This window comes from Odontesthes bonariensis, chromosome 10 (genome assembly GCF_027942865.1).
Source record: "Odontesthes bonariensis isolate fOdoBon6 chromosome 10, fOdoBon6.hap1, whole genome shotgun sequence".
Lineage (NCBI taxonomy): Eukaryota > Metazoa > Chordata > Actinopteri > Atheriniformes > Atherinopsidae > Odontesthes > Odontesthes bonariensis.
In genome coordinates this window covers 11,887,818-11,951,413 of record NC_134515.1, presented here as the reverse complement: position 1 = coordinate 11,951,413, position 63,596 = coordinate 11,887,818, and the positions used below count along the sequence as shown (strand labels likewise).

At 39.8% G+C, this 63,596-nt stretch overlaps 6 protein-coding genes across 8 annotated transcripts; 4 read left to right on the top strand and 2 right to left on the bottom strand.

The window, feature by feature from the left end:
* Positions 1-1,770: 1,770 nt before the first annotated feature.
* Positions 1,771-13,343, top strand: nadka (NAD kinase a). 2 transcript variants are annotated; one of them, XM_075476289.1, is made up of 12 exons: positions 1,771-1,908; positions 2,494-2,670; positions 4,428-4,511; positions 10,063-10,192; positions 10,306-10,414; positions 10,506-10,591; positions 10,694-10,796; positions 10,886-11,028; positions 11,371-11,470; positions 11,673-11,830; positions 12,671-12,753; positions 13,056-13,343. In XM_075476289.1, exons 2-12 carry the CDS (start codon positions 2,519-2,521, stop codon positions 13,201-13,203), a joined length of 1,296 nt encoding a protein of 431 aa, XP_075332404.1. In that variant the 5' UTR covers positions 1,771-1,908; positions 2,494-2,518; the 3' UTR covers positions 13,204-13,343. The 2 variants fall into 2 exon arrangements, with proteins under 2 accessions (XP_075332404.1, XP_075332405.1); XM_075476290.1 differs by lacking the exons at positions 1,771-1,908; positions 2,494-2,670; positions 4,428-4,511 and adding an exon at positions 7,510-7,902.
* Positions 13,344-15,566: 2,223 nt separating this feature from the next.
* LOC142390672 (uncharacterized) lies at positions 15,567-37,579 on the bottom strand. The gene is made up of 10 exons (XM_075476294.1): positions 37,311-37,579; positions 33,666-33,887; positions 27,435-27,531; positions 27,044-27,218; positions 24,602-24,753; positions 22,701-22,877; positions 21,261-21,377; positions 20,697-20,783; positions 16,219-16,366; positions 15,567-16,100 (listed from the first exon to the last, which is right to left on the bottom strand). Exons 2-10 carry the CDS (start codon positions 33,677-33,679, stop codon positions 16,081-16,083), a joined length of 987 nt encoding a protein of 328 aa, XP_075332409.1. The 5' UTR covers positions 33,680-33,887; positions 37,311-37,579; the 3' UTR covers positions 15,567-16,080.
* Positions 37,316-44,281, top strand: LOC142390669 (solute carrier family 35 member E2A). 2 transcript variants are annotated; one of them, XM_075476292.1, is made up of 9 exons: positions 37,316-37,634; positions 38,545-39,215; positions 39,897-40,032; positions 40,174-40,301; positions 40,514-40,595; positions 40,671-40,724; positions 40,805-40,877; positions 41,217-41,362; positions 42,797-44,281. In XM_075476292.1, the coding sequence occupies exons 2-9, from the start codon at positions 38,936-38,938 to the stop codon at positions 42,999-43,001; spliced, it is 1,104 nt and encodes a 367-aa protein (XP_075332407.1). In that variant the 5' UTR covers positions 37,316-37,634; positions 38,545-38,935; the 3' UTR covers positions 43,002-44,281. The 2 variants fall into 2 exon arrangements, with proteins under 2 accessions (XP_075332407.1, XP_075332406.1); XM_075476291.1 differs by having other exon boundaries at positions 37,318-37,634; positions 40,475-40,595.
* Positions 44,282-46,972: 2,691 nt separating this feature from the next.
* On the bottom strand, positions 46,973-52,814 carry slc25a45 (solute carrier family 25 member 45). Its single transcript, XM_075475600.1, has 7 exons — positions 52,486-52,814; positions 52,040-52,126; positions 51,900-51,943; positions 51,744-51,815; positions 51,468-51,656; positions 49,698-49,932; positions 46,973-48,518 (listed from the first exon to the last, which is right to left on the bottom strand). The coding sequence occupies exons 2-7, from the start codon at positions 52,074-52,076 to the stop codon at positions 48,238-48,240; spliced, it is 858 nt and encodes a 285-aa protein (XP_075331715.1). The 5' UTR covers positions 52,077-52,126; positions 52,486-52,814; the 3' UTR covers positions 46,973-48,237.
* A 55-nt stretch (positions 52,815-52,869) lies between these two features.
* mad2l2 (mitotic arrest deficient 2 like 2) lies at positions 52,870-56,434 on the top strand. Its single transcript, XM_075475598.1, has 9 exons — positions 52,870-52,970; positions 53,128-53,184; positions 53,704-53,822; positions 53,925-53,996; positions 54,087-54,187; positions 54,293-54,387; positions 55,031-55,104; positions 55,225-55,317; positions 55,482-56,434. Exons 2-9 carry the CDS (start codon positions 53,145-53,147, stop codon positions 55,518-55,520), a joined length of 633 nt encoding a protein of 210 aa, XP_075331713.1. The 5' UTR covers positions 52,870-52,970; positions 53,128-53,144; the 3' UTR covers positions 55,521-56,434.
* A 2,597-nt stretch (positions 56,435-59,031) lies between these two features.
* tmem82 (transmembrane protein 82) lies at positions 59,032-62,553 on the top strand. Its single transcript, XM_075475597.1, has 6 exons — positions 59,032-59,300; positions 59,428-59,497; positions 59,628-59,826; positions 60,969-61,383; positions 61,630-61,817; positions 62,383-62,553. The coding sequence occupies exons 1-6, from the start codon at positions 59,207-59,209 to the stop codon at positions 62,461-62,463; spliced, it is 1,047 nt and encodes a 348-aa protein (XP_075331712.1). The 5' UTR covers positions 59,032-59,206; the 3' UTR covers positions 62,464-62,553.
* Positions 62,554-63,596: the final 1,043 nt, after the last annotated feature.

The following is a 63,596-nucleotide window of genomic DNA, read 5'->3' as shown; positions in this document are numbered from 1 at the left end:
ATTCATTTATTCAATTTTTTGCTGATATCTATTCTTTTACTACTACTTTGATTATCGATTTTATCCTCCAGTTCCAGTGTTTTCCTCAAGGGGAGCCCTCCACACCGGGAGTGGAGCTGGGGCTGCCTGGGAGGGCGTTGCTCTGGGGGCTGGAGGAGCGCTGCACGGTGGCCGTACATTACGGCCGCGGCGTGGGCTCCTCCGTCCATCCTGGTCGGGGTGGCCCCTGTGGCGGCGCCCCTTGGGGCTGTGGCCGGCGAGACTTCCTGGAGTGGATGATTCTCCAAATAAACGCTTTCCTCACCTGGTTCCTCAGTGCCCAGCAATATCGCATTTTAGAAAGCCTGTTTGCCACTGTATGTACATGTCTGTCTGTCTGAGTGAGTGGGTGTGTGGATACGTGGGGGGTCGGGTGTTTTAACCTCTTAACCTGTACAGCACTTTGTTACATTTTATGTATAAAATTTAAAAGGTGCTATATAAATAAAGTAAATGGTAATAATAATAACATTCACTAGCCTTTACTGCCCTCTAGAGGTAATGAGAATGACTAAGATGTTCCTTCTATTTTATGAAAAAGATTGTGTATGAATTATAATAATAACAATAATGCATTTTATTTGACAGCGCCTTTCAAAACACCCAAGGACACTTTACAACATTAAAAACACAAATACAACATTGGGAAAAAGAATAAAATAAAAACATAAAACCACAAATAAAAAACCTTTAAATAGATTTACTCCATAATGTCTTAACATGGCGTTACCTCCTTATGTGTGGAAATGTAATTTCAGGAACATTAGGGGTCTCATTGGTTCAGAAATAACAGTCAAAAAATCTTAATCTGTTCAAGTTTGAGTGGAAATTTGTAAAAATGCAGCGACGGTCTCAAATCTTTTCAGTTTATATAGAATTAAATGTTCCAGTGACACCAAACAGCAGACAAGGGCTGTTGGTTGTTGTAAAGGATGATATTTGGTATTCTGTTAGATCTGTTTTGGCTCATTAAAGTGTCGAGTTAAAATTACGAACTTGTTTTATGAGTAAACGGCACATAGTTGAAATAGGAAAAATTGTGTTTTTTAAGTTTTAAACTAAAAGCAACTCCAATGTAGTTGTAGAAGAAGTTATCAGAATACCTGTTAATGGTGATATCATTTTATACTGGGCAAAACAATTCTTCATAAAATAGACACATTCACATAAAAAAGTTTTGATTCATATTGAGGAAAAATCTTAGCGCTTGAAGGATGGGTGTGAAATGATTCCTGTAGAAAAACAGTTCATCAATGGAGGAGCTCAGTTTAGGACTCACTGAACTGAAAAGCTGTAGTATAAAGTATAAAATGAAATCTTGGTCTGATGTTGCTTAGCAACTAATCGCTAAGCTTTTTTTTCTTGTTTGTTTTTAGATCTGGAAATTTTAAATGTTTTTTTTCATTTATTTTTTTCAATTAATCTTGTTACCTAATTATCTTGCTAACACGATGCGATTTCATTCCTTAAATATGGTGAGGCCTTTGAAACGCTCCGTCATCGCCTGATTTTTGTTTATTCATTTCAACGCTATTTATTTCATTAACATAGTTATCTAATTTTTCATTGTATATAGAACATTTATTTTCCTCTTTGCGCCTAATTGTTTTGTTTTTCTCGTTTAAAGTTTTGGTGTGTGATGTTTATTGGCGCCTCCTGCACTCCGTACTTTGAGAGAAGCCTTCCAATATGACGTCACCGGCGACGCGTGGCTCCAATTGGTCAGCCAGTATCGGGAAGTCATGAGCTGACCGTTGACAGCTCTCGGGTAAAGTAAGATGGTGTAACGTTGTCATCCAACGAATCAAGCCGACGGCCGTTTGCTGCGCTCCAACTTTGAGTAGTCCTCCTTGACGCTGTGGACAAAAGGTAGAGTTGGAAGTCGATAGTATTTCGCTCTCTGTTAAACCGGCTGACTAGTAGCTTAGCTTGCTAACTATCTAAAAACTGGCTTAGCTAGTTCACCCGCTGTTGTACCGTCTGGATCCCCCACATCTCATCCGCTTAAGTCGGTGGAGGTCTTGTTGTTGCAAACGGACATAGAATGGTTAGACTGTTTGGAAAACCGCAATTTAGAAAGAAAACTAGCAGCCGTAGTAACTAACCTGTTAGCTTTACTTTAACCGAACATAATTCTAAAATTATGGCCCATTGACGGCAATGTGGAGAAACTTTTAAGTCGTTTAGAAGAGTCTCTGACTTCTAACTTTAAGGTTTTGCAAACACATCTTGTTTAATATAAACTCAGAAGTGGTTTAAACTGCGCGATTAGTGTTCGTGTATGTGGGGAAGTATTTGAAATGGAGGGTAAAGAGAGTTATACTGACTGAATTATTGGTGGTTACTTTATCCTGGACGTTTGGAGCAGCTTAGCTCGGGACTGTTTCAGATCAGTCATTATTAGCCTGGTCATGTCTGACTCGGGCTTCGTAAATGATTGATGTTCCCTGTCAGGTCACTTGCAGCCTGGCTGTCAAAGATGGACGGCGGACAAGAGGTGCGAATGGGGACTGCTCCATTCTGCTGCTCCACCTGTGATGGAGGAGAGGTCCCGGGCCGCAGCCTGGTTCGACGCAACAAGAAGACCCGCAGTCTGAGCACTTCCGCGGCCAGCAGCTACTCTGATTTCAGGTGAATTTCAAGGGGCTTAAACGTGTTGTTGTTTTTCGATTTTTGTGAAACTCGGTGGCTTTGGAAATGTTTTTGAAACAGTCTTGTGACACGGTGTGCGTTGAACCACCTCTGACAATTGAGAAATGTGTTGCATGGGTTCAGTTCCTGAATACGAGTTTACTGAAGCAGAAAATGTAAGGTGTGATGTGTCTGCTCCCTGCAGATGTTGTAAGGGTTTTGTTTGTGTGTCTGTATTTTAGCAACTGTGATGAGGTTTCTTACAAAGTGGAAGTCTCTGAGAAAACCAAACGTTGGACCTGTGGAAATAAACTCCCGTACATGCATTATGCATTAGTCTGTCCTCATTTGTGAAGGTGTGATTCACTTTCCCTTTATCGGACTGTGGCTTATGAAAAGAAAAAAAAAAGAAAAAAACACAAGGGTTAGGGATTTGGGCTTTCTTTTGGCTGAGAGGTTTTAATGAGTTTGGTTAAAAGCATATAATGAACCCAGAATTTAAGACAATCTCATCCCATCTTAACATGTTTTTAAATGAATTTCTAACTTGTTAATGCTGGTGGCCTACCACTACCTTACCACGATACACTTAATGGACTCATACTAGCACCCGACGTTAGTCTTTTGAAAAGGTATGTAAAAACAAACAATGAGCTGTAATAATAGCCCTTTGTAAAGATCCGGGCCGGATTGAAGTATATTTTCCAGGTAAACGAAGGATGCTTCACTCAGATGTGAAACGTGTCTTTTCACTTCTCCCACATGTTGCAGTCTCAAAACTCTCATCCTGTTTCTCAACTTTCGTTTTGCGTTTTTCTTAATAAATGTTTTGTAACATTTAGTAACTTATCAAACTAGTTGTTTTTTTTTTACAGCGGTGGGAAGAAGAGATCCAAAAGCAAGATGGCAAACGCATCGCACAGAGCTGATCCGTGTTACAAAATTGTTACAACTGGTGTCACTAAAAATAGTTCCCTGCAGTCATCATCATCATCCCGTTGGATCCTTTCTCTTTTTTTTTTGGCTTCTGCTCCATACCAAAAAGGATAATTTAACAAACTCTTTAGAGCCGCAGATGTGCTGCTAATTAACGATGTCTGGTCACTGTGAGCAACACATTCTGTGTTACGCTGGTTCATTTCTACCATTTTTCATATTAAAATACTAATTATTGGAGCCTGAAGAAGTGGTAAACAACAGGTGGTGATTTCACAGAATCAGACTAAGAGGATTTGTTATGTGATTCAGCATGAAGGCTGCATTTGCTCCGTCAAAGCCCAGTATCTCTGACCTTTCACCCCTAATACGCTTAGATTATTTCAACAAAGCCTAATACAAACACAGTGTTGCAGGATTTCTCCACTCTTTTAAGGAAGCGACTTCGTGTTTTCTCATGAGCAGCAGAGTAGATAAAAATGTCTGATGTGTTAACTGCTGTTAAAACTGTGGTGCTTGTTTTATTATTACCTAATGATGTTTGTGCTGCTGCTAGAAGAGTTAAAAGTGTTTGCCAAGTATTTCGCAATGCATTCCTGCATTTATTCAAGCTCTGTGGAAAGTCTTGACACAGTAAAGGCACCAGACTGACAAAGTGTACGATGCTCCTAAAATCAGCCGAGTCGGAGGCTGTGTTTCTACACGTCTGAAATCGAAACCCGTTGCGGTTGTATATGTTATAGGTGCAAACTAGCTGTATTTCCATACGTGGCTGTCAGCTTCCTGTTTAAAACCCGAGTGTTTGTTGTTGTTTCTTTCAGGAGGACTCAGTCACTTCACGGGCCGAGCCCCGTCACTACATTTGGCCCAAAGGCTTGCATGCTCCAGAACCCGCATGCAGTGATGTAAGTTACAAAGAAACATTTTTTTAAAGCATCACTGGAGTGTTTGTGTCCTTGTTTGTTGCTACAGTCATGAGACGGTGGATAAGATAAAAATACAGTTACAGTTCTACATAAGACTGTGTAAACCCCCCCCCCCCACACACACACACACACATTGTATCATATGTAGTTATGGACCAAATGTTTATTTCCTATTTGACACATACAAACAGAAGACATAGAAATCCATGTTTAGATACACCTTCAGAGATCTTATTCTCATGATCATGTTTTTATTGTCTCTTATGCACAAATAGATAAATAATTATCGTAAAACAACTGAGACACCGCGAAAGGGCTCATGATGGTCACTAATAAAGGGTTAAAAGCTCAGTATTTTTGATTTAAAAGAAAATTAAAAATTTTAAATTATTGCTAGTTTTTAAAAAATATATATATATATATATTGGCTGCACCTGCAAATATTTCATCTCTTGTTGGACTGTTATAACAATGATAAAGTTGGGTGTTGAATTGTAGCCATCCATTTTCTGTACCCACTTTATCCGGTTCAGGGCTCATCCCAGCGGAACGAGAGGCCGGCACATTTACATGACACCAACACAAATAAAACAAATGAGTGTTCGTCACATTTAGTTTGGCACATTTCCCAGCAGATAAAAAAAGTTGCTTTAAGCACCCTAAATGTTCCATTTTTATAGACAAGAAGTTACCTCCCTGTTGTGAGTCAAACCGAAATAATGGAACTCAGTAAGCACATTTCCATGACACTCGAAGAAACTTAAGATGCTTATTTGATAATAAGAATTTGATAATAATAATAGAGCAGGGGCATTTTAAATGATTGGTTAGAGCCTTAAACAACAACACAGCTATTCAAATCATACAAATGTCAGTAAGAAATGAACATCCATAACTTCTCCTTTCTATAGTCTGCAAAAATACAGATCACATGTGCGTCACATGCTCAGGGAACATAATTTCTTGACATCTTATTTTTTCTGAAGGGAGAAATGTAAGTGAAAACCCCATTCTCCTTTGGACTGTCAAACAGTTGATGTGTTTTCCAAACATTTACGGTGTACTTCTGCTAAACTGTCTGTTTCTGAGAACTCGTTCCACTTAAATGTCCCAACATCCTCTTGTGTAATTTTCAAGTCTGTGAATCAAAGGTGGGTTTTACCCCATATGGCCGTGCGTATATATAAAGGCGCTGCGCTTAAAACAACCAGAGCTGATCACGAATGAGAACCTGTCAAACGCAGCTGTCGCATACACAATGTGCTGTGAGAGGGTTTTTCACTGAATGGGTGATTAAGACTTAAGTTAACGAGAAGGTAAACGAGCAAGCAAGAGAAATGTCAGCAGTGTCGGCCCGGCAGAGCCCGATGGGATGCGAAATGTGTGTAAAGTACTTAATATGGGGAGCTTTTTAAACACTGCTCTTCTGACTTTAGTCAATAAAGTGCTTGTATCACTAGACAAGAACAGCAGTCGAGCTTTAACCATAGCTTGTCTTAGCCGAAACGAGGACTATTCATATGTATTAACACGTGGGTGTTAGTTATTGATCATAAATAGCGATTTTTAAACTCCCTGCCTTTTTACACATTTCCATCCATCACATACTTTAAAACCTAACCCAAAACGAGGGTGCAGACCACATGAAAGGTGTTGGCTCATTTGATACTTTAATTTGGTCTCCAGACGTACCGAAATAACTTGCTCTATTATGTAATTCAGTGTTCCAATCCAACTTTCTTCTGTACTCACGTCCATTGTTCTCGCAGCACTCTGACGCATCTAAAGTTGAGCTGTGGAGGTTTTTAATAGTTGCAGAGCTTTTGTATTGGACTGCGATAAAGATAACACGGGTTATTTGTGCATTGTGAAAGACTCTTGATGTTTGCTAGTCGGAACCTGGCCTGACTTTTGTCCTAGTGACACCTTAAATCACGTAAGTGACTCCCTTGAAGCCAAAGCGTTTCAGGGATTAGCTTCTCAAAGCTGCTAGGCAGGTTAAAAGTAATAAAACCAATCTGTGTGTTACAGACAATAGTTGGGAGCTTGACATTTTGGGAAGACCAGTTTCCTCATATTAAGGTTTTGCGTGCGCTTATTGTTTGCGGTCGTTTTTTGTGCAAGGGTGCGGTTGTGATACTAGTCGCGGTATATAGAGCACAGCCTTGATTTCATGGTTTTGTTTCAGGTGATAATTACTAGAGCACATTTATCATTAACAGGGAATGTCCACCTGTCAACGCCTTGTTTTCCACTATTAATCACATCCTCGAATTGGGCAAAACAGTTCACCAAATAGTGTTTTTAGAGCCACCTCTTCTCCATGGTTTATCACGCGTTCACTGTGGGAGGGACTGTACAGAGCGTCGTCTTTCTCTGACGCTGTTGTGTTAAAGAAAAATGTCAAATCAGTAAAATGATGCAGAAGAATTCAGTTATGTATCAGATGTTTATCAGAAGTTCAGAGTTGGTTCCCACTGTAATGAATGGAATAATAATAGCAGGAAGCATCTGGTATCTGAATAGTGCGCATTCTTTGTCTCATGAGTTGTGTTAATCCCATGCATAATGTTTGAGTTGCTGTGTTGGTATTTAAGCTGAAGCCATCAATAAGTAACTTTCTTCACATAAATCTTTATTTTGCATTTTTTAGTTAAGATGAGGTCACTTTCTTTACTGTAACCTGACATCAGGAAGCTTCAGTCCATCCTGCTTTTTTCCCATAAAACCCGATAAGCAAACACGCATCCAGTTGTTTCCTCCACTCTTACTGCTCCACACTCTGAGGTAATTCAGGTAAAACACCTTTGGTGTTGTAATAGAAAAGTACTGCTTTGAGAAGCAGCTGTTGCTGTGTTTAGTCAGTGAGTCACACCTGCCTACCAACGGAGGGCCTTCCCTGAAATGGGCGGGTTCAGCACAGCAGAGAGGGTGGGGCCAAAGATGTAGTCAACCTTAAGATGAGAGCGCTTCAGCTCGGCTGCAGAATGCACCAAGAAGGTTTAGTGTTAAGTCCTTCCTGGGACAAATATAGCCGCAGTGAGTCCAGCTCTGTGGGCTCTGTCAGCTGATCCCGGGGCCTGACCACAGCGCGTGGAGAGGACTCTGAGGCTCGCTCTGCCTCTCAGACAGCCGGCGGTCCAATCTTCAGCGTGATGTGAGAACAGAAGCCGGTACCTGCTCCAAAACGTGTCCCATTCAAGGAAGTTTATTAAAGCAGAAAGAGCTGCTTTGTCTCAACGGGCCACCGAGAAAGAGCCGCATTCTCCAGCCGTCAGCCCGGAGCATCTCTTGTGAACGCCATGAAGTTTAACCAGTGCGTGCTGGAGGACGCTCCGGGGAGCCACAGCGAGAACAAAGTCTGGAAATGGTGAGAAGTTCTCCATCCTATCAGCAGGAGGGAAAACGTATTTTAGGAATGAGGCTATTAGCTGATGTTCAGACCGCTTCAGTGCACTGATATTACACTGATGTAACTCTGGAGCTGTGCTTCTTTAGTTTAAAAGGAAGAAGATAACCGTTTGCCCTGTTTCAAGGTTTTACAGACATTGGAGGATAAACGATGGAAGTTTAAGTTTGAGCTGAGCGTGCGAGGCTGAAGAGATGTGGATGTTTGCAGCCAGTGTGACATCAAGGGTTTGTTTGAGCGTGTGTTATGACAGGCAGGCTGTGGTGTGGACAGAGCGGGGCTGTCGAATGAAAGCGGAAGGTCAGGGTGTGGATGCTTTGAGGTGGTCAGAGGAGCAACTGCCCGTGAATAGATCACAGCCTGTTGAAATGCTAACGAAGGTTTGCTTTTGTTTCCTGTGAATCATATGAGAGCAGGTCTGCCCAGTTTCACTCTTAGATGTTTGTCTGCTCACGTTGGAGCGACCCACGTCCGCTTCACTTTGGAAATCCCTTTCATTGGCATCGTTTGCTAATGGCAGTTTTTTTTTCATGCTGTACGTTGGTGGTTGGTTCTGTGTGTGATTGCATGATGCCGTTTGGTTTAAAAAGATTTGGGAAAATCAGGAACTGGAAATGTCAAAATGATGCTTTTTTTTTTTTTTCTCCAGGTTTAAATATATATAGTCGCAATCGCATGGTGATGCCTTTTCATTAGCGTTAAAAACGGCAGCAGGTAGAAGGTCACAGGTGTTGGTAGTGCTGTCACAGGGCTCCAAGATGACCGGATGTGGTGAAAATAACCTCCTTTGTGTCATCACTCTGAGCTTTGCAGTGTTTGCACAACCCAGATAACACTGAGTTCTTCATTTATGTTTTCTAAAGTATAAAATGGAGAAGTTCTCCGGAGTTGCTTTGAATTGGCGGTCATTTCCTCAAATCTCTTCATCTGTTTCAGGGACTTGTTCCACAGGTTGAATCGAGGCTTAAAGCAGCACAGGTGAATGTGTAAAAGTCCGATACTGATACGGTTTATCTGAAATAGGTGATCAAATCAAATCAAATTTATTTGTATAGCACATTCCATGTACAAAACTATTCAAAGTGCTTTACATAAAATAAAAGCATTGCAGCAGGAAGTGTAAGAAGCATTAAAAAGACATAAAAGAATATTAAGAGAAACAAATAAAGTAATTTAAAAACAAGCAACAGTCCAGATAAGTTCATGCATAGACACATGAGAAAAGAAATGTTTTTAACCTGGATTTAAAAATGTCTCCATCTGGTTGTTGGGACTTACCGTTCCAGTTTATACATTCACAAAGTGAATAAAATTGGGTGCATTTTTCCTTGTGATGCGGTGACACAGACCATCAAATGACTGGTGACTTCAAACCTAGACAAACATTTTCATCACTGTTGACCTGTTGTGACACCTCCAGTCATTCTCGTCGAGCCAACACAATAATCCATGAATCCTAACTTCTGGAAGTCTAATTACAGACTAATACGTGGATGATTCAAAGCTGTAATCCTGAACTCTTGCATAAGCACTACAAAAATAAATGATTGTATTGGAAGCGGAGACGTTCTGCTGCACGGTCATGATATGTATGACTGCGCTGTGCCTGCTGAAAGCCGGATCTAACTGTTGTAAACAGGCACCGGGATTGTTGCTGATGGATTCAAACCCCCTTTGGCAGTTTCCACTTTTATCTCATGCCCTTTTATTCTCCTTTTCAGATTAGTTTCAGTTTGCATAAAGCTGGTTGAGTCATTTTTTTATATAATCTTTTTCACACAAACTTTCTAACTCCTCAGTTTTGCGCACAAGCGTTGTAAAAGCAGGAACTTCCTGAAAGGTTACTTTTCCTCTGAAAACTCTGACTGGTTCACAATTGGTGGTTGAGTAAAAGTGAAGAACCTGCAGACGGCATGTGTGTAGACTTTAAGCTGATGTTTCTAATTGGATCGGGACTAAGCTGTCTTGGTTATGATGAACAGGATGAATCCTTAGTTAGTTACATCAGCTCAGGTTTAAGACTCCAGCCCCACGTAGACTTGGCTTATGCAAGACGTTGCTGTATTTCATGTGCACATTGTGAGCGATTTCCCTGTCCTGAAGTTATGTCTTTACGTTCAGGCACATTCAGGACCCCGCCAGCCAGAGACTGACGTGGAACAACCCGCCAAAAAGTGTCCTTGTCATTAAGAAGATCCGAGATGCCAGTCTGCTCCAGCCTTTCAAAGAGCTCTGCATTTTCCTCACCGAGGTACGTCCACGCCGACGCTGACCGTTGCCAGCAGGGTGCCCAGCAGCCCTTCATACCCATGCAAATCCCATCACCGTGTAGCAGTCGGAGTCTGTAAAGAGTGTTTGTTGCAGGTGAAAAACATGATGGTTTACGTGGAGAAGAAGGTTCTGGACGACCCGGCTATTTCAGGCGATGAAAACTTTGGGGCCATTACTAAGAAATTCTGCACTTTCAGAGAAGGTACGACCCCTACCGCGACGCCTCTGCTCACAGCACTTCCCTTAAAGAGAAAGAAAGTGTAAATGTGTTTTTCTGTCTTTATGTTCCTCAGACCTCGACGACCTGTCTAATCGTATCGACTTTATCATCTGTCTTGGTGGAGATGGAACCTTGTTGTACGCGTCTTCGCTCTTCCAGGTATTCAGCAAGTCGGCGTAACTTTTAAAAAAGAGCCCCCGTGTGTTTTTTACCGCCCGCAGCACAACAATCTCCCCCTCCCTTTGTTTAATGTGGTTGTAGGACAGCGTTCCACCAGTTATGGCCTTCCACCTGGGTTCCCTGGGCTTTCTGACACCTTTCAATTTCGACTCCTACCAGTCTCAGGTCACCCAAATCATTGAAGGTACTGAATGTTCCGACCTGTTAATCGGCTTAGGGAAAGTGTTCTAGAGCACGGGTTTAATTTAGATATGTAAACTGTGTATTCTGTAGGCAACGCTGCCATCATCCTGCGAAGTCGCTTGAAAGTCCAGGTGTTTAAGGAGAACTGGGAGAAGAAGGACGGCATGGATGAAAAGGGTATCATCCATACCAACAGGGACGTTGAAAGCAGCCACAAAGCCATGCAGTATCAGGTAATGTGCATCAACTTTCACACTATCTGAGCTGCTGGGTGTAGCTTTGTTCTGGACATGAGTTTAGTCTGAAGCTCAGGCTGTAAGTGGGTCAAAATAACTTTAGGTTCATAGTCATGACTCAGCCGTCTTCACTGTCGTGCCTCTGGGCATTTGAACTTGTTGTTGAGGAACAGCGTGAGTAAAGGAATGGTGTCAGCGAAACGTGGCTCTAACTGCAGATGTGAGGATTGCAGACCGAGATCGGTGCTTTAGTCTGAATCATGGGGTGACATCATGTCGGCAGAGCACAATTTTGACCAAAGTTGATGCATGACTTCGTTTTCTCTCTGTGTGCTTCAGGTACTGAACGAGGTGGTGGTGGACAGAGGATCCTCCCCCTATCTTTCCAACGTGGACCTCTACCTGGACGGACACCTGATCACCACAGTGCAGGGAGACGGTGAGTGGCCGCAGGACTTCAGGGCGTTGCATCAGCACAACGTGCTGTCCCTGAACTCTGGAGCGAGCAGAGTTCAGACTCTCCAGCAGGTCTTCGTCTCTGCAATTTGTGCACGTTGCTTTTGTGTTTGAGAGGTTCAAAACGAAAGAATAAACTACTCGAGTGTCTCTGAAACGGTGCCCGTGACTCTGCGTCTCCTCAGGTTTGATAGTGTCCACACCTACGGGCAGCACAGCCTACGCAGTGGCAGCAGGAGCTTCCATGATCCATCCCAACGTGCCGGCCATCATGATCACCCCCATCTGCCCACACTCGCTGTCCTTCAGACCCATTGTGGTGCCTGCCGGGGTGGAGCTAAAGGTAATCACACTGCCGGTTTTCACTGGCACTTCCAAACATGCTGTTTGTGGTTTTCTTGGTCTCCTTTCTCGGTTCATCCGTCTCCTGCAGGAGCTCATAGCGACCTCTTCCTTCCCTCAGCCCGTCGTCTCAAACAGCCAATACTATGTCATTTTTTATTTTACCAACCCCTGGCAAAGGTTATGGATTCACCACACTCGTAGGATGCTCGTTCAGCTTTGTAAAAAAGAAATAAATAACTTTGTAACGCAAAACAATTTAATTGTTATAGTTGATCGTTCTGAACGTGCCTCAAATATTTTACTAAAATTGTTAGAACATTTTGCTCTGTTTTCCCAGTGGAAGTAGAGGGGAAAAAGTGCCTCATTTCTGAAAGAAATACATGCACAAAAAAATCATCTGAATATGCAAACGACTGCTTGCAGACGTTAATGATCGCCTGATCGGCAGCAAACATGATGAGAATAAGAGAGCCGTCAGTGGATATGACAGAAGGAAATCTAAAAAAGGTTGTTTACTCCTGAGAGCGGCGGCTGCTCCCAGTGTGCTGTAGCTAACATTTGGGGCAAGTGCACACAAAGTGGGGGCGTTTTTAAAAGGGAAACATGCAGGTTGAGCGAGAAAGACGTCAAACGTCACTCAAAGCTCATTTTATAGGATACGATAATAACGAGGGCATATCAACTCAGTGCCACCACACACTTAGAAAAAACCTCCTCCAAGTGTGGTGGTTCCATCATTTTAGCCAGAAGTTGTTTGAGTAAAACTCCTCGTGAGTTAAACCCTGAGAGGGAAAGTTTTTTCCTCATATTCATGCAGTGTTTCCTTGTTGTTCCCCAGATAATGCTGTCACGTGATGCCAGAAACACGGCCTGGGTGTCGTTTGATGGAAGGAGGAGACAAGAGATCTGCCACGGAGACAGGTTAGTCCACATGCTGCGCTGCTGATGGATTATTAGAAAGAACTCTTACCGGCTTTGTTTTGTACCCTTCCAACCCCTGAGTCTGATCCAACGCCTTCCTTTGTCTAATTCAGCCAGGCGTAATTACCTTCCTGGTTCTTGTAAAGAGCTGTCAGTGGTTATCAATAAGGAAAAGCCAGCGTTGCTTCAGAGGGAAGTGGTGTCGCTGTATCTGATGTCAGCAGCTTCTCGCCTGGACTTTCCTCATTCTTCTTTCATTCCTTGCGAGATAAGATCTTTATTATTTTCTCCTCTTGTTCTAGCATTACCATCACCACTTCCTGCTTCCCCGTTCCCTCCATCTGCTTCCGCGACCCGGTGAACGACTGGTTCGAGAGCCTGGCCCAGTGCTTGCACTGGAACGTGCGGAAGAAGCAGAACCACTTCGGCTCGGAGGACGAGGAGTTCTGAGGCAGCCGGCGGGACACTCCTGGTTTGAACCCGACCGTCCCTCTGTCTCCGGCTTTTAATCTTTGAAGGCTAGAAAGTTTTTACCAAACTTCAGTCCAAACTGTCTGTCCATGTTGCCTTTCACATTCAGTGAAATGATTGTATGAAGTGTTGCTCTTCCATGTTGTAGTGGAATGAATATGTGAGAATGAGAGGCAAGCTATGACCCCCCCCCCCCAACATATTAAATACAACCTGATGTATTTAAAAAAAGAAGCATACACTGATGACACTGTCTTAAAGTGTCAAGAAAACATCTATCATGGAGTAAAAGTCTTTCTATCTTTTAAAAGGACGAAGCTGAAACATTTCTATAATTAAACAAGAAATGAGGATGAAAGCATTAAAGAGGAACCTGTAAAATATGCCACATGATGTTCCAGATAGGAGACGTTAAGACGATGGATTTTTGAATGGAGTTTGGCTCCACTTTTCAGCCTCGAACTTTCCTCAGTGAAAACTGAAGGAAAAGCAACACTTGAGTTGATCTCGAGCCAAACTGCTCAAAGTTCAGGCGCTGATATCGACGGGTGTCATCAGGTTTGTTCCGGCACTTTAAAAAAAAAAAAAATAAATTGAAATCTAACTCCAGTTTATGTTTAAAATGATTTTTAAAAACTGGCGAATAACGTTGCTTTCAGTGCGTCCAGGGGCCCAACTTTACAGCCTGTGCCTTACACATGTATCACTAATATACAGAAACGTTATCTTTGAGCTTGCGTAGTTTTTGTCTTTTTAATCACACAGATGTGTGTGTCGTGCATCTTTGTGATGGCCACTTTGTTTGTGTCCCGTTTGCAGAACATAACACTTGATTGGAAAAAAATGTTGCATATCTACGTTCAGCTGTGGCGCGAAAGCTGCGATGGTAGAGTTCATTCCACACAAAGAGACGACTTTTTACGGTCTGGTTTTAAAGATGTCCTCGAGGCGACATCTAGCCACATTTTTTTTTTTTTAAACACATTTTTAGACCAATGTCTGTGGGCTGCGGGCGGTGGTCGTGTGTGAATGTTGAGGCATCGTTACGGGCTTTTACTGCCGCCGTGCCGCCCCTGCTGTAAGCCAGAAGGTGACCTACCTCACAGGTCTGCTGGGACATAGTTTCCAGATGCCAGTGTGTGTGAACGGGCTCGACAGATCACGATGGAGTAAAAACACAACCAGTGTTGTCACCTGTTAATCATTCCCCCCCGAGTATGTATATAAATATTGTGCTAATGAGCTGTAACATGTTTATTAACTGGTTTTAATGTATTATTATATTATTGAAAATAAATCCATTTGGTATTTTTATAAATTAATAAGATTGTCAGTTGTTTATTCTTTTTGTTGATGAGGAAAAGTCTGTTTTTACACCCTGTCGTCGAACATAGGAACAGGGAAGTTCTTTCAAACAGAGCTGAAGCCCATAAAAAATGCATTCCAAGACAAAAGGATGTCTTAGTTTTCAGGAAAGTTTACTGGTTTTTTTTTAACCAGTGTTGCTCTGAACTGTTTTCCAAAATTGTAAACCAACTCTGTGAAAGAAACAAAGTCCAACTTCTCTTCTATGAAGCTTTACTGCCCTCTCAAAGTGCTTTTCACCTTTGTAACTCTGAAAGCCTGTAACTCTTTTGTATAAAGTTTATTAATGTGTCTAATTCGCTGTTTTACTTGAATAAACTGAAGGTTGAAAGCGGGATGCGTCTCCCCCTGTTTAATCAATTGTGACTCACTCCCATTTTCAGTCCATGAATAAATGTTTGCTTCAGGTTGCATCGATTGTAGATGTGACATAAAGGTTACCTGAGTGTGTTTTAGAAACCCAGTAAAGGTAGCACAGCCTCGACCAGCTGGCGGTTGGGAGGACAGGAACACTGTACAGGGGACAACAAACACAGTAACACCAGACCGTTACCATATATGGAGAGTGAGGAAAGGGGCATCATGGGAGGTCCCCCAGCAGTCTAGGCCTAAAGCAACATAACTCAGATGTTTCAGGGTCACCTGAACCAACCCCAACTATAAGATTTATCAAGTAGGAAAGTTTTAAGTCTAATCTTAAAGGTCGAGAGGGTGTCTGCTCCCTAACCCAAACTGGCAGCTGAGAGGGTCCTGATAACTGAAGGTTTTGCCTCCTAATTTACTTTTAGAAACTCAAGGAACCACAAGAGAGTGAAGTTATCTGTTGGGAAAATATGGAGATCTGTAAGGTACAAATATACATACTTTTTGAGGAAAAACTGTCCAACAAAAGCTGCCGTTGTGTGTGTGTGTGATGAGCCATGACCTGCATTCATACTTAAAAACGCTAGTTTCCTTTTAAAATGATTGAAAAACAATTCAAAGATTTAATATTTTATTTAGAATAGTGAATTTAAAAAAACAGAGGCATTAAAGTGCAGTCGAAAGTTCAGTAGAAGAAATCTGTCAACGAGACGCAAATCACAACACAGTTCCTCCGTAAAATCGGAGGATGTTGGTCACTTTAAAGAAAATACACTAAAGGCATTAGATTCATACAATACAGTGCAAGTTAGAGTAAAGTACAAATATCGTCCCTTGAAAATCTAGCAGATAAAAGGCATTCGATGTAAGTTTATATAAAACAAACCAGAGCAGTGCAACAACATTATGAGAAAAAAATCATTCTGCATCTTGTAAACAGAAACGCTGATTAAGCCAAAATAAATTATCTACAATGAACGAAATGTTAGAGGAAATAAATGTGTAAATAAAATGCTTGGTAAGATGTTTTGGTGGAATTAATGCTGAATAAAAATCCAGGTGTGTCCAGATTTAAAGCTTCCATCGACACGCAGCTGCGTCCTTGATCCACAGCCGCTCGACGCTGTATCACCTGCTGGATGCAAACACTAAAGCAAATATAATCAGAAAACAAAATAAAGGTCAGGTTGTGACGGAAATATTTTGGTGTGCTCATGCTTTCTAGTCAAAATTTTCTCCAGGTGATGTACCACACAGTGAACTCACTTCGCTCTCTCAGGCCTTGTCCAAAGTTGTGCACCAGCCTGATGAGGCCCCAGAACAAAACCACTTTGATCAGCAGTGAAATCAAAGCTCCGGTGACAGCAGCTGCCTCCAGCGTGTACGTGTTGTCATGGAACCATTTTTCCACCACCTGTAATGACAAAGAATATGTGTTTTCCAGCAGGAATCCCCGTCTCCATGCACAGCTTGTCTGGATTAGTGAGCATCACCGTGAAATGGGGTTCTCATATCACAATGAATCTTTGTGCTGTGTAAGCTGTGGTTTGAACGAATAAATGAACATGATGAAAAGATGTGAAGGTGTGAAGGGCTTTTAATAAACTGCTGAGCTTTAAGTACTTTGAGGTAGAGTCTTGTGAAAAAGGCAGCCCATCCTCTGCTTCCGAAACAACACACATTTATGTATATATAAATGTGTGTTTTCATGTATTTATGACTGGATAGTGTAGTGGTAAGATTGCCCCCTTTCATCTGGGGGACCAGGGAACAAATCCCCTGCATGAAAGATACCTACCTACCTACCTAGGGGTTCTGAGGCAAGACATGTACCTGTGTATATATGTGTGTGTGTGTTTTCATGTATGTATGTGTGTATATATGTGCGTGTTTTCATGTATGTATGTATGTATGTGTGTATATATGTGCGTGTTTTCATGTATGTATGTATGTATGTGTGTATATATGTGTGTGTTTTCATGTATGTGTGTATGTATGTGTGTATATATGTGCGTGTTTTCATGTATGTGTGTATGTATGTGTGTATATATGTGCGTGTTTTCATGTATGTATGTATGTATGTGTGTATATATGTGCGTGTTTTCATGTATGTATGTGTGTATGTGTGTATATATATGTGTATATATGTGTGTGTTTTCATGTATGTGTGTATGTATATGTGTATATATATGTGTATATATGTGTGTTTTCATGTATGTATGTATGTATGTATATGTGTATATATGTGCGTGTTTTCATGTATGTGTGTATATATATGTGTATATATGTGCGTGTTTTCATGTATGTATGTATGTATGTGTGTATATATGTGCGTATTTTCATGTATGTATGTGTGTATGTGTGTATATATATGTGTATATATGTGTGTGTTTTCATGTATGTATGTATGTATGTGTGTATATATATGTGTATATATGTGTGTGTTTTCATGTATGTGTGTATGTATGTGTGTATATATGTGCGTGTTTTCATGTATGTATGTATGTATGTGTGTATATATATGTGTATATATGTGCGTGTTTTCATGTATGTATGTATGTATGTGTGTATATATATGTGTATATATGTGCGTGTTTTCATGTATGTATGTATGTATGTGTGTATATATATGTGTATATATGTGCGTGTTTTCATGTATGTATGTATGTATGTGTGTATATATATGTGTATATATGTGTGTGTTTTCATGTATGTATGTATGTATGTGTGTATATATATGTGTATATATGTGCGTGTTTTCATGTATGTATGTATGTATGTGTGTATATATGTGCGTGTTTTCATGTATGTATGTGTGTATATATATATGTGTATATATGTGTGTGTTTTCATGTATGTATGTATGTATGTATGTATATGTGTATATATGTGCGTGTTTTCATGTATGTATGTGTGTATATATGTGTGTGTTTTCATGTATGTATGTATGTATATGTGTATATATGTGCGTGTTTTCATGTATGTGTGTATATATATATGTGTATATATGTGTGTGTTTTCATGTATGTATGTATGTATGTATATGTGTATATATGTGCGTGTTTTCATGTATGTATGTGTGTATATATATATGTGTATATATGTGCGTGTTTTCATGTATGTGTGTATGTATGTGTGTATATATGTGCGTGTTTTCATGTATGTATGTGTGTATATATGTGCGTGTTTTCATGTATGTATGTGTGTATATATGTGTGTGTTTTCATGTATGTATGTATGTATGTGTGTATATATATGTGTATATATGTGTGTGTTTTCATGTATGTATGTATGTATGTGTGTATATATATGTGTATATATGTGTGTGTTTTCATGTATGTATGTATGTATGTGTGTATATATATGTGTATATATGTGTGTGTTTTCATGTATGTATGTGTGTATATATATGTGTATATATGTGTGTGTTTTCATGTATGTGTGTATGTATATGTGTATATATATGTGTATATATGTGCGTGTTTTCATGTATGTGTGTATATATATGTGTATATATGTGCGTGTTTTCATGTATGTATGTATGTATGTGTGTATATATGTGCGTGTTTTCATGTATGTATGTATGTATGTGTGTATATATGTGCGTGTTTTCATGTATGTATGTGTGTATGTGTGTATATATATGTGTATATATGTGTGTGTTTTCATGTATGTATGTATGTATGTGTGTATATATATGTGTATATATGTGTGTGTTTTCATGTATGTGTGTATATATATGTGTATATATATGTGCGTGTTTTCATGTATGTATGTATGTATGTGTGTATATATGTGCGTGTTTTCATGTATGTATGTGTGTATGTGTGTATATATATGTGTATATATGTGTGTGTTTTCATGTATGTATGTATGTATATGTGTATATATGTGCGTGTTTTCATGTATGTGTGTATATATATATGTGTATATATGTGTGTGTTTTCATGTATGTATGTATATGTGTATATATGTGCGTGTTTTCATGTATGTATGTATGTATGTGTGTATATATATGTGTATATATGTGTGTGTTTTCATGTATGTATGTATGTATGTGTGTATATATATGTGTATATATGTGTGTGTTTTCATGTATGTATGTATGTATGTGTGTATATATATGTGTATATATGTGTGTGTTTTCATGTATGTATGTATGTATGTGTGTATATATATGTGTATATATGTGTGTGTTTTCATGTATGTATGTGTGTATATATATGTGTATATATGTGTGTGTTTTCATGTATGTGTGTATGTATATGTGTATATATATGTGTATATATGTGCGTGTTTTCATGTATGTGTGTATATATATGTGTATATATGTGCGTGTTTTCATGTATGTATGTATGTATGTGTGTATATATGTGCGTGTTTTCATGTATGTGTGTATATATATGTGTATATATGTGTGTGTTTTCATGTATGTATGTATGTATGTGTGTATATATGTGCGTGTTTTCATGTATGTATGTATGTATGTGTGTATATATGTGCGTGTTTTCATGTATGTATGTGTGTATGTGTGTATATATATGTGTATATATGTGTGTGTTTTCATGTATGTGTGTATATATATGTGTATATATGTGCGTGTTTTCATGTATGTATGTATGTATGTGTGTATATATGTGCGTGTTTTCATGTATGTATGTGTGTATGTGTGTATATATATGTGTATATATGTGTGTGTTTTCATGTATGTATGTATGTATATGTGTATATATGTGCGTGTTTTCATGTATGTGTGTATATATATATGTGTATATATGTGTGTGTTTTCATGTATGTATGTATGTATGTATATGTGTATATATGTGCGTGTTTTCATGTATGTATGTGTGTATATATATATGTGTATATATGTGCGTGTTTTCATGTATGTGTGTATGTATGTGTGTATATATGTGCGTGTTTTCATGTATGTATGTGTGTATATATGTGCGTGTTTTCATGTATGTATGTGTGTATATATGTGTGTGTTTTCATGTATGTATGTATGTATGTGTGTATATATATGTGTATATATGTGTGTGTTTTCATGTATGTATGTATGTATGTGTGTATATATATGTGTATATATGTGTGTGTTTTCATGTATGTATGTATGTATGTGTGTATATATATGTGTATATATGTGTGTGTTTTCATGTATGTATGTGTGTATATATATAAATATAAATCTCTGTCTGAATCTGAAAAAAAGAGGGATAAAAGAAAAAGTCTTTGAGTGGAATCCAGTTCCCCTCGGGTTGAGAATTAGTCCCTTTCAAGTTGTGGAATTTGCTCAGTGGAGAACTTGGCAACTTGACAACCTCATACCAACTGTTAAGCACGGTGGTGGAGGGCTGATAATTTGGCTTGTTTTGCCACAGGACATGAACATCTTGCAGTCATTGAGTCCACCATGAACTCCTCTGTACACCAAAGTATTCCAGGTTCAAATGTGAGGCCATCTGACAGCGAAAGCTTGGCTGAAACTGTGTCCTATCAAAGTCATCTTTTACTGCTGCTTGAGAAATATTTGCTAAAAACTGCAGCACCCAGAAATTCAAGGAAGTCACCAAGCATTTTTAGTGCAAGTGCAAGTATGACATGTTTTTAAGGCCTTATAGCCTCAGTAAACAAACTATGTTGATGCTTTGAGGAAAAGACTTGAGATGCACAATTTTCTCTGGGAAAATCAGTTCACTTCATAAAGTCCTGTTGGAGTCCAAGAAAAGTCTATGCGGACTTACCATGTACATCAAATACAAAAAGTAGGCCAGTTGAGGAAGGTTCTGCACCATGAAGACCCAAACCAAGATCTTGGCTTCCTTTAAAACCTGAAAAAACAACACAGCATTTGAATTCACCACAACTGCTGCCAATATACCAATCAGCCAAACATTAAAACTACCTGCCTTATATTCTGTTGACCTATCTTGTGGCTAAAAAACAGCTGTGACACATTGACAAATAGGCAAAGGATCTCAGGGGGTTTCCTGTGGGACAGTTGATACTTTGGGGTCAACTTGTTGAGGTGCATCATGCGTATGATCGATTTGATTGGAATCTGGGGTGGTGCACGGTCCTGCTGCTGTTAGGTGGTGCAATGGTGATGCTTGGTTTGTACAAGTGTTTAGGTGGGTGAATTGGCCACATGAAGGCCAACTTTGTAATGCAACTGGAAGATCAATGTTTCTCACTTCACAATGTCAGGAGTTTTATTATAGTGGCTGATTATCATAAAATATTTCACCGTTCATCTGTTTTTTGTCTCTTGATGCGACCTGACAATGAGGAGGATAAACAGCACTCACCGCAACGGCCCCTACAGCGGCGGTCAGGCAGGCCCAGACCACACCGACACCCAGGATTATTCTGTTGGCAGCAGACATGGCCGAGTCCAACGTTGTGATCAGGATACACAGACACAACTGAAAAAGTTCACACCACAACGCATCATTACTGAAGCCAGGTCTCTTGCAACAAGCACATATCATTCTCCGCTTAATCCCAACACCCAGGTCACTCATGGGACATTCTGTCCCAAAAACGTAGAGGAACGAGACGCAGAAGAATGCACACAGACAAGCTCTCACAACAACAGATGCGTCACATCTCACTGAAAGCAGCAACATGGGTTTAGTCGCTTTTATTGTGCAAAATGACATCTGACAAGACCAGAAAGACCAGTTTGTTTTTTTTTTTAAATAGTTTCCAACCAATGCAGCGTATCACATGTATCACGTCTACACGTCTTACCTTGATCTCCTGAGGCTGATATGAACATTGCAAAGTCAAAGCAACACTAGAGACGTTTTGAATCTGTGTTCCAACCTTTGTGTACGCACATTCCTGGACTTGAGTCTGCCCTGCAGCACCCAAAGGTGGAGAAACTGCACTTCAGTACTTTGTTTTTATTCCCAGTGTGACACGTATTGCAACCGCAAACAAATAAAAACATAAAGAATAAAGCAAAAACTACAAAAAAAAGACTGTGAAAGGAAATAAGAAAGAAGACCTGGACTGAAAATAACCATCAGGTTGGATTTTACTGCTGGAGAGCTCAGAGAAAAAACAGGATGACCCACAGATGCAGAGGATTTGTTTGCCAACATTCAAGTTTAAATTCATGAGAACAATACGATCGTGATCATTTCTCCCTCTGCTCTGTGAAACTGTAAAACAGAAGAGATCAAACCTGGTGTTGGCTCTTAAAAATAAATCTAATGAGACATGTTTAAATACTCCAGACTTTTACATTTACATTTACTTTTGTGTTCTATGTCATGACAAACGCGAAATACACAACATTAAAATCATCAGCTTATTCATCTGTTATGTTATAGGAAACTTATGACCTTATCATTTCGGCCTCAGTTAGCAACCTCGGTCCTGTTTCAGACACGTTCTTGAGTAAAAACGTTTGGTCAGTTTTAGCGAACATCCACACCAAAATCTTGGAAGTTTGCAGCCTTTTTAAATGTTCCACACATAGGACACAAATCCTACAACGTCTGTTGACATATTTTGAGGCTTTTAATGGTGTGTTTATTACGTCTCTACAACAAATTCACCTATGAGCCGTGCAGGGTTTAGTTTATAAAGAGAATTGTTGTACACGGTTCCAACAGAGTGCACACTTGACCCGCAGGCCAGTTTTTACGTCCAAATGTTTGGACCAGCACTGGGAAATAAACAAACCTAAGGGTGTCACTACTGGTGTCTCCACTGTGGACCCCGCATGGCAGACGTACCTGAGTCTGCAGGTCAAAGGTCACCATGGAGAAACAGAGGTTGAGGAGGAAGTACTGCTCTTGCACGCTCTCCAAGGCCCCGCCCACACGGAACGCCATCATGTTGGGTCTCTGGATGAGAAGGAAGGTGCAAAACATGTGCACGACACCTAGACACATTATGCACACAAAACGAACCTGCAACACAAACACGGGGGACATAAACTCTAGTGTTGAAGGAACGTGGAGGAATTTAAGCCTGAGGCTGCAGGAATGCCGTTAATGGAAATGAAAGCACGTAGACGTTACACAGGAACATTTGATGTCTCTTTCTTTGCTGTGTCTTCACACAAAAAGCTGGTGACAAAAAGTACAGATTCTTCCTGCTGTGTCATTGATTTTTGACGAATCTGTGTCATGCACACCATGACACCATTACCAATCTGACGAAAAAAAAGAGTTTTCATTAAAAAAATAAAAGAAAGGGAACTCAAGGAAAAGTCACTATTATTTATTCTGTGGGAAGCATCAATGCCACAATCAAAATAGAAAAATCTCATTCGTCAAACTATTTTAGAAATAAAAACTAAAATGTGTGAATGGCTCAATAGAAAAAAACAAATATGCCAATAAATGCAACTAAAATAAAAAAAATGTAAATAAAGTATTCTATGATTAATGAATACAATGAGAAAGATGTTGCTCATTTTGCCCTGTGCTAGTACTCCATATGTAAATCTTGCATTTTATTCAAATTTTAATGTAATGTATTAATAATCTATTATTATTATCATGATGCAAAATCGATAAAATGGCACTGAAAAAGGCATTGGGGTATTAAAACAAAGTTAAACAAATTAATTTGGGAATGAAAGCAGAAATAATCCATCTCACATTCTATACATTAATTCTCACATACATTTATTTTCTATTTCATTTTTGTTGCATTTCTTAGCTTATGATTTTCATTTTCATTGAGCCATTTCTGAAATTCTGCACTGTTTTAGGCCTTCGAGGGTTGTCTTGATCTTTCAGGGAGCAGCAAAGATGGCGGACAGACTGCTGGAAATGACAAGCATGCGGCGTTACCGCTGCTCTCCAGGATTGTTCAGAGCAAACATCAGCAACGACGTGTCACGAAGAAACGAGCAATTTTCAGACTATTTCCTTTGCTAAACAAAAGAAAACTTGTGAATTAAAAATATTGTAAATAGTTTTACACTGCAACATGTTGGAGGAGCTTAACTATGTTCTAAGGGGAAGAACCGTGCTGCTAATAACTGAGGTGTTTTCCGCATCTGCACAAGCCAAAGTCAACGTTCTCATGATTTACCAGCAAATAAAGATAAATATAGATGATTTGGCCTCATCAGCTCGGAGCCAAGACAAACTGATTTGTTTGTAGCTATCAGTTTTCCCTCCAGAAACAGACAAACCTGTTGACGACCACATGGGGCTGACACATAAAACAACACTGACATCAAGTGGTGGAACTATACCTCATTTCAACAAGAAGAAAGCTCATGTCCTTTTTAATGATGTCAGTTTGATGTCATGACATTGTTACAGCTTCAGTTACATTTACTCTCACAGCTATTAAGATTTACTAGGAGTAGGGTGTGATCTTTAGTTTTAGATCTGGGTTTTAGGGCCCCTGTCGTCTTTACAAAAGCGCTCAGGGTTGTTTGCACCTAAGAGGAAGACTGAAAGCATTTTTCAAGGATTAAAAACGTATGAATTTATATATTACAATAAATAGAAAGGATATAAACTAGATGTATTTTTAGCACAGAAATAGACATTTTGTATACAGAGGGATAGTGTTGATGTAATAAAAAATATCTGGATCCCTGTTTTGGGACCAAATAAATAGACAAACGTCACAAAATAATCAGATAAACGTCTTCAAAGGACTGTATAACCTTTAACAGCAGCTCCTGCTTGCCCTTTGAGTCCACCACGGAGAAGTTGACCACAGATCGGATCATGACCACCAACACGCTGAGCACGAACGCCACCAGCTCCTGTCTGTTCTCCTGCAGCACGCCACGACTGATGTAGTAGATGCAGAACACTGCGGGGAACAAGATCGTGCAAAGCTGGACAGGTCAGTCCATCGCAGGGCCACACAGAGACAAACGAGACAAACAACACTCCACGCAATTTAGAGTCGGAAATGTTTTTGTGATGTTGAAATAAAACACAGAGTAGAAGCTTAAATAATTAGCCACCATAGTCTGGATTTCTTTATTTAAACTACAGCTCATACAGCATCCTGGGCAGAGAGTAGGAAACAATGAGCTAACGCGAGGACCTGAGTGAATTTGACAAGAACCAGACTGTGATGCTTTCATGACTGCGAGAGCGTCTCTAAACCGGGGATAATGCACGCATCAAACGCTGGGGGTGCTTTAGGAACATGAAGGAGGTCGACGTGGTGACTACTGCTTCCAAATTCCCCAGAGCTCATTCCAACTGGGCATTTGGGGGAAGTGAAACTCGCAGAAGTTATATAATCACCACTCACGGAGGATGTTCATTCAGTTTAAAATGATCAGTTTTGCAGGATGGAGCTTTGTCTTGGGCCTTTTTTTTTTTCTTTCCAATTTCTACCGTAAATTTCCAATCAGATTGAGATCCAAACAGTTTTCTGGTCATGCCACTGAGTTGATGTGTTTTTAGTGGAGGAAGCTTGAACGCTCCTTCTCCGTGTCCAGATGAATTATCATCCTGAAAAATGACCTCAGCATCACCAGAACGAATGAGAAAAGTGTCCACCTGTGCATTTACAGTAGCGATAATGACTCCCACCTCCCCCCTAATCCTTTACCTGACATCAAGCCCACATCATCAATAATTGTAGAAATTCAATCGATTCAATCCGATTTCAAATAACATTCAAATAATTCAGTTTCCGTATAATTTTGGCTTTGCTATAAAAGAGGTTTTCACAAAATAAATGACGGAATAAATTACACTTTTAGTCAGGCACATGATTAAAAAACGTTGCTCTGCCCTTGTGAAGCTCCTCTCAGACGGCACACTTTCAAAAATCAAAATGCTGCCACACGTTTGCCTTCGGGCGTGACGGTGAGTGTCGGTTGCTGCTTGGACAGGTTCTTCCACACTTTGACCATGAATCTCGTTCTTCAACGTTGCGACACGAGTCACATGAAGTCACATGGCTTGCGAGACTGCACAGTGGATGTAGCACAGATGATGCCGGAAACGACATTTATTAGAAATGGATTTAAGGATTTTACGAATGGACATTACACTTTTCAGACTAAAAGAATCTGGTAACGTTTTTTTTCCACACACCTAGTGTATATATTTTCTCCAAGGAGTTTCACTGTCCTTTCCATTGTTCTCTCTCTTGATGGAGTCATGTTTCCTGCCCATTCGCCAGGTGCAACAAGCTCTACAAGCACTCTCTTTCAACTGCAGACTCATCTGCTTATCTAAACGTCTACAGGTATTTGTTTGAAAAATGCAAATCAATCCCTAACCTAACCCACAATGTTTTCATCTTTAAAAAAAACTGACAAAGCTATTACATTTTTTTGTGCCGTCTATTTAAAAAGCTAGAATGTTCAGATGTTAAATTAAATAGTTTTGTTTCATATCTGCGATTTTTCTACTTGTTTCACAAAAAAAAAAAAAAAAACGTTGCCAGGTGTTATCAGCCACCAACTTTCATGACTAAAAAAAATCAACGACAGCAGAACACTTTCAGGGGTCTTTTACGGTCTGTCAGAGCTGTTTTATCAGCACGACAGAACACAAAATTAGGCAGTGGTTTCTTCTTGTGGCTGATGTGTGCATCTAAATTGAACTCTGCCGTTTCTGTAGCTGTCACAGTAATTAAGGAAGAACTCCATTTGGGTTGCAGACACATTTACTACTCTGATTTATGTGATAAACACTTATGTGTAAGATAAGAGTAACAAACTGTTTCAGATGATTTTTTCATTCATAACATATTCTACCTATATAAAATCAGTAAAAAGGTTTGGAGCTCCAAGTTCACTTTTGGGCAGACTTGGCTTTTGAAAAGAGTCATGTGAAAGTCATCTGAAAGGCTGCTTGTGTTGTTACATGTTTTTTTTTTCTAATTATTATCTTTTTTCTTTTTACGTCCTCATTTCCCTGAAATATGTACAGTGGATTTTGAGAGACTCAGAAGTTGAAACACAGAAACCGAACCGTTTAAAATAAATATGTACAGGCATCTGCGAGGGGAATCGATCACCAATCGGACACAAGCACCTTGGGAACCGTTTATCCACCAATGCAGTTTTCATCACATGATCACAGCAGGAAAACGTCTGCTTCCTCTCTCAGCTGACAGTGATGCTACTCACATATTCCAACCAGCTGGATGAGAGAGACGGTGAAGTTGTCCTCATCAGAAATATCTGAGTCCACGTGCTGCTTGTAGATGCTGTACAGGGTGAGGCCGAGCAGCGCCAACAGAGACGCGATGGTGAAGCAGAAATAGAGCTTCAGCAGGCACGACAGCTCCGACCAGGACTTTATCTGCAAGAGAGAGGAGACGACCGAGAAAGTGAAACTACCTGGGACGAGGACAAATGTTCTTTGAAACCACAGTATGTACAATCTTAGTACAATTTCATAACTGAAAACAGCACAAGAAGCAGGAAAATATGGCCACAGTGGGGCTGAAAGGCATGGATTTCACTCCTCGTGTCACAGGGTGAATGATTAAAAAGGATGAAAGGCAGAGGATCTCACCGGTCCACATGGTGTGGGGATCAGATCCTGATGTCTCGGCCTCAGGTTTGGCGAGAGAAGATCTGGGTTCTGTTGCTGCTGGTTACCCAGCAAAGGACTGAAAAAGTAAACATATTAGGAATGGGTCAGCGTTTCTGTAAAGGAAAACAAATTTTGGCTGCTAATTAGGCAGAGCTCTTTAGCTCTGGTATGCCCCTAAAAAGTGCTGGATCACATTAAGAATGCCGGTGATTGCTCATCTCCCTGATAAACAGATACTGTAGTGAAAGCATGAGTTAGCCCACATGACTTCATTTCAGAACTGAAGCTCCAATTGTTGTAATACAGTAATTTGACATTGCAGGTCAAGATGGGAATACTGCCACCTTGTGGTGCTCTGTATGCTCCGTGTTTCAGTTCAATAAATGCTGTGAAACTTCAATAGGTCATGGGCCCAGTCGGTCCCAGTCAGTTCCAGTAAATTAGCTTTAAACAGTGGTTTTACACAGATCTTGTGTGGAGTACTCGGTATTGTGGGATTCACAATGGAGGACAGACTGTTTATCGACAAGCTAAGTGGACCAGACAACTGGGCTACGTGGAAATTCCAGACGGAGCATCTGCTGAAAGCTCGAAGTCTATGGGGCATGGTAATGGAGACAGAAACATTAGCAGGAGATGCTAGCGCAGCTGCTCGAGCCGAATTCGCTAGGAAGAAAGAAAAAGCGTTTTCAATGTTGGTGCTTAATGTAAGTGCATCTCAACTGTACCTGATTACAAGTTGCCAGTCACCTAAAGAAGCGTGGGATACGCTTAAGGGACATTTTGAGAGAGACACCCTAGCTAATAAGTTGTTTCTAAAGAAGAAGTACTTCAGATGTGAAATGAAGGAAGGAGAAACGATAACCGAGCATTTGAAGCGCATGAAGGAATTAACTGATCAACTTGGTGCTATCGGTGCTGTCATTGAGGAGGAGGATCAGATTGTGACATTACTGGGTAGTCTTCCACCCAGCTATGCAACAATTGTCACTGCCCTAGAGACAAAGATGGACAGTTTGACTCTTCAATTCGTAAAGCAGTCATTGGTAAATGAGGAACAAAAACGAGTGCAGGCAAATGACAGTACCAGTGGTGCAACAGCAGGTGGCGCCTCTGCAATGGCAACTCAAGTGCGTGGGGATCCACAGCCTGAGGGAATTGACAGATCCAAATGGAAGTGTTTTAAATGTGGGAAGGAAGGACATCTAAAACGAAATTGTCCAAAGTTTAAAAATAAAAATCAAACCCACAAGGCTAAACAAATGACATGTGAGGATAATGCAAATTCTGATACTGCAACTGAAAGTGCATTTGTTGCCAGAGAGAATAATCAGAATGAGAAAGTGAAGCAGGTCGAATGGCTGATCGACTCTGGAGCATCAAAACACATGACATGTTCAAAAGAAATACTTCAGGATTACCAGGAATTCACTAAGCCACAATCAGTGAAACTGGGCGATGGCAGAGTGGTTGATGCACAAGGACTCTGTAATGTAAAACTGAAAATGACTTTTAAAGTTAGTGACGTCAAAGATGTCACAATGTATGATGTACTGTATGTTCCCAAGCTGTCAGGGAATCTTTTCTCAGTGGGAGCTGCTGTGAAAAAAGGGAACACAGTGCAGTTCAAGAAGACCCAGTGCTACATACGTGGAAAAGATGGAGATCTTCGAGGAATGGGAACACAACGATCTGATGGATTATATCAGCTGGACGTGGAGGGGAGTACGCCTGTCTCTCATACAGCAGGAAGTGCATCAGTTGCAGCCAGCCTATGGCATCAAAGACTGGGCCACACCACCATGCTGAAGGAGCTTAAACTTCTGGTGAGTGGAATGGACTTTTCTGCAGAAAAAGAGATCTCCTTCTGTGAAGCGTGTGTGGAGGGCAAGCTGTCTAGAAAGCCATTCAAGTCAGTGGGAGAAATCCGCTCAAAGCGCAAACTGCAGCTGATTCATAGTGATGTCTGTGGTCCCATGCAGACTGAATCCATAAGTGGATCAAAGTACTTTGTGACATTCATTGATGACTACTCAAGATGTTGCAAGGTATACTTCATGAGGCAAAAAAGTGAAGTGCTCAGCAAGTTCAAAGAGTTTGAGAAAACATTCTCCAATGAGTGTAGACAAAGAGTTACAAGACTGAGAACAGACAACGGTGGGGAATACACGTCGAAAGAATTTCAAGAATACCTGAAGGCTCAAGGCATCCACCATGAAATGTCTGTACCCCATACACCACAGCAAAATGGTGTAGCTGAAAGAAAAAATCGGACTTTAGTTGAAGCAGCAAGGAGTATGCTGTCTCATGCAAAGCTGCCAAAAATGTTTTGGGCAGAGGCTGTAGCAACAGCAGCCTATGTGCAGAACAGGTTGCCCACATCACTTCTAAAGCAAGAGACCCCGTACCAGAGATGGTGTGGCAGAAAGCCGAACATCAGTCACATGAGAGTTTTTGGCTGTGTGGCATATGCACATGTTCCAGAAGTAGAGAGAAGAAAGCTGGACAAGAAAGCGGTGAAGCTTCGCTTCGTGGGATATGCCAACAATGCCAAGGGCTATCGTCTGTTCGATGAGGAGAAAAGGAGGATTCTGATTCGCCGGGACGTCATCTTCAATGAAACAGACTTTGACTGGAAACAGGAAGTGGAAGTGTCTTGTTCAGACAGTGATACTGGCAGTGGTCCTGATGAGAGAGGAGCATCAGCTGATGAGACACCAGTCAACAAAGCTCCGAGAGAATGCGGCAGAGTCAGAAACCCCCCAAAAAGGTATGGCTATGATGAGTTTGCAGACATAGTGACGGTTGAACATTATGCCAGTGTCTGTAGTGTAAATGAACCAACTACACTGAAGGAAGCAATGATGAGTTCTAATGCAAAGGAATGGAAGGAAGCGGCTGATTTGGAGTATGAGTCCCTGCTTGAAAATGAAACTTGGGACTTGGTGGAATTGCCAAAAGACAGAAAGCCAATAGGTTCAAGATGGGTGTTCAAAGTCAAGCACCATAGTGATGGAGAAGTGGAGAGATACAAGTGCAGACTTGTTGCTAAGGGTTACTCACAGAAGTATGGCGCTGACTATGATGAAACTTTCTCACCTGTAGTACGATTCAGCTCAATCCGTACATTGCTGTCCTTTGCCGTTCAGAATAACATGCATGTACACCAGATGGATGTCGTCACTGCATTTCTTAATGGACATCTAGAGGAGGAAATCTACATGGAACAACCAGACGGATACGTGAAACTAGGCCAAGAGCACTTGGTGTGCAAGCTGAAGAAGTCAATCTACGGCCTTAAGCAATCACCTCGCTGCTGGAGTAAGACTTTCACAGAGTTCATGAAAGATCTTGGATTCAACCAGAGCACATCAGACCCCTGTGTGTTTGTGAGAGCTCGACAGGAGCTAGAGATATTAGCTGTTTATGTTGATGATCTGATTTTGATCACAGAGTCACTGGAGAGCATGAGTGAGTTGAAAGTTGCTCTGAAGAAGAGATACAAGATGAAAGACATGGGTGAGCTGTCTTACATACTGGGCATCTCAGTAATTCAAGACAAGATCAAAAACTGTGTGTACCTTCACCAGAAGCATTACATTGAAGCCATTCTTCAGAAATATGGGATGGATAAAGCCAATCCAGTCACAACCCCAGCTGATGCAAATGTGAAGTTACAGAAAAATGATGGTGTCAGTAAGCCAGTGAATCCAGGTACCTACCAGTCAATTGTAGGTAGCCTGCTATATGCAGCAATGGCCACCAGGCCAGACATCGCACAAGCAGTGAGTGCTGTGTCAAAGTTCAACGCAGATCCAAACACTGCACACATGACTGCTGTGAAGAGGATACTTCGCTACCTGAAAGGTACCACAAACCTCGCTCTCAAGTACCAGCGGTCAGAGTCTGGAACTTTAGTTGGTTTCTCAGACGCTGACTGGGCAGGAGATCAGGATGATCGTCGTTCTACAACCGGGAATGTCTTCTTACTGAGTGGAGGAGCAGTGAGCTGGCTCAGCAAGAAACAGAACACCGTCGCACTGTCAACAGCTGAAGCTGAATACGTCGCTCTCAGCCAGGCAGCACAAGAATGTACCTGGCTTACACGACTACTCAGTGATCTCGGAATGGATGTTACACCAACTGTGATTCTAGAAGACAACCAAGGAGCTATTGCCATAGCTAAGAATCCAGTTGATCATTCAAGAACAAAGCACATAGACATTCGTTATCACTACATTCGTGAATGTGTGCAGAATGGACAAATTCAACTGCAATACTGTCCTACAGATGATATGAAGGCAGATATCTTGACCAAGCCATTAGCAAAGCAGAAGTTTGAGTATCTTAGGAGAGAGATTGGACTTTGTGCTGTGTAACTCTGATAAGTATAAGTTGTAGGCCAATGTTTAGTATTGATAAAGCCTAAGTTAAGACAACTGTAAGCAAGATAGAAAGGAGAAGGGGAATTAAAATTGTCTTGCTAGTTTTTCTAAGTTTTTTAGTTAAAAAGGGGACTTATAGTCAAAGAGAAGAGTCTAAGTATAATACATCTCCTAAGTGATTTATGTTGATAAAAGAAAGTAAGACTTAAGCTTATTGTAAAATTAAGTGGGAGTGTTGTAATACAGTAATTTGACATTGCAGGTCAAGATGGGAATACTGCCACCTTGTGGTGCTCTGTATGCTCCGTGTTTCAGTTCAATAAATGCTGTGAAACTTCAATACCAATTCCCTCGAAGTGACCGATGCAACGGCGCAGCTGAAAGTGGGAAACGCGTGAGAAGACACGGTAGAGTTTTATCACAGCACACATTTGGACTAGCTCTGTAATATTCAAGTGCATCTTCCAAGTGAAATCCACAGTTTAAGTCCTGACATGTCTTATCACAGGCCTAACCTATTACGAACTAAAGCTCTGCTTAAAAAGAGCCTTAATTAAATTAAATTAAAACTTAATTTAAACTTAATGCTATCAACTAAAACCTTTTTTTTCATTCAGCCACTAAGGAAACAAAAAAAAAAACATGGGGAAAAAAAATAAATCAAACAGAAATATCTGGTTTGAATGTAAATGACCAACTTGGTACTCATGTTTAATAGTCTCTTATACTATTGTGTGTCTTGTTGATGCATAGCGCTCTGCTCCAGGCTTGAAATGCACATGTTGAATCAGGATATCGTGGGTTAAAAGGACTATTTATAGAGAACATACAAATCAACAATAACTGATATTCGAAAATGTTCAAATTACAGGCTTACATCCTGTCGATATCGCACACATGACAACTTTGACGTTGACGCTGTAAACGTAGACAGATGTTAGATACTTTAGAAAAAAACATCACTTTGTTTGGAGGACTTTTCTCAGTGTATTCATGTCATTCTTCTTTTTTGTACTTTTGTGCAGTTATGGTTAAACACTACACCTCCCCGTATGCATACTTAAAAAGTGATTCATCTGGAAAAAGAGACTAAAACAGTTGTAATGACAGTAATGACAAATTTGACAGATAGAAATGTTGCTATCATATTTTCTATGTTAGTGCAAGGTGGGTTTTTTAAATAAATGTCTTTAATAGACAATAATTACATTGTATTTGCAGCTCTACTAGCGTTATCATCGCTGCCTTCAATAGATGGTAACAAATGTATGCATTGTCCACCATGTAAACCAGCTGCATTAGACAAAAAGTCCACTTTGGCAACACTGTCCTGTAACACTCCCTCTTAATGAACAGCGAATGACGACAGACACACCCTGGACTTCCCTAATTTCAACATTCGGGGATTGTGAAATGACACAAGCTTTTTGGTGTACTTATTCATGCTTTATCTTTGACCTAATTTATACAACTTGTTTCCCATTCCCGTGACCTGCAATAATCACGTTAAAGCTCCACAGGAGACAACCTGTTTCAGGTTTAGTCTGCCACAGTTGGTGCTTTAAAATGAAAGAGAAAGTGAGAAATTCACCAGCATGCCGACCATAATTCACTCGTAATTCTTCTCCAGACTTTAAATGAAGCCACCCTGATGCTTCACATTTCATTCACTTGTTGTGTATCTTACGGGTGTTGACTGGTTATAACTTGCCAACAAGCGGAACGAGATCCATCACATCTCTGAACAGTGCAGTTACATTTTCTCGCGACGCAAACGGCCGGTTGTCATGACGAAATTGATAAACGTGGAAGATAAACGGCTGACCTTGTCTCGTCCATTTCCCAGCAGACAACCCAGAGACCCGAACCCGGAGTTTACATTCCAGTGAGCCTTTCACACAGCGACCCCGCCTCCAAACGACAGAAGTTCAGTTTCACATTTTCCAACATCCACAGAGAAAAAGGAACAGCTTGATTTCTTCTTCTACGGTCTCCGTTGTTCTTCCTCTGCTGCTCCGAAGTGCTGTTGCACCCTAGAGCAGGGGGGCTGCGATGAACAGAAAAATCAATAACAATCGTTTACACTTTTATTCACACAAAATACCCTACAGTCAGTAATGTTCTCAAATGTGAAGATTTGTTACTTCATTTATACGCTAATAGTTTTTAAACATTTATTTTTTTGAACACGTGATGTAGGGTACAACTAAGTTACCAGTTCATCACAGGGCCAAAACAACCGTGCACGCACACACTAACCCCTAGGATCAATTTAGAATAACCAAGTGACCTACTGTGCATGTTTTTGTGCAGTTGAAGTAAGATGGAGTACCCGCGTATGTACGGTGGAGAACATGCACACTTCACAAAGAAAGGGCCCAGCCGAGATTCGAGCTAGGAACCTTTTTGCTGTGAGGTGACAGTGCTAACCACCACACCCATATCAGAACATAATAAAGAAACTAATCTTGTCCTTACCAGGTCCTAAACTTAGATAAATGCAACCTCACATAAACAACAACACGTGGCACAGTGCCATTATTTATTCAACCAAGGCTATGTTAAAATGCAGAAGCAGTGTGTGAAAAACTAAGTACAACCTTAAAAGTCGTTTTAAGTCGTGAGAAAGATCATTCAAAAGTGGGAAACATACAAGACAGGCGACAACCTGCTCAGAGAAACTGCAAAAACCCAAGAGCAACAACTCCACAGGCCTCAGTTAGCATGTTAAATGTTAAAGTTCATGCCAGCACAGTTAGAAAAAAACTGAACAAATATGGCTTGTTTGGAAGGGTTGCGGGAGAAAGCCTCTTCTCTTTAAAAAGAACATGGCAACAGCTTAGGTTTGTAAAGTTACATCTGAACAAACCACAAGACTTCTGGAACAGATGAAACCAAAGTGGAGATGTTTGGTCATAATGCACAGCAGCACGTTTGGAGAAAACCAAACACAGCATCAGCACAAACATCTTATACCAACTAAACTGTCAAGCACTGAGGTGGAGGACTGATGATTGGGGCTTGTTTTGCAGCCACAGGACCTGGGCACCTTGCAGTCATTTGAGATCACCATGAACTCCTCTGGATACCAAAGTATACAAAGAACCGTCTGTCCAACAGCTAAAGTTTGGATGAAACTGGGTCATCAACAGGACAATGATCCCAAACACAGCAGCAGATCGACTCCAGAAAGGCTGGGAAAGGTGTTGCAATAGCCCAGTCAAAGTCCAGACCTCAACCTGACGGACATATTGTGGTGGTACCTTCAGAGGTTAACTAAAGCAACGCTGGAAGAGTGAATCAAAACCCCTCAACAATTATGTGAGAGTCTGAAAACATCATACAGAAAACCATTTCTTCATGTTATTGCTGCTAAAGGTGGTTCGACAAGATACTTAATCATGCAGTGGACATTTTGGCTGAGTTCATGTTAAATAATGACATGGTGTAATATGCAACGTGTTGTTGTTCATCTCTGCAGGTGCATTTACTTAATTTTCTGACCTGGTAAGGGCCAAATGACTTTTCTTATGTCCTAAAAGAGGGTGTATGTTCTCTTTAGCTTGACCATGAATGTGTTTCTCTGTGACATTTTAGCCAAGAACAACAGCTCAGTGGTCTTTTTTTATGTGTAACATGGAGCACATAAAGAATATTGAGTACACTGCTTTAATGTTATGAGTGACGGATTTCAAATACGATAATGTTACTTAGCACACATTAATTTGCATGTTTTTATACAAGTATAATATAAAGGCCCCTTTTGATAGAAAACAAAATCGACCCTTCTTCTTTTAAATAAGCACAGCAATAATGAGGAAAATGAATATCAAAAAATCCCTAACTCCAGTTTGTTGCATTCAAGCAAAATCTGGCTAACACACAACTTGCCAGAACAGAACTCATCCTACCTTTAGCTTGTTGTGCGTATACTAGATTTGGCCCATGTAACCTTTGCCATTGCCAGAAATATATAATTCTATATCTGTACTAACTAATCACACCAGGACGCTTGCCAATCTGTAGTGCCACAATAGCCCTGCAGTAAATGCTGCCTTCTGCATAGTACTGGTTGACTTGTTGATCCAACTTTCAATAACAACCATTTTATTAGTGACACCATACAACCTCTTTTCTCTTTCTCATCAAAGCTAATCAGTTCTTTATGTAATGGATGATGATGGATGAACAAGATGTAGGAAAGTTTACTTCGAGACTCAAAAGTTAAACTTAGCTTTTCATACAATTCTGGAGATTGCGCAATTATGCTGCCAGTCGGCTATTTCATCACACCCAAAAGGACTCTGAAACCAGTCAAACCAGTTATAGGTGATAGCCATAGGAAGATTACAAAATGTGGCCAAATGGAGATTGTGTGCGGTAAGCATGAATAAACAGACCGTAAAGTCTAAACCATGATACTAAAACCCAAAGTGTGCCTGGAAAAAACACCCCACACACTTCTTCACAGATTCATTTAAGGTATCACATCAGTTTCTGCTCTCTTCAGCTGCAAATGCTAGTAATTGTTCTGTGTCTCCAGCCTGAAACCTTAAAACGTCGCTGCAGAGACAATCTGCAGGCAGTGTTTAAAATCCCAAAAGATCAGCAATATTGGAAATATTTCAAACAGATCATCTGACCTTCATTATGATATTTTGATGTAACAATAACTGAAGCTGCTGGTTCATATCCACAGGGTATTCCACCCACACTTGTAAAACACTGCTGTTTATTGCATACTTGCATAAATAAGCAGGCGCGCAGATATGTTATGGAGCTGAGAGAGCGTGGAAATATCAGAGCCGTATATAGAGATATATATCAGATCAGCTGAAACACTCAGTGTATTTAAGTCCAGGTTGAAGACACACCTATTTTCAGCTGCATTTGAATAAAGCTCAAAACTTAATCACATTTTAACTACTGATTTTATCTATTGTTCTTCTTTCTTTCTTTTTTGTTTAAAATCTAAATCATGCTTTTTATTTCTACTGTTTTAATGTCTCTGTGAATCGCCTTGTAGTTGAATTGTGCCTATATATCTCTATATACGGCTCTGGGAAATATACATTTACACTGCCCTCTGCTGGTCATGATCAATAATTACACCACGAGATTTGGCCCTCCTTTGTTATTTCTTTAATGATTAGTTGTACGTTTTTATTTAAAGCGTTTTATTCACTTTTTTTTTTTTTAAGATTACAATTTTAAAGAAAACACCGCTAACAAATTACGGGGTATAATTTTGTTTCGTTGGAGCTGAGTTAAATTGAGTTGAGATTTACAGAAAAGAAAGAGGCTTTATCAAGAAATTAAAAGCAGGATTCTTATTCCTTTTTTCAAATCTTCACGGTTGAGAAAAAAAAAATCACCCGATAAAAAGAATTAACTAAAATAAACTCAAACTTCTCGGCCATTGTTCAGTCGCTGACTTCACGAGGTGACGTTTTAATTTGAAGTTTCCTACTTGTTTCCTGTGACTGCTGCTTTGTAGCTTGACTTGTCGCTTTGATTGTTAGCCACGTCCCGGAGGTGTACAGCTCCATGTTACCACCACAGAGTGGCAGATTTTCGTTGCTTCTCGGTGCTGGATTATTAAACGGTCTCTCGTCTTGTGTAGCATGGCAGACAGGCCGGCTGCTTCCCCTGGAGACACTCCTTTGCCCCGGGTGTTGCACAGATCAACAGCGTCCAGCTAACGTTACTGTGCAGCTTCCTCCTTTGACTAAACTCCGCTGCCCTCGCTGACTCTGCTGTAGCAAACTGAAGCACCCAGAATTACAGAATTAAGGTAAGAAGTGGTCTTCTCTGTTACATTTTGAGCTTCTTTGAGCAGCTGGCAAACCCACCCAGAGTGGAAACGTTTCGCTGTCTGTTGTCGACGAGGCAGGAACATCCACAATCTAAAGCTCAGCCTTAATGAATCCAGTTTTCATGTTTAATTTTTACTGGACAGGTTTGATTCACCTGCTATCTTCTCCCTGTCAAACACGTGGGCCTATTTCACCAAAAGAGCTCTACTTTTAATGTTGTAGATGCGAGTGTCTCTAAAAAAATAAACAAAAAACACGTTTGCATAATTTAAATGCTGCAAATTTGTTGTATATAACATGACAAAAAATAAGATGTATACTGTGCAGCAGTGGCGGAAGCACTCACAACTATTGCTTATGTACCAATACGGCAACGTGAAAATACTCTTTTGAGAAGTTAATGTAGAAGTCCAGCAGCAACATGTAGTTAGTGTCAACATAACCCTTGTCCCGTATCTGTGTATAGTCCTGTTTTGCAACTTTATTCTTTTTTAACAAGCTTTACTGTACACTATAGTTGTCTTGAGTGCATTTAAAAGTATTATAGACAGCTTATTTCTATATTCATGTGTTTTTATATATAAACATATATATTGATGTTGTATAACTGCACTGATTTTCTTTGTTGACTCTTGATTGCTGCTGTAACATGGGAGGTCACCCACTGCAGTTAGATAAAATGTTATCTTGTTGATTTCTCAAATCGTTTTATTTATGTCGCACCAGTTCACGACAAATGTCTGTCTGCTCTGGAGTGGCACGTTGCAGAGTAAATAAACCGGATTCAAATTGAATGCAGCCTCGTTTAATCTAGCTATAAACCAGATTAGTCCAATTTCTAAAGATGAACAAACTGACGGATTGCATCCCATCTTCGCTTTGATTCAGTCCCCTGTCCTGAGCATGTACGGGTGACAGCGGAGAGGAGGAATGTCCTTTTTAACAGGATGAGACCTCCAGGAGAGGCACGGCTATCTGCCTTGACCTGTTACTGTTGTAGCTGCTGGAAGTGAGGCTCGTCTGGGGTACTGACGGCATATAAAAAGTCAGAAGATGTTCTTTTAAAAACTTTTCCAGTAATAATTAGTTTTTTTACTTTATCATTTTCTTTTATTTCTAAAAGCACTGGGCGTTAAGAAGATCCACTGCAAGACTGAGAGGCTGATCGTTTTCTTGGCCATCAGAAAATGGACTAACTGTCAAAGCATCTTATTGGCTCCTCATCCCCCTTTCATAAGCTGCCTGTGGGGCCCCTGAGGGCCCTCAGGCAGCAGGTGTGATGACGGGCAACATGCAGTCGGCCAGGCACTCGCTGTGGCACCTCCTGTCACCGTTCCGCAGCCGGCAGGAGCGGGTGGTGCTGGCCCGCAGCGAGAGCCTGCCTGGAGAGCAGGTGCTGAAGATCACCGTCACAGAGACCACGGTGATCGAGACGGAGTCCGGGGTGTGGAACTGGCGCTCCCTGACCTATCTGGGCCTTTGGTTCTTCTTCAGCTTCTGCACTCTGTTCCTCAACAAGTACATCCTGTCTCTGCTGCAGGGGGAGCCCAGCATGCTGGGTAAGTAGAGATACAACACCTCAGCTTCTGCTGATTGGTTGTAGAGCATTACTTTCCATTCAGACAAGCGAAACAACGCACTTATTCATAGAAGACTGGCATAGACTGAATAACTGGTCCTGCAGTTATGAGCAGAGACAGTTTTGATGAATGTGTGCAGGTCAAGACCTGCCTGCCAGGTAATCAACAAGTGCACACATTTCCTCTTGGTACTCAGGTCAGGTTACTTTGTTTCTACCTGATGGCAGAATTGCTTTGCAGGTGTTACAGGTAACATCGACACAGCGACATAAAATCCACCAAAATGTGTTTAAAATCTCATCTAATGATAAAAAGGTTCAAACTAAATAGTTAATTTATTAATTTAAAACTGTAAAAAGATTAAAGTGCTCTGTTTCCACACTTCAGTACACATATATATATATATATAAAATGTCAGACAGTAACATCAAATAAATAATATCTTGAATTAGAAACAGAATAAAACATGATTACAAACTAAATAAAACACCTTAAAGATACATAAAGGTGCTCTTCTTCATCAAAGTATTAGTCATGGGTGCCATATTTTGAAGTTGGATTTTCATTTTTAACTTGATGAAGATTATCTGTTGTCGTTCGATGTCTTCAATTGGAATAAATCGTTCTTTCTTATTCAGTTGTCTTCCTCATGCTTCCCAGGTGCTATTCAGATGCTCTCCACCACCATCATAGGCTGCTTGAAGATGTTTGTCCCCTGCTGCTTGTACCAGCACAAGTCCAGAACCGAGTATCCCCCCAACTTTGTCATGATCATGCTGTTTGTTGGACTCATGAGGTGTGTGCCTTTGTCTTTTAACTGCATGGTTGCTCACAGAAATGTTAGTGTGGTGTTGACCGATGCTTACAAAGATAGTAACTGATAGTTGAAGAACCACTTAAGTCAATTACTAGCACTTATTACGTCTGCTTTTGTTAGGTTCACCACTGTGGTTCTGGGCCTGGTGAGCCTGAAGAATGTTGCAGTGTCGTTTGCTGAGACGGTAAAGAGCTCAGCTCCTATTTTCACTGTCATCATGTCCCGGCTGATCCTCGGGGAGTACACAGGTAAGCATGTTGAATGTTTGTGGTGCAAATTGACAGAATACCAGGGCCTCTCGTTTTTAGAAAATCAAGCACCGTTCCAGGTCCAGGAGCCTCAGAGGAAATGGGGTCGAGGGTTTTGTGTTGACAGGAGCAGTGACTCATTTACATGTTTGCGTTTGTTTTCCCACCTGCAGGCCTGTGGGTGAACTTGTCCCTGTTTCCTGTCATGGCAGGACTGGCCCTCTGCACAGCTACAGAGATCAGCTTCAACATGATCGGCTTCTCCGCCGCTCTCTCCACAAACATCATGGACTGGTCTGTACGGCAGCACCCAGCACATCCGTCGCCATCAGGGGGACGCTTTAACTAACTCTGCTTCTCTGATCTCAGCCTGCAGAACGTTTTCTCTAAGAAACTGCTAAGTGGAGACACGTACAGATTCAGGTAAGAGGATGGGACTTTTCTAATTTCTTGTCTTTTTGTCATGAAAAAAAAACCCTCTCTCATAGGTTGTCTCATTTCAGCCCTCCAGAGCTGCAGTTCTACACCAGCGCAGCAGCAATCATCATGCTCATCCCTGCCTGGGCGTTCCTCCTGGTAAATCAACACATGATGCTTAACTCCTGTGTACAACTGAGCAACTGTAACGACAAGATATATTAAACTATAATCTGTTACAAGTAGAATATTTTTTAAATAGTGAGTCTTTGAAACTTTGTTTGTTTAGCAGCCTTCACACACGAGTTCGTACAGTTCAAAGTGCTTCACTGATGTCTGATAAACTGATAAGGCAGAGGGAGTGTGGACCGGACCACATGAAAAATTAGGACATAATGAAACAATCTTAATCAAAAGCCATTCTGTTACGGTATCTTTAACAGTGTTTACACCAGCCGAAGTGTTAATGGTTATTGTGTTCTGCCTCCACGTTTCCAGGACTTTCCGGTGATCGGGAAGACCGGCCAGAGCTTCATCTTCAGTCAGGACATCATGCTGTTGCTGCTTTTTGACGGATGTCTCTTCCACCTGCAGAGCGTCACAGCCTATGCCCTCATGGGGAGGATTTCCCCGGTTACTTTCAGGTAGGACGATGACAAAGTCTAAAGCACTTGTGTTTACATACACTGAGTTGTAGTCTAGCTGCAGGGTCACTTATTTTTTACCAGAATCATACATCCTGTTGCCAAATTTATGAGATAAACTAGCTTTGCACTGAATATTCTCCACTTGATCTCCAGCTCAGCAAAGTCCTGGTTTAGTCTAATACTAGAAATGGTACGAGACTGTACCATTTCTAGGTAGCTGCTCTTGGTTAAAAACAAGTTTAATCTGTTCACTGTTCAACCATGCGTTGCTTGGTGCATTTTTCAGGCCATCTTATCTACAAAGAGAACTACAGTGGCACAATTGTTGGTCTAAAGTTCTTTGGGAGAGCAGCTACGTGTCAAAAATACAGTCTAAAGCTTTTTATGAGAAAAATCTGGCAGTGTCAAGTAGCCTGCTCTGTTTCTGATTTAGGAAAGGAGCGTGTGGTCACAGCAGACGCCGCAAGCCTGAAACAGCTGACTCGTTGAGGTTAACAGAGTAGCGGGAGTTTAACTGGGAAAAATGTGTGGAACATGTGTGATGTTTGATTTTTATCCTGGTATAAAAGAAGGGAAAATGTACCAGGGTTTAGTGCTGTCATGATCAGAAAATATTTCGTTAAAGGTGTTGAATGATTTGAATGAACAATCGTAATTGTCCTTTTCTGCAGATTTTATTAAATTTTAGGTTTAAGCTAATTGCCAATAATAAATACATGTGTAATAGGCAAAAAGAGCATGTGGTTCATATAAAATATTGGGATTTTAGGCTTTGTAAAGACTAAATGTTTTAGGCAGATGTCTAAAATATACAAAGCTACTATGGAGATATAGAAAAAAGAAAAGTTGAAAATAATCTAAACGAACAACATATTGTTATCATATTATTGTCATCATCAATCACTTGTACACTGGAAATTCTGTTTGTGTTGCTATGAAGGAGAATTGGTTGCAAAGACATTAAAAGAATCAACCAAACCTCAAAAGGGTCAAATGTTGATGGAATGGTGACATTCGTGTTAGTTTTCTTCCAGCTGTCTGCCAGCGTTGTAAGACTTTGTGAGCTGAATCAGTGCTGTGTTGTGTTGGATTGAGATCTGCAGTCACTCTCGGTACCTTTACACCGCTGTCACAGATCTGAGTAATCGGCACGTTGCAGCAGAAATGGAAGACTTTTGAGGCCTTTTCCAGGTTTAGTGAGCATTTTTCAGTCACACTAGTGTACTTGCACCCGTCTGTTTTATTTCCACTGAGTTGTTTCTCACTATTCGCACTGAGGTGCCATTACATTCATGCTGTACATATTGCTCATTTTAATGCAGGAAACTGATGGATTTCACCATTTTGATTGTTACTACATGCTCTGAATGCAGTGCTGAGTTGTAGGAACAAAGTTAAAGGCCTTTAATGACCATTCTCACTCTTCTTCAGTGTTGCCAGCACCGTGAAGCACGCCATGTCGATTTGGCTGAGCATCATCGTGTTCAGTAACCAGATCACAATGCTCAGCGCTGCCGGCACCGTCCTCGTGTTCATCGGGGTCTTCTTGTACAACAAGGCCAGACAGATCCAGAGGGCAACCTTACAGGCTATAGCGGCCGAGCAGGACCACAAACCACTACTGCAGTCTAAATGAGACTACAGTCTAAATGAGAACGCCTGAAATGTCGACACATTCCAGATAAAAAGGCTCCGTGCGATGTTTCTGTCATCTCTAAGCTGATAGCACAAACTGTAGTGTCTGTTCGACCAAGATATCTGCAGTTGTGTGGAAGTTCACAAACAGTATTTCTTTGTCCTTGACCTGTTTGCCACTATAAGCATCTTTTTGTTGTCTCAAATTGGTCAGTAAAAGAGAAGCTCAGGATGACTTTCTGCTTTTTCAAGGAAGTGATTAACATTTGTGTGTTGGTGGATCATCTGTGGTACAGCAGCTGCTAAATGTATGGTCTCTGTAAATCGACGAGGCTGTAAAAATGTAAAATTTTGTGATGGTGTGTCCGTATCATGCAACGTGAATAGGGGGTTTGGTGCCTGTGATTATTTTTGTTTGGCTTGTCCGGCCAAATCTTAGACTGGATGTTTGACAGATTTTAAACAATTTGTGAAACATTTGAGAGCCACATTTTGCATTCTAGGAATGCTGATAGGTGTTTGTTTAATCTGCAAACTCAACATGATTTAAAATGCGTGTGAACTTCGTTCTGCTTACATTGCTGCAGTCGGGCTGCTTCTAGTCTCTGATTGTACTCGCACTGGAGTGCAGCGAGAGACCATGTTTTATCGCTTCCAGATGGGACACGTCTGTGCTAATCACTATCAGTCTTTTTTTTTGTTCTTTTTTTTTTTTTTTTTTGTGGAAGCACTTTAGTAGTGCTTCTTTTCTGCTGCAGTTTTCGCACCTAAAGAAGCAGCCTCGTCTTTTCTCACACATGTTGTGACCACAAAGGTTGATCCTAAGAGCTGACTGACTTGAACTTATTTTTGATTTACATTAAAACATGTTAATTTCATAATGATATGTCATTATATTGTTTAGGAAATGCTCACTATTGCGCTCATAAAACAGATGTGGGCTATAATTTGATATTCATACCGTACAAACATGTCTTTTTGTACTGATTTTTCCACCATGTTTAAGGGACACGCTGCTTCAACAAGCAAGTTCAAGCGGACACACTTTGCCAATCCATTTTTAATGTTTATACGTGGAAAACATGATGAACTCTTTGTTTGATCATGTGCAAATAAAACAGTGAGGATGTAATGACGTGGTGAACACTTTGCAGAAAATAAAAGTATCTTCAGCAAGTTGTCCCATTTGAGTGGTGTGTAAGTGTGATTTAAGCTTGAAAAGATGGGAGAAAGTGTTTGCACCATAATAACACAATGAGCTCAATAAAGACTTGAAAAGTACAGCTGTTTGTGTGCTATTAGTTCATTGAGTTTGTGTTTCAAGCTTTGTTGTTTGCCTGGAAACTTTCCATGGAAGGTTTTCTTTACCGGAAGTATATATGATGGATATGAACGCTGGATGACTTCATCACTTCCTGAGTGAAACGACATGGAAGTTTCTGCGTAGCAGCCAAGATAAGAGCTCTTTGAATTCTCTCAGAGTTAAGGAAAGGAGCTCCAACGCCTCCTTGTTTATCTCCTTTAGCGTGGGATACACCAGACCATCCTTTACGGGAGAAAGGAGATAAATTCTGTCCTCTTTTATTTTCATCCAGTTGTACTAACTGATCAATATGAGGACAGGAGGATGAGTGTGAGTAGTCTTCAACAACACTATAGTTGACTTTTTAACATTTTTATTCCCTTTTTCAGTTACAAATTTTGATAATAAAGACATTCTATATTATCTCTAATATGTGTGATTAAACCAGAGGAATTATTTAAAGCCCTTTTTGTAGAATATTTATTGAACAGTTTCAGTGCAGCAAACCCACATCACAGCTAAGTGTCTGTGGTCGGAGTCTCATTGCAGCGCAGTTGCATTTTCCTGACTCAATAAGAATCTTTCTTACCACCTATCATCTTTCCTTAACCCCATGATATTTTCCATTAAGTTCAAGGAGAAGAGCTTAGAAAAAGACGGCAGGAGATAATATTTTGAACTATTGGAACAGATCCCAACGCTGAGGGCTTGGACTGTCAGGTCATGGGGATCTGATGGGATGTTTAAACATAAGCCAGTCAAAACTAATCCAGTAGATAAATGTATTTTTCCTGAAAAGTTCTGACTAAAATACAGAGAGTCCTATTTCAGAGTTATCACCAGAGTAAGCAGCTTTTCTAAGCTTTAAGGACTGCCATGATGACTTTCTAGTTATTGCTTCACTGGACAGTGTGTAATCAATTAGTTTAAGTGTCGAGTAAAAACCAGAGAACAAGGACTGAAACACAGTTACTTAAGTTGAAAAATGGCACTGCAAGTAAAAGAGGAGGACCCACAGATTGGGACAAACAGGCTTTGAAAACGAGACAAAGACAGAACATGATGGCATGATGAAGCGACAATGAAAACTGACAAGGATCTGGAGATGGACAAAACAAGATAAGGAGTATTTGTACTGAGGGAGTGAACAACGAACCAAAGGCGGTGGTGATCTGCTAAATAAATTTAGGCAAGGCATCTTTATTTATATAGCGCATTTCATGCCACAGGCAACTCAATGTGCTTTGCATAAAGACAAGGCATTTAAAAGAATAGCATAAAGCAGTGTAAAAACAAGCAATTTAAAGAGAATAAAAAAAATAGAATCAAAATTAAAACACAGTTAAAAGCAATCAAAGAAGAGGGGAAAAAGAAAAATATAAACTCAACCATAAGCACACGGAAAGAGAAATGTTTTTAACCTGGATTTAAAAGTTCTTACAGTTGTGGCTGATTTCAGTTCTGCTGGTGGTTTGTTCCAGTTGTGTGCAGCATAACAGCTAAAAGCTGCTTCACCGTGTCTAGTTTGAACTTTGGGCTCCACTATCTGACCTGAGTCAGTAGATCTCAGAGCTCTGCTGGGTTTATACTCTGCTAGCATGTCATTCATGTATTCTGGACCTAAACCATTCTGTGATTTGTAGACGAGTAGCAGAACTTTAAAATCTATTCTGTATCTGACCGGGAGCCAATGTAAAGACTTGAGAACTGGGCTGATGTGATGTGATCTCTTTGTTCTGGTTAAAACTCGGGCTGCAGCGTTCTGAATGAGCTGCAGCTGTTTGAGACTCTTTTGGGGGAGTCCAGTCAGAAGACCGTTACTGTAGTCAAGTCTGTTGGAGATGAAAGCATGAATCAGCTTCTCCAGCTTCTCCAAATTTAGGTGTAAAATAAGAACAGGAAGTAAGCTTAATGAAAAAAACAAGAGGCCACGCTCTACAGAATAAATTGGGAAGGAAGACAAACAAATACAGAAGAGAAAACAAAACAGAACTAACCTGAACTTAACAAAACAGACAGAAATCAGAACTAAACACACTGATCATTACAGGCAAATCACTTTAAATCCATATCTGTCAACCACGACTCTGCTACAGGTCCAACTTTTAATTGTTTGTTTTATTTTTCAATAATTGATCTGCAACAACACAGTTTCAACTGGAGTTAATAAAGTATTCAATTCAATTTTGCAGATGAAATGCACACAGATCAAATATTGCTACTGTGTAAAGAGGAGGCATTGAGATATTCAGAGAGTAATGAAGATCACACTGTTAAGAAATAAATAAACTTTCTATTAAGACTCATAGAGCTGCTCCAATTAAACAAAAATATTCACAAATTTGTAAAAAAAAAAATCGATTTCACACACATGTGGACAAACTAATGAACAGGAGACTCGTGGATACAATTCGAGACTGCATAATTAAACATTTCACAATATCTTCCCCACATTTAAGAACAAATTACATTTTTCAAAAGAAACAATTCACATTTAAATGCAAGTTCTTTAGTACAAAACTCAACTGCATGTTTATATCATTGCGACTGAAACTGTAATGTCAAATCCAGATCAGAACACAAAGATGTATTTTAATTTAAATCAATACATTTTGGGATTTAAGACCATTTAAAACCAAAATAAAGAACAAAACAATTTAATTTCCACTTCGTAGAGTTTCAACTTTAACTGCATCACTACTGCTGGGCTCCAACTAAGGCTACTGTACTAGCCTGACTGTCTGTAGCGTGCTGAAGTGAAACTACAAAAATGAATTTAGAGGATGTCGTGGCTGGACAAAGGTAAGTGCTGGTAACTGTTGAACAGGAGACGGAAGAGGATGTCTGAAATGTGGATGGGACCTCTGAGATAAGAGACGAGGGTGGACAAAAACCTGCGGCTGAAGACCTGAATCTCCTCAAAGGTCCATCAGATTCTGAAAGATCACAATCGGCTGATTATCGGTAGGAGTTGCCACTGATAATCACCTACAAACAGCTCAGGGCGACACCTGATTGTTTTGTTTTTGCTAATCCACAAAGTTCTCAGCGAGGCCGTCCGCACGGTGCAACACAGCCATGTATACTCAGTCAAACAATAAAAAGTGACTCGTGTGTAAGGGAGCGCTTCACTGCTATTCACTGCTTTGTGTATCAGTCGAAGAAAAAAATGTGACAAAGCATGTGTTTCAAATCAATATGTTCATCATTCCTACATTCGATGCTGTCGTACTATAACGTCTGGAACAACAGATGGAGATGGAGGAGGCAGCAGTTGGTGCTGGGGTTGTAGCACCGTGGGAACAGCTGATCAGTCTGACAGAGAATACAACAGCTAAATAATAAAGAATACGATTCATCACAGTGTCATTATGTAAATGCAATGTTAAATATGTCAGAACCACAGGTCGATGCTTAATATGTCTATTTTCTGTTTTTCTAAGTGTGTGTTGCCCCTCTCAGGGTTTTTATTAATATCTGAACTTCAACTGCAGTTTGAAAGGAAATATATTTGCAATATTATGAAGAATATCTGTTTGTAATTATGCCATTTTCATAGGAGTAAAATACTTTTCTATGATAAAAAAAACATGAATCTTGTTCAGTCTTATTTGCATTAACCAGCACAGATAAATAGGAATGTATTTCCAGAGCAGCTTAACTTGTTATTTTCAGAGTGCTTTAAGTCACATGAGACGAAGATGGACTTAGGATGTGTTATTTTCAGAGTGTGTTCAGGTTTCTGACATTAGCAACTTCAACCACGACCTGTTGTAGAAGAGGCAAAAAAAGATACATCTGAGCACCAGTTTTACTCTAATATGACACTTTCAACTGAAAACAAAGTAAGTTTTATACAGTATATCAAAATCTCCACAGGAAAATGGAAAATATTTCATTCTATGGAACAAAGTGTTCCCTGCAGAGAGTGACCTCATTTTGCTGGCGGGAAGAAAATCTTCATGAGACTCTCGTAGCTGAGGAAGGTGATAGCGTTCACAGGGAAGGCCCTCAGGCTGTTCAGCAGGAGGCCTTTGAAAAACACCCTCACTCCCTCCTCCCTCACGCTCACTCTCATGCAGTGGAGCACACCGCTGTACTCCCGGCCTCCAGCCCCGGACATCTGGAGCCGAGCCTTCACCACGTCCATGGGTGTGGCAAAGGCCCAGGTCACCACACCCGCCACGCCCCCGGCCATCAATATAGCAAAGGTACCTAAGACAGGAGAAATCAGAAATGTTATGATAGTTGTTGTTTTCTTTGTATTCTTTGTAAGAAACCCACCAAACAAACGTGACATCGTGTCCACATCGAGGAAAGAAAGCAAAAAATGCATCCTGGTTAGAGACTGATGGGCAGACGGTGACACAATTTACATATATAATGATCCTAACAATTTTTTTTACAAAGTGTTTGCTTAATGACAGCAATGTAACTTAAAAAAACTCAAGTAAACTGGACAAGTGGAGGAGAAAAAAGAAAAGAAGTGGATCTAAAACTATCTTCTGTCGGCCCAAGCCTCATCAGAAATGGGCTCCATGGAAGGGTGGCCATCAAGAAGCCGTTCTTAAGGAAGGGAAACAGGGAGAAAAGGCTGAGCTGTGCCAAATGACACAAGAAGTGGGCTGAAAATCAGTGGCAGCAGGTCTTATGGAGGGATGAATCCTCCCCAGAGCCTGGACCTCAATATTATTGAAGCAGAGTGGGATCATCTTGGCAGAGAATGGAACAAAAAGGCAGCCCACATCCAAAGAAGAGCTTTGGGATGTCCTTCAGTGCAATTAAATTCAGTTTATTTATATATAGCGCCAAATTACAACAAAATGTCATCTCAAGGCACTTAAAATAGTGAATTTCAACCTCATTAGAATTGTGCTAATCTGATTTTGCCTTATATATTGTATTTCCATTTATGTCTGTCCATGGTCCAATAAACTGATGCGTCAATCTCCTGGAAAGATATAAAGAAATGAAGGGTGGCTCAAGACTACTGCACAGTACTGTATATGCGTGTGGCTATAATATGCAGGATGGCTGTCCAGCGGTTGGCCAAACGATGTTTCGATCTTAGCCGAGTTTTAGTTTTGGAATTATTCTTTGATGCAAATAGAGGATTAAAAACAAAAACATCTTTCAATGTACAGTAAATAAAACAGTTTGATGGGCTATTTTTGCTAGATAAAGAAATAAAAAGGAGACAACAGGAACACTAAAAATCAAAATGATACTAATTCAACAGGATGGATCCTTTTAATTAATCAAAACTAATACAGTATAAATGACTACTTTGTAAATCTGACCTATCTTAAATATCGTCTCACTGTTATTTTCAGTCTTATATTTATCAGTATGATAAACTAAATTTAGCTTTGCAAGGTGTGATCTGAGACTGACCTGGCTGTTTGCCGGTCTCAGTTAGAGCCTTACGAATGACCTCATAAGGCAGGAAGTAGAGTCCGTAGCAGGGAACGTCCCTCAGAGCGAGAGCTGTGCCTCCTCTGAACAGACCCCGGGGTCCCTCCTCCTTCAGTATGACAGTCACACAGTGTATGGGTCCACGATAACGGTCAGCAGATGCTTGACCCTGCAGACGCACCTTCACCAGGTCAATTGGTGCACAAACCAACACCTGAGAACAGATTTTTTTTTTTTTTATTTCCTTTTTTGGGGGGGGGAAGAATTAGCCTATGAAAAAAATCAGACCACAAACAACCCGTCACTGTGTAAAAAGTAAGCAAATGTCATTCCTGAAACAAAATATCTACAGATTCAGGTGATATAAAACTATTTATATTCCTTTCAGCAGCTTTTTAAAAAAGAGGAGGCTCTTGTAGCCCCCCTAGTGGTCATATAGAGTACTGTGTGAAATTTATTGATGAGGAATCTATCATATAAAGTTTACATTCAAGCTTAAATCAACCAAAAGCCTCCTCTGTGGCCTCTGTAGGTGACTCACACCTACAAAAGCCAGCACACAGAGATTCTATGTCACTGTGTTGACTTTCTTTGTGTACTTTAAACACACCTACAAAAGCAAGCAAACAGAGATTATATGTCACCTGTGTGACTTTCTTTGTGTAACAACTGCAATCTGGTGTTACTTTCCACAGATTCAGGTGCTTTAGAACAATTTCTTCTCCTCAATGAGAGTGATTAATGTCAGATTTGTGAATAAAAGGGAGGTATTGCAGGTAGTCAGGTGGTCATGTAAAACAACTGTAGTTCTATCAGTTCCATGGAGAACTGGTAAATACTGAAAAATGGTCAATTTTACTACTACCACAAAGAAATCAGGGATGACAGTGGAGATGTGTGCTGAACAGTTTAAGTATGGACTCTTAGCATTTTGGGCAAGCCTGATCCAATTACAGCCAATTACTATTAAGCTGTAGGGCCAATTAATCTGATACTAAAAGATGCAACAACCTTAATAGAATAGAAATTGAATAGAAAAATACTTTATTCATCCCCAATGGGAGAAATTCAAATTAGTCAAGTAGCTCAAAAAAATTATAAATATTTACAATGATTGTATATTAACAACAACAATAATAATACCAATTCTAGTAAAAATACTACTACTAACTAATAATAATAATAATAAATGACTGAATAAATAAATAAATAAATAAATAAAAGAATCAATCAATCAATTTGAGAAGAACTCAGCAGTCGCTGTTATAAAGCCTTATGGCTGTGGGAACAAAGGACCTCCCGAACCTCTCAGTCCTGCAGCGCAGAGAGACGAGCCTCTCACTGCAGCTGCTCCTCTGTCCTGCCAGGATGCTGTGGAGAGGATGTTCATTATTCTCCAAAATAGAATATAATTTCCTCCTCATCCGTTTCTCCACCACAGCACTGAGAGGGTCCAGCCTTCTGCCTACAACAGAACCTGAATACTGGATTTTGACAAGATATGTTTAAAACTGTTCTGAGTATCTTGCTCTTAAAGTCTTTACAAGATGCAAACGCATCAATTTCCACAAAAGGTATATGAAAATCTATATAATGATGGCTACACTTATGATTTAATGTCAAGACTTTTGTTCTATCAGAATCGTCCTTTTCATAGTGATGGTTTGGAGCCCTGACATATCAATAACTATTTCTGCAGTCATGGTCCTGTAAGGTTGTTTTCAGCCCATGAATCTCAGTAGATCTTACCTGCACCAGGCCTGAGAAGCAGCCAGCAGTGAAGACCTGTCCTGGAGAGGCTGGTCTGACCTGACTGGTGCGACTGTGCTGAGACTGAGTGAGGTAATCTAAAGCATTACTGTACGAACCAAAGACAACCGAGTTGACAATGCCAGTGGTCATCACTGGAAATGCCATGCCCTTGAAGAAACCTTGAAGCTGATTTAACAAAGACAAATTAAAAACAAAATAATTGATGGTAAAGTCTCTGTGTTATAACCATGATAGTGTGGATGTACCCCCTACCCCTTCATGAGAGTATGTTTTCGCAACACAGTGAAATATTCCTTTATACACAGACTGGGCTTGCAGACGCACCTACAAAAAAAATAACATTAAGTGTCAGGATAAGCAAAATGGACATAATAAATCATATTCAAGGGTTTCAGGGTGTTGTGCAACCTTCACAGTGTCTATTGGGTGTCCAACCGCAAGTCCCACTGCACCTAAAGGCGACAAGTAAGTATTATTTCTTCACACAAATACAAGTATCCTACGGTGCTGTAATTAGGTTTAGAATTAATTCTACAAGCAATTTCTACCTGAAATGCTCCCAGCTACGAATTCCAGAAATGGCATGACTTGTAGGCTACAGTTTCACAGCCTGCAAGAAGATCAGTGTTCTTGTGCTGTTATGGAGAGATGAGAGTGCCGCTTTACAGCTGCTGTAAAGCACACACAGTGGCGCGGTTACCGTGAAAAGTCACTACATGACCTCGAAAATCAAAGAAAAGAAAAGTCATCTGTATTTGAATACAACTGATGGATTAGTTCACATAGATAATCTTATATTTTTTTTCACCTAGGGTCATGTAAAGGATTTCGGTATATATGATCGAAAATATTTCATTTTCTCATTAGTTCACTGTCAAACTGTCAGATTTCGCTGTTCAAACGTTAACACATACAACAACACACATTGCGAGCGCTGAAACCAGTAACTTACGCGTTCCGGTTGTATATCATAAAGGATTTGCTCACTCCTCACCTTTTCTAAGCGTCACATCATTGTATAACGTTTTCGTGACAATAATTCAAAGTCAGCCTTTGCATAGTTCAGCACTATCAGTTCGTGAATGATCTCTGGCTCCCACTGTGAGCAAATCCACACCTCTGGCTCTGCAAACTGAACGTCATCATGAGGTACTTCATTGTGAAGTTACCACATTACAGAGAAGCTACCTCTTCTTATTCTTCTTCTTATTACTATGAATACACACAACCCTATGCACATTAATTATGCTTTAAAACAAAATAAAAATCAGTGTATGAGTATCCTTATGTAAGCATTTTTGGCCATCATGCATCAACGCTTGAAGCGACGTCATCAACGGTGGACGGCGCAGCTTTTAAAAACAATGACTGACGTCACTTTCGTGCGCGAGGAAGCGGGTATCTTCGGTAACAGCACGAAAAAAAAGCCGCGTTTCGGGTCGCTACATGCCATGGATGATATCCTCAGCTCATTTTAATGTATGCTGCTGTCTTTTTTTCCCCTAATATTTTTTTGTCTGGATTTATCGGTTTCCAGCAATTAAAAACAGCCTCTGTATAAGTAACCGTTGACAAACTGCTGCTTCACCACGAACAACTAGCTGGAGGAAATTATTTATGCTGCTTATGTTTGCAGTTGGTGGGTTATAAAACATGACAACACTAACTAGGCAAGACCTCAATTTTGGACAAGGTGAGACAACTTCCAAGACAACTTGAATGAAATGTCGGTCATATTATCGTCTGTCGTAGTCATTTTCCTCGTCAAAATATAAATGATGCTTGAAGCTTTAACTGATTTTATATCTTAAGCCTATAACCGCTTGCTTAATCATCTGCATATTCTGGTCACATTGGATTAACAAACCTTTCATCGTGTCACGTTTTGCTGTCATCTTGTCTTGTATTTATCATTTGATGGCTGATTGAGTTACAAGGCTCCGATAAATAACAGTGAATTTATATTAGGGGTATATGGTGGTCATAAGGGTGTTTTTAAATTCATTTAAATTATTTTATTTGTTTCTCTTTATATTATTTTATGTATTTTTAATGCTTCTTCCACTCCCTGCTGCAATGTTTTTATTTTATGTAAAGCACTTTGAATTGTTTTGTACATGAAATGTGCTATACAAATCAATTTGATTGGATTTGATAATATATTAGAAATTAATGCATAAGAGGTCTTACTGAAGTTCTCCCTCTTTTCCAGTTGTTGCTGACATTTTGTGCGAGTTTCTGGAGGTCGCTATTCATCTCATCTTATATGTTCGTGAAGTTTATCCCTCTGGAATATTTCAGAAGAGAAAGAAATACAATGTACCTGTGCAGGTATAGATTAATGTTTGATGACTTAATTTTTAGCGCTCTTACAAGATGCTTACCTTTTGCATCTCTTACTCTACTTTTCTGTCTTTTTGTGGCTATTTGTAGATGTCATGTCACCCCGAGCTTAATCGGTATATCCAAGATACACTACATTGTGTAAAACCACTCATTGAGAAGGTAAGTTTTTTTTTATGGTATTATGTTTTGAAAAGTGTCACTCACACATCCGCCCATATAAACCTGCGCAAATTTCCTTTTACCTCATAGAATGATGCAGAGAAGGTGGTAGTGGTCATCATGGACAAAGAGCATCATCCAGTGGAGCGATTTGTGTTTGAGATTTCCCAACCTCCTCTTCTGTCCATCAGGTTTCCCTTCACATTATAATCAGCAATGACTATAAATAGCTTGCTTACTCTGAAATACATTTTAAGGGTGATCCTGCTCAGTAACTGTGACTTTTGTCATCACAGCTCGGACACGTTGCTGTTACATGTGGAACAGCTTTTGAGGGCTTTCATCCTGAAGATCAGCGTGTGTGATGCGGTTTTAAGTAATAACCCACCAGGTAACAAAACAGATTATTGTATTATTTTCACATGTAAATTAGCTGTTTTTTTATTGAAATAAATCAACAACAATAAATTGGTTTTACAGTATTGTTAAAGATGTTTTAAAGTGATACAACTAAAGATGTCTAAGAAGAAACTCAATGAGAGAAGTCTTGTTGACCTGTGTCAGTCTGTAACTTATGCTGCTCACTGAATTTAGTAGGGTATCATGTGCAAAAGTTGTAGTTGATCGCACACACAGTTAATAAGACACTTTTACAAATCGGTGTTCCCATCAGGATGAGAAGTGGCCCAACTCACTCTGTGAATCAAACGCTTCGATTGTTTCTCATGTTTTTGTTCAGGCTTGCTCTTTGCATTAATTTTTGCCAGTCATGGCAAAGGAAGCAAGGTTTGGGCAAATTCTGAGAGGAACGGTAAACCTGTAAGGGTAAAAAAAATTGTCTTGGCCCCAAGTAGTCTCTCCCTCAGGTTTGTATGAGCAGTAGCTTTCCTGAAAATACAACCTGAAAGAACAAGAAATTAGCAAACAATCAGCTTAATCTCTTTGAGCTGAAAATAAAAACGTATGGAAGACATTTGACTAAAATTAAAAAAGCAAAGTTGGAAATTAAATGTAGAATTGTTTCTGTGCTACAGGGTGTTCTTTCACAGTTCTTGTGCATACCAGAGATGCCGCCACACGCAATATGGAGAAGGTTCAAGTCATTAAGGTATGTTTTTTTAAATCTACAGATTAACACTTGATGCATTTAGACAGCTGCAAGATTTTGCTCGACAAACTTGAACATGTAAACGCAGAATAATTGTATGCATGTGTCTGTCACATTCAGGATTTTCCATGGATAGTTGCTGATGAACAGGAAGTTCACATGAAGGAGCCGAGACTTATTCCACTCAAGTCCATGACGTCTGACATTGTCAAGGTGAGCTTAAAGATCCCTATCTTTGATTTGTCATTTAAAAAAAAAAAAAAGAAGTTGAGGTTTAATTATGTAGTTCAGACAATTTCTGTTTGCTAAAGTATCATTAATGTCATGTTGAAACACCTCGTGTTTTAATGTTATATTTGGTTGTTTTTCTTGAACAGATGCAGCTCTATGTGGAAGAGAGAGCCCAGAAAACGTAGGAGCTTTTCTTTCCAGAAACAGCAGATGCTGCTGCACGAGCCAATCTGTGATGACTGCGACTCATGGGCAGAACGTTAAACACATCCTGTCAGAGCTCGATCGATGAATTCTTGTTGAACACTTGAGGACACGAAGCGTGAAATATTCCGTGTGGAATCATTTGGAGGTGCATTCGTTTTGCTGAAGTTGGTTTTAGGAGTCGGACCGAAACATTGAAATGACATTTGTGAAATATCATCTGCTATCAATCATCGAGCTGGTCCGGAGAGTTAATTGATTGTATTCGATATAAGTGCATGCATATGGTTGTTTTATTGTATTGAAAGCAGATTTTTTTGTGTAAAATGGTAATCACAGTAATTATATTTCTGTTGCAGTAAAAATTTAACTTGAAATTGATATATTTGACAACAGAGCTGTATAAACTGTTTATAGTCAGTATCCTCAGTCTAAAGCTGGCTATGTTGTCTTGTTATTATAAATGTATCATCACTGTTTATTGTACATTGTCTGAACTGACAGTGTTGTATTTCACGTGGTGTCCACAGAAGCATCCGTCAGGAATGCTTTGTCAGAGCTGCAGAAGGTTTTGTTCCTGCTCAATAAATGCATGTGTGAGATCGGTATTATTATTTAATCTGTGATGGAAATAAAAAACCAAAACATTTGCAGTCAAAAGCTTTATCATCAAAAATGGATCTACAGTGCCCAAACTCTTCGTTCTTGACAGGGCTCTGCTATGAACACCTATGCACATAGTAGCCTGTCACATATCCGATGATGAAAATGGACACCAGCGCAGCTAGAGCTCCTGCTGTTTTCACTGCTATTCCAATGTTGCCGGAACACATTCTGTTGTAGATCCTGTAAATGCATATAAAAAAAATTATAAAAAAGGTATCACATGAGTCAAGTGTGGTAGTGTTCATTTTACAAAGTAGCTGCACAGTTAGTTATATAATGGATTTAAATGCAAATGCACAAAAATGGTTTTGTTGAATCCTATAATTTTGTCATGTTGGAAAAGAATCTGAAACTGCATGGCATGATGAAAAGAATAAAACTTTGTGACAGAGTTATGCATTCAACCAGAGGTGGAATCTGGAAAAGCTGAAACAGGATAGATTGATGAAAGGGCTGTAACAATATCTGATTGTCACTACACAATTATTACGTCCTAAAGCATTTTCACAACAGTATTATTTTGATAGAAATAAAAATGTTAAAAAGTATGTTGTTATCAGACTAATTAATATATATATATATTATTTTTTTTGCCTATTTTTTTGGCAACTGAATTACACTTCAGCTGAGGTGTGACTGTAAAAGTACATAAACTATCTGCTTTCAGTCATGTTTTGATTTAATTAGCTGACATCAAATCACAACATTATCACATGTGTAACACAATTATCAATATTTAATTTTTTTCAATATCAGAATGATCATCACTATTGGTATACTGCGACGCTCCTATTTCTCCTATAAACTAAACCATGCTTGATACTGACACATTATGACCCGGGGCAGCATATGCATAGTTTTACCTTTAAAGCTTAGAGCAGTGCATGCTTTGCATCAACATTTTAAAGACACAATCATTATTTTAGGTCCATGTATGTAGATAGATAGAGAAACATGATGGCAAATTCAGTCATTTACAATGAAAGCTTATAGCTCAACCCATCAAATGTCTCTGGTTTCTTTATAGGCTGAGAACAGTTGCAGGTTTTCCAGAAAACTCAGGGTTGTTTTAAGCTGTTTTTAATGAAGCCAAAAGCCTGAAGGGTTAAATAAAAGCCTAATATCAAACACATAAAGCCCCTCCTTTCATCTTGACATATTGTTTCATGCCCTCTGTGTCTCACCTCCTCACAGTAGACTCTGTGGCCTCTACATTCAGGTTGATGTTGTCCTCATTCCAGCGATCGTACTGCGCGCTGCCTGCACTGTTGGACTCCATGAGAGAAGTTTTCTGCTCTCCTCAGATGTTGTGCTCACCTGCTGCTTCGCTGTTCAGCCAGGATGCTTAAACTCTGTATTGTTACCCAGTGAGGATGTAGAGTTGTCTGTGTGTAACAAAATAACTAAAATAAGTGCGAAGGATTACAAGATATAGGTATCATGTTGCTGGTAAAGAAGCCTTAATTATCTACTTATATTCAACCATTAATGTGTTTAAAGTGAGTTTTATGACACAACTCCAGGTTAGCTCTGGAGCAAAATGTGATGTTGTGACTGAAATAATATGTTTTTAAAGGCAATTAATTAATGATTAAGAATTCAGTTCAACCCCTCATTCAAGTAAAATACTTGCTCACCCTTTTAAGCTCTGCTCTCCAGCATTGTCAGATTCAAGACCGACAGAAAGTTGTAGCCTCTGCTCAGTATAAAAAACCTTGGTCATAGTTCATGTGTTCACTGAGGTCGGCTTGCCACAAATCCATTGCTTGCCCTCAAGTTGTTGCTTTTCCCCTCGTTATATGACTCCTTCTTACTGATAAAAGCCAGTCCAATCCCATAAAGTTTGTTAGTATCCATATTTTCATGTGCTGATAGAGGACTGCATTCCAAAGGTAGCTGGCGTGATTTTTATGACAGTTTCTTTTGTTGGACTGAGAAAGATGTGTGTTTTGGGTGAGTAACATCACCCTCTTCTTTGTTCAGATAGAAGTAAAGTCATTCAAGAGTCTCAGCTGCTTACATTTACTACTGTAAATATAAAAGTGGCCCACGACCTGTTAGTGGGCCACTTTTAGTTTATGTTAGTTTTATACATAAACACAGCTAAAACACATCTGATTCCTTGAGGTTCCAGTTTATGGAAGTTTTTTTGCCTGCACTGGGATCTAAACTTTATACAGTCAGAAGACAAGTTACATCAATTTCTGTAGAAAGGTTTAAAGCTAACTCCATGGATTAGGACCTCACAGGGAATTTTTATTGTATTTGTCCTTTGGATTAGGACCTCACAGGGAACTTTTATTGTATTTGTCCTTTGGACTTGTGGAAGGGATGAGTATCACATCGTTAACATGACTGCCAACATCTTAATCACAGTTAGTGAGTTACTCATTTATACTAATAAACATTTCTCTCCACACTTGATACACTTTGATCCCTTCAGAGACTATAAGCGTGGGTCCAAACTGTAACTCTATTGCTGTTAGTTGTGTTTAACCACACAGCACCTGATGTATGTTTATTGGAAATGTGTAAATCAAGTGAGAGTGTTTTAAAATATGCAGATATAATTACTTTTTGAGATTTTACATAATTAGAAAAAACCTTAATTGAAAATATAACTTTGGAAAATATGATTTTTCAAAAACCACCTTCTCCTCGTCAGTGTAATTAGATGTTGCTTGCAGACCCCTTGAGAGCAGAGGGAGGTATTATAAAGAGAGAGTGTAAAGTCTCCACCATGGTTCAGTAACCATGGTTCCGTTATCTCGTTCTGACTCAAACTGCTCCACTAATATTCAGATGACCTTTGGTACGAGACACAGAACATGCTTCTGGATGAGCAAAGCTCGAGGCTGAAGTTCACATAATTGAAATCTCATTTTAGAAAAACAAAACACGAGTCTGGAGTGTAGGATGGCTTAAATTAGATTAATCTCCATACGTTTTTTTGTAAAAACTATTATGTTTACATTGAATTTTCTTGGTCAAGCATAGGATTATGTTTTCCTTCATCACGTCGCTCCTTCCGACGTCCTACTTCCTACCAGGGTGGCTAACTCTGGATACAAATCCACTGGATGGTTTACTTCAAGGTGAGCCCCTCATTCATTCATTTTCTCTTATGTCAGCATACGGTATATCCATGCTGTATTTGAACTGTTTAAACGGCAGCAGTGTGTTATTGTTTGTGATGCATATTCAGTGTTATGTGACCTGCAGGGCTGGTGGGCTCGTGTGGGATCTCTGTGCTGTGCTCTCTGTTGAGGGTTCACTTATTTTTAGAGGAAAGGTGAGGACAGTTACCTTTCATTCGTAATGTGGCTGAAGATTCTTTTGTTGTTTGGTTGCTTGTGTGTTCATCGCTTTTAGTGTATTACTAATAATTCTTAAAATTTCATTTTCTTTCCTGTGAGTCACAGCTTGAATGAAGAAAATGTCACATCAGGAGAGAACAAAAGGTCAACCAGCTATCAAATAAGGACAAGAACGGGACTTGCTGGGATGCTCCAGTTTTGCTTTGTGACTGGGACATTGGCTATAGTGGGGTACCGTGTGGCGTCGCTGGTTGTACTAGAATTTTGCCTTCGGGCCATTTCTGGATTGGTTACAGCTGGACCGGTAAGAAAGCAGTGATATGATAGAAACACTATGTGAGAACCTGGTAAAATGTCCTGGTAAAACTGAGTATTGTCATTGTAAAAGGGAGAGTGTCATTAACATTATGGATAATCACAGACCAGCTTTCTGCAAATATTCCATCTAAACCAGATGTTATGTCAGCTTTGCCTGGTTTGTTAGTATCTTTGTTATGCCAAAAGAACTACCCTCCCACTCTTACTGGTACACTTTATTAGTCTGGTACTTTACTAGCACTAAAATGAGTTTTTATTTATCAAAGAGGGAAAACACTGCTTTATTTTCTCATATGAACTGGATAAAAAGGGAATATCTCCTGCACCTTTAACATGCTGTGGCCACAGACACACAAGCCTAATTCCAAAAAGGTTGTGACTTTTTTTTGGACATTTAGCTGCCATCAAAGATCAGCAAATATTTTTTCATGAAATAGTAAAAATTCTTACTTTTAAAATTCAATGTTTTCTATGTTCAATTCTGAATAAAATATTGAATTTCAAGGTTTGCAAATCATTGCATTTTTTTGCAACCCACTTTTCGAGTAAACAGGGTTGTATTTCTTACAATCATTCATGGTATATTGTGAATTCAATCCCTCTGACTACCATGGACAAGGGGGTATACACTATAACTTAGACAAGGAAGAACTTTGGATGTCTACGGTGCACTTTAAATTGAATTATCCACAGAAAGCTTGTTGCATTGTTGTAAAGACTTGCTACATGTTTGACACCTTCTATGGTGGATATGTGCAATAATTGTAAATATTTACATAAGAGTGTCTACTTATTTTTAACATTGTTGGACTTTTTATTTCCATTTGCTATGTATATATATATATTTCTCTTTTATATGCTTAGTTAGTTTTATTATTATCATATTTTATTATATTCCTTTTCATGCTCTTTAAATGGATGTAGCTGTAACGAAAGAATTTCCTCCTGGGGATAAATAAAGTATTCTGATTCTGATACATGTGAGGGCATTGGAACCACACACTGTGGTTTCTTTTGTTGTCCTAATTTCTAGATTTTATCATGCCATTGTGAATCATGATATGTGTTATAACCAACAGCTCATCGTCTGCTTTGACTAATCCATCATTTCCTCTTTTTACGCCCCAGGAATCCAGGAAATTTCTACAGCTGCTGTTAGTACAAAGCCAGTTCTCTCTGGGCTGTGCCCTGAGCTGTAGTTTGCACTTTCTCCATGAGGGGGCATCCCAGCGCTGGCTATGCCTGCTCCTGGCAGCAGCACTCAGCTGGTTCCTGGCAAGGCAGGCCACAGGCCTTCTGCATCATGTCGCTGCTCTGTATAAACTCCACAGCTCACAGCGCTACTGTGGCATTTGCATCACCCTCCTCACATCAGGCTGCTATCTGCTGCCCATGCTGTGCAGGACTATGGTCATCACCTTCTTTGTGGCTGTGCTTTCTGCTGTATCAATCATTAACCAACAGTTTCTATCTGCAACGGAGGCCCTTAGGTTTTGGACACCACTGACTATCTGCTACACACTGTTGGTGGTGTACATGCAGGGTGAGGAATGTATAAAAACATTATGCTTTATTGTACGGCACAGACTGCCTGTTGCCTTTAAAAGCATGATAATGTGGACACACATCAAGACTAAAAAAAAAAAAGAATTATTTAGCAGTGTTTCTTCTCTCTGGTCTATGTTCATAATCAAAGTACAGCGTTTAATAAGTGATATGTACAGACTGAACTGTACAGACCTGGCCATCATTGTTTATTTCCATGTAACGCGCCTCTGATTTCCTGCAGAGGAGCAGCATCGTCTGCCCAGCAGCCAGGCCGTCTTGAATACAGTGGTGGTGCGTCTCGGGGGTTTGATGGTCCTGATGCTGACTGTGGGACGATGGGCAGACGTGCTCCACATCCTACTGTGTTTCCTGGGTGAGGCCAGCTGTTTAATCCCAACCATGGATTTGCTGGATGCGGCATCCTCGCAGGTCAGTGAGTCTCTCTGGAAGCAGCACATAGGGCCAAAAGCACTTTCTACCCATCGGGGACCAATAAACTGGGGCAGAATATCTATGTGTTCATTAAATTGGGTTCCAAAATGAGACTGAACTTCTCAAACTTGTATCCCAGATGGGAAATGTTTAGGACCCCTCAGACAGATTCAGGCCAAAGCAGCCTCTGACTCAGAAAACCAAGCCTACATATCCTCTCACTGAGCTATTCTGCTTGTGAGGGTTTAAAATAAATTATATTCAGATAATGCATGAAAAAGATGTCTATGTTTAGTTTAAAAACAGGGTTGCATCTATTCTTAATAACAAATTTAAATGCATTTCAGTTTGAGTGAGATAGATAAAACGCAAATTAAAAGCAATAAACAATGTTGAATTTTCAAACATGTTCAATATCATCCCTTATTTTACCATACAGGAGCAGTGACTTGTATTCTGCCATACTCTCTCTAAGCTAGTCTTCCTGGCAACCAGCTTGGTAACACAGCTGTTCATCTACAATATTCGGATTTCATCTGTCACGTCTTTTGTGTGCACACAGGATGAAGAGGATTATGCAAACTATGTAAGGAGAGAGCGTCGACAAAGACCAAGGCCAGTTGAGAAGGAGCATCACAGATAGCATGGCGCTATTCAGTAGAAGTCCTAATTAGGAAGCATCAGATTCACACATCATTTGTATCTACAATGTTATATTTTTTCATTAAAATTCTGAAGTACATGTTTGTTTTTTACTCTGGGGTTCTTCATTGTTATTTTCTTTTTAATGTTTTTTTTCTTGTCGAATTGTCATTTTATTAACACAGCTTGCTCTTCTCCATTACATTTTGGGCAACAAATTGTAAACTAATTTCAAGATTCATGGTGCAAAACTTTCTTTATGGGGCCTTATGGCTCAGATACATTTTAACCCTCTCTGTGGCAATAGATGAAGGTCAAAACATTTTGGAAATTTTAAATTTAACTATAAATATTATATTTGTTGTTATCAAATCTTTGTATAATGTGCTAATTCTACCAAAAGCAAGAACTACATGCGTTTTGTTTCGTTTCAGTTATTTTTAACCAGTAGGCTATAACAGCTGCTTTTTTACATTTAAATATAACAAAAGGTAATTAACAGGAATAAATGTAACCTTGAAGCTGCATCTAACATGACGTATTTATATCTATTATGAAAATTAAAGGGGAATAAATGAATAATTTGAAACCCTCAAACATAACTGCCTTACCATGTTTAAAAAAAAATCTCATTAGACAGTTTAGTAATTATATTTACTGAATGCAGCAGGCGAAATATACACTGCCTGCAATCGTCCATTTAGTGCCCACAAAACTGCTCAAGAAGTACGTAACTTCAGCCATGTCCGTAAATCACTCTTATTTGTCCTACACTTAACGTGGAAACTACATTATTTTGCTGGTTATCTAACTGGTTCCATGAAAAGAGAAGGCAAAATGGCTGACGACATCGTTATTGCAATAAAGCCTCACAAAATGGCGTTAGACAAAGAAAAGACTACGCTAAAAGTAGCTCCGCTGACTTTTCGTCGACGAAGACTTTTATTAAAAGCCAAAAATCAGCATTAATACAGTGGTTGCTTGATGACACCATACTCAATTTAACACCCCACGGGATGTTATGATACGTAATCGTTTGGCTACATTATGTCAATAACGTTACCCAACACTGAAGCCTGACTTCTTGTGACAATTTTTTGACACCCGCATCGAATTAAATCCACAACCGACGCC

Coding starts and splice junctions, on each gene's coding strand:
- LOC142390672 (XM_075476294.1), bottom strand. Junction 27,219..27,434: donor TCCCCACACCATGTGGACCG/GTGAGATCCTCT, acceptor TCTCTCTTGCAG/ATAAAGTCCTGGTCGGAGCT. Junction 21,378..22,700: donor CCTTTGACCTGCAGACTCAG/GTACGTCTGCCA, acceptor GAACTTTTTCAG/TTGTGTCTGTGTATCCTGAT.
- LOC142390669 (XM_075476291.1), top strand. CDS start 38,936: ATGACGGGCAACATGCAGTCGGCCAGGCACTCGCTGTGGCACCTCCTG. Junction 40,033..40,173: donor CTGTTTGTTGGACTCATGAG/GTGTGTGCCTTT, acceptor TGCTTTTGTTAG/GTTCACCACTGTGGTTCTGG. Junction 40,596..40,670: donor TCCACAAACATCATGGACTG/GTCTGTACGGCA, acceptor CTCTGATCTCAG/CCTGCAGAACGTTTTCTCTA.
- mad2l2 (XM_075475598.1), top strand. CDS start 53,145: ATGACAACACTAACTAGGCAAGACCTCAATTTTGGACAAG. Junction 54,188..54,292: donor CCTCCTCTTCTGTCCATCAG/GTTTCCCTTCAC, acceptor TTGTCATCACAG/CTCGGACACGTTGCTGTTAC. Junction 55,105..55,224: donor AGAAGGTTCAAGTCATTAAG/GTATGTTTTTTT, acceptor TGTCACATTCAG/GATTTTCCATGGATAGTTGC.
- tmem82 (XM_075475597.1), top strand. CDS start 59,207: ATGTTTTCCTTCATCACGTCGCTCCTTCCGACGTCCTACTTCCTACCA. Junction 59,827..60,968: donor GATTGGTTACAGCTGGACCG/GTAAGAAAGCAG, acceptor TTTACGCCCCAG/GAATCCAGGAAATTTCTACA. Junction 61,818..62,382: donor TGGATGCGGCATCCTCGCAG/GTCAGTGAGTCT, acceptor GTGTGCACACAG/GATGAAGAGGATTATGCAAA.
- nadka (XM_075476289.1), top strand. CDS start 2,519: ATGGACGGCGGACAAGAGGTGCGAATGGGGACTGCTCCATTCTGCTGC. Junction 4,512..10,062: donor CAGAACCCGCATGCAGTGAT/GTAAGTTACAAA, acceptor CTTTACGTTCAG/GCACATTCAGGACCCCGCCA. Junction 11,471..11,672: donor CACCACAGTGCAGGGAGACG/GTGAGTGGCCGC, acceptor GCGTCTCCTCAG/GTTTGATAGTGTCCACACCT.
- slc25a45 (XM_075475600.1), bottom strand. CDS start 52,076: ATGCCATTTCTGGAATTCGTAGCTGGGAGCATTTCAG. Junction 49,933..51,467: donor GCTTCTCAGGCCTGGTGCAG/GTAAGATCTACT, acceptor ATCTGTTCTCAG/GTGTTGGTTTGTGCACCAAT. Junction 48,519..49,697: donor TGAGACCGGCAAACAGCCAG/GTCAGTCTCAGA, acceptor CTCCTGTCTTAG/GTACCTTTGCTATATTGATG.